Source organism: Amblyraja radiata, chromosome 5, assembly GCF_010909765.2.
Source record: "Amblyraja radiata isolate CabotCenter1 chromosome 5, sAmbRad1.1.pri, whole genome shotgun sequence".
In the NCBI taxonomy this organism is placed as follows: Eukaryota; Metazoa; Chordata; class Chondrichthyes; order Rajiformes; family Rajidae; genus Amblyraja; species Amblyraja radiata.
In genome coordinates this window covers 30,135,907-30,207,995 of record NC_045960.1, presented here as the reverse complement: position 1 = coordinate 30,207,995, position 72,089 = coordinate 30,135,907, and the positions used below count along the sequence as shown (strand labels likewise).

Here is a 72,089-nt window from a genome sequence, read left to right as displayed (position 1 = left end):
CTCCCCTGGGCTTAAATTAAATATTTGCAGTCTGTAAAAAAAAAATTTCTGCAAATAAAGCAGGTTTTGCCAACGGCTTATTATAAAATTTCTGAACGGTCTTTCCCCCGACCATCCTGCTGTAGCCAGGATGTGGTCTATAGGCACGTCCATTCTTTTAGCCGTCGACGTGGATGCTGCCCTGGTGGAGTGAGATTTGTACATGTTAGTGTTTATCCCAGCAGCTTTTAGCACCTGCTTGAGCCATCTCGAAATGGTTTGGCTCGTCACCCGACCATAAGGTTTTTTATGACTGACCCACAAGGCTTTTCATCTCCCTCGAATATTTTTGGTTTTGTCTATGTAGGATAGTAGGTGGGTCATGGCACATAACCGTGGTTCTGGCGGGTAAGCCCGGAATTCCACGACTGGATTAGGTGTTTCTGGTCTGCTCTGTTTGATCAGTCCCTGGATAATGACAGAGATCTGGTCTGGAGCTGTGAGCATGCTGTCCAGTCGCAATAGGTGTAGTGACTGGACCCTCTGTGCAGATACAAGTGCCATCAACATGAGTGTTTTGAGCATAGATTGTTCCAGGTTGGGGGATCTGGCTGGTGGCCATCCCCTGAGGTATGTCAGAACCACACTGACATCCCATATATGGGTGTACCTTGGTCTAGGGGGTTAGAGTTGTAAATACCCTTCATTAGTTTGACCACCAGCGGGTGGGACCCCATGGTCCGTTGTCCTGGAGCGGTTTTAAATAGACAGACAGGGCACTTCTAGCTGTGTTGATGGCTGTGTAGCTGAGTCCTTCATCGTGGTGAAGGTTCGCCAGGAATTCCAGTACGTTGGTAATTGTAGCGGTTGAGTAGGTGGTCCCTGTATCCAAGCAGTACTTCTCCCATTTTTTGATGCTGGACAAGTGCTGTTTTTTAGTGGATGTTTGGAGGGATGCTGACATGGTGTCGAAGGTTTGTTCTGATAATCCCAGTCCCAGAAGTGGTTTGTGCAGAATCTGCAACCAAGGAATTTGATTTTTTCATGGCACGGGTGGCTTGTGCCCGACACTGGGTGTTAATAACTCTGGGTTACTGGGGAATACCATCGGAGTTTCAACAACCATGTCATGGAGTATTGGGAACCATGGCTGCATAGGCCAGTCGGGTACTATCAAAATACCTGAAGCAGAGTCCATTTGTATTGTGCGTAGTCCCCGACTGATGAGGCAGAAGGGAGGAAATGCATAGAAGAAGAATTTCCCCAATCCAGTGCAAACGCATCTACCGCTGCTGCCTCAGGGTCTGGTTCCCAAGCGACATACATAGGTACCTGGTGATTTAGCCTTGATGCAAATAAATCGATATCTGGCATGCCATATTGCTTGATAACTTTTGCAAATTTTTTGGGGTTTAACATCCATTCGATGTTGTCATTAAATTTGTCATTAACCTGGTGTCTGCCATCTGTATTTAGCTTACCTGGCAGGTAAGTTACTGATAGCCAAATATGTCTTTCGACACACCATTATCCAATTGTGTTGACCAACTTGTCGCATGATACCGATTTTATGCCGCCCATATGGTTAATGTAGGCCACCACCGTAGTATTATCTATTTGTAACCGTACATGCAAGTGATGCATATTTGTGCATATGCTTTTAAACCATAAAAGTCACCCAACATCTCTAGATAATTAATGCCCAGTGTAAGTGGTAATGATGACTCTGGGTTAGTCCATCTAATACCTGTGCTGGATATGGAGTTAGTTGCTCCCCAGCCTTGAGCACTGGCATATGTTTGGATAACTAACGTAGGGTTAGTGATGATAAAAGGGCTGAAAACTATGCCAAACGTTTTTTGCCCACCACTGTAGTTCTGATATTGCTTCAGTGGGTAACTTCATGACACGATCATAATGACCTGTATGTCGTTTTGGTGCCTGTACCTTTGCTCTTTGTAAGTTTTGACAGTGCAAAGGTCCGAATTGTGTAGCCGGTAATGCTGCTACCATTTTCCCAATTACTCTGCTACTTGTCGAATAGTTGGTCGTTCGTTGACCATTAAATTGTTGCATGATTGTGCCAATTCAACTGTTTTGTCCCTTGGTAATGTTACAGTCACGTAGACTGGATTAATTGTGAAGCCCAAGTAGTCCATGATTGTGGATGGCTTCAACTTAGATTTATCTGGATGTAAGACAATCCCAGGGTTTCGAACAACTGTTTGGTAGCTGATACAGCTAACATAGTCAATTCCATGGTCTTGCCTACTATTAAGATATCATCAAGATATGCCATGACAATATGTTTTTGTCTTCTTAATATTGCCAGAGCTGGTTTTAGTATCTTGGTGAATAATCTTGGGCTGATGTGAATCCATTGGGTAACGCTTTAAACTGCCATAGCTGCCCCATCCAGGTAAATTTCAGGTATCTGCGATGATCCTTGTGAATGTTACTGAATAGTAAACATCTTTAAGATCAATGCTTGCCATGAAGTATCCTTTGGAAATTAGTTGTTTGGCCATAACAACCGTTTCCATTTTGAAATGTATATACTTAACAAACATATTTAGTGAAGTTAAGTCAATGATGATGCGACATCCACCATCTTTTTTGGGTTTAGTGAATATATTTGATACGAATTCCAAGGGTTCATGTTTTCCCATGATACCCTTTGTAATTAGTCTCACCAGTTCAGCTTGTCCCTCTCGTTTCTTTAACGGAGAGGGAAAATACCCTCTGGGGTGAATGTTGATCTGGTGGCAATTTTCCTAGTATGAATTGTATTTTGTATCCACTAATGCCATTGAGTATATACTGATCACTCGTGATAGACTCCCCTGTTTCTTAAAACAGGTGTAATCTCCCCCCGTTAGTATTAAGCCCCTATTTTCTATACGCTGGTAGGAACCAGACCCACCTACCTCCATGGTTATGGGTATTCTTCTGTTTCCTGCCGGTCCAACGAGTCTTGCACGTTGTCTGACGTGGCGGTGATGTTGGGGGGTGGTGCATTTTCCATGGGGTCCGCTCTGGGCCCTGGTCTAAAGAAGACTTCCGGGGATAGAATGCGGACCTCGAGCTTTCACCAGTCCCATATGGTAGACGTCGACTGATGGACGCGATGTGGTGCTGCTGCTTAGGAATTATTGTTTTTGGTTTGCTCGTCCCGGGGCCTGCCCTCATGAGACCGAAAGTTTTTAAAGGCCTCTTCCATATCCTTCATATGCTTTTTGAGGTTTTTGCCAAAGAGCAGTGGGTCTGGCTCAGTGGCTCCGTATTTGTCCACGGAACGAGCAAACGATGTGATGGCTGACGTCAGGAGCCTGAGGATCCGCTGCAGTTTTAGCTCCTGGTTCCAAATATTTGCCCCAACGTGCCCCCACTTTTGGCTGTTTACAGCCGGCACTTTAAGGGACTCACAGTTCTCTGGAGCTGTATACGCCTCATTGACCACCTCTCCTGTAGGGGCCTGTTGGAGAGGTGGTTAATGCTGGCCGCTGGTTTGGCCTTTAACGGCCTCCTGCACGTGGGGCTGCCACGTAGCGGTCCACCACACCTAGCAGCGCTTCCTGTTCCTGCACCCCTTGCATACTCCCGACATCTTCAGCCAGCGTCCCCTCTTCTTGACCAGCCCAGTCCTGGTCACCAAAGCTACCCTCGGGTAAGGAGGAAGCAATGGACAGTGCACAAGACACTGTGGAAGGAGTGCCTGAACTCCCCCTGCGAGAGCGCCCCTCACGAAGCGCGTCTCGCTGGAGCTCCTGCTCCAGGAGCCGCTCCATGCGGCTCATGCGGCTGTCTCCCCTCCCCGTGCGGGTGGAGAGACGTCCCCGTCCGACTAGTCGGAAGCCACCGGCCGGACGCCTCTTTCGTGGCTTTACTTCCAGCCCGCTGCTCAGGCGCTAGCGGGACTCTGCTCGGCACGGTGTCGGGGAATAGCGGAGCGCCCGGTAAGCGGTCCTACCGCCTTGTTGCTTCCCCCCCCCAGATGGAACGCTCCTCCGTGGAGTCGAGCGGGGGACAGGTTTGTCCAAGAGCCTTTCTTCTCTGCCTGAAAAGCAGAAGGCTCCCTGTGAAAGAAAGCCCGACCTCAGAGCTTACCTGACGGTCCGTTCTTTCACCCCGTAGCGGGAGCGCCTGAATCCCGATGCGGCCGCTGTTGCACTGCTGAACGCAATGCCGCGCATGCGTGCTGAGCGGGCTCTTCACGTAGTCACTCACGTGACTCCGAAGTAAAATTGATGGGCTGAGTGTCCTAATTCTGCACTGAGAATTTATGAATTATGAACTTATGTATGGTACTCAGAATATTGACTTAACTTCTGAACTATGGTACTAAATTGACATCGGTGCTCAACCAAAATAACTTTACAAATAACTCAACACAAATAATGGTAAGGAGTAATGGCCACTTTTCCATAGATTTCATGGCAAAGAAAGATCTAGCATTGTGGTAACTTCATATTTCACATGTAACATATGGAGTTTGTTTATAATTAGGCTACTCAAATTCTGGATCCACTTAAGAAGCTATAAAATCTGTGCTCAACAAAAGAGAATTAATTCCACAAACAGATATTTAAACACTCTCTAATTGTCAGTACACACTGTGTACTCTGTTTGGTAATGAAAGTGTATGCATTAACATCAATAGATCACACATACTAATTGATCACAGACTGACCACACATTCACACAGCCAACAGCTCTGGTGCCTGAAATCACACGTCCACCGATACATGGATGTTATCAATGATGAAGTGACAACTCCTGCTGCAGACCCAAACAAAGCTCCCTGCAAAAAGAAATCTAGCGATCGTTATAGCACAGACCTCCTTTTCCCAACCTCGGTTGCTGTTAAGCATTAGTCTGAGCAACAGTGCCCATTGCATTCGACAGCACATCACGCTGGAAAATTCTAACAAATTTGCAAACCAACAAGTAAAATGTGCACGTGCAGGAAGGAACTGCAGATGCTGGTTTAAACCGAAGATAGGCACAAAAAGCTGGAGGGGCCAGGGGGACTCAACGGAACAGGCAGCATCTCTGGAGAGAAGGAAAGGGTGACGTTTCGGGTCAAAACCCTTCTTCAGACTAGTTACGGAAAAAGGAAATGAGAGATATAGACGATGACGTAGAGAGATAAAGAACAATGAATTAAAGATATACAAAAAAGTCATGATGATAAAGGAAACAGGCCGTTGTCAGCTGTTTGTTGGGTGAAAACAAGAAGCTGGTGCGATTTGTGTGGGGGAGGGATAGAGAGAGAGGGGGAATGCCGGGGGTTACTTGAAGTTAGAGAAATCAATATCCATACCTCTGGGATGTAAGCTGCCCAAGAAAAATATGAAATGTTGTTCCTCCAGTTTGCATTTAGCCTCACTCTGACAATGAAGGAGACCTAGAATGGGCATGCTTTAATGAATATTATAACATATTTTTACAAAATATTTATAGAGTTTTAGAGTCATGTCAAAACAGCATGGAAACAGGCCCTTGGGCCTAACGTCCATTCAGACCATGATGGCTCATCTAAGGTAGCAACATTTACCTGCGTCAGACCCAAAACGTCACCTATCCATGTTCTCCAGGGATGCTGCCTGATCTGCTGAGTTACTCCAGCACTTTGTGTCATTGTGTTTATTATCTATGACCTGTCCAAGTGTATTTTAAATGCTGTCATAATACTTCCTCAACTACCTCCTCTGGCTGCTCATTTCATATACCCGCCACACGTTTGAGTGAAGAATTTGCCCCCCATGTTCCCATTAAATCAATCCCCTCTCACCTTAAACCTTTGTTCTTTGGTTCTTGATTCCCCTTGTTTGAGGTAATTATGATCAGAGTATATAAAATACAATTTTGAGGGGATTGAAACATTTAAAAGTAGTAATTATGGCTCAGTGTTTTAAAAATGAACAAGATGAAAAACATGTTTAAGAAAGAACTGCAGATGCTGGAAAAATCAAAGGTAGACAAAAAATGCTGGAGAAACTCAGCGGGTGAGGCAGCATCTATGGAGAGAAGGAATTGGTGACGTTTTGGGTCGAAACCCTTCTTCAGATTGAAGAAGGGTCTCGACCCAAAACATCGCCAATTTCTTCTCTCCATAGATGCAGCCTCACCTGCTGAGTTTCTCCAGCATTTTTTCTCTACCTAAGATGAAAAACATAACATCTCCAATATATTTAACGGCAAAAGTATTTTGTAAGTAGCTGAAATTACTATCAGTTCACAGATTTCCCAAATGTGCTGGAGAAGGCAGCAAAGGAAAATAGAATGTTCCAGAAGGTCAAATCATTGACAGCACCTTTGGGATTTCCATCTTAAACGATCCAAGCAAGGAATTATTGTTGTTGCGTTTTCACAGTATCACATACAATTAAAGTTCCAGATACATTAAAAATGTTAACTTTTGTACTACTGCAAAATTCAAGACCTTGTACCTCAAGAGGCAAGAATGAGTAAAGATCATTCAGTCTATGTAAGCTAATTATACAGGTTCGTTTCACCCCAGTTCACTGCTGCTTCGTATTGAGTTGAAAATCTCAGACAGATATGGATAATATCATCTTTCGCGCCCACGCATGTGTGAAGATGGTAAGCAACACATAAACTACAGATGATGGAAATTTGAAATTAAATTGGAAAGTTTTGAAGAAACACAGCAGGTCTGGCAGCCTCTGTGGGGAGAGAAACAGAGTTAACACTGCAGCTAATAATGACCTTTCATCTGATTGAAGGTCATGAAAGGTTAACTCTGTATCTCCAATGTTCCCTGTTCTGAGAAAATGAATCCTGCCAGATGAGGAGAGGTCTTCTTGCATATTGCTACTGGTCTGTTGAAGGGATGTGGTTAAAATTGCCCTTGTAACATATATAAAATCAGTACAATCTAATTTAAACAGCTATGGATTCCGTTAACTGGCTTAACTTTTATCACCCAAAAGTTTTACGAATTAAAATTATAATAATCTAACATAGAAAAAAGTGATTTTAAATATCCTAAAAAAAGGCAAAAATTTCCTTCAAAGGCGGCACAGTGGCACAGTGGTAGAGTTGCTGCCTTACAGTGCCAGAGGCCCGGGCTCGATCATGAGTACAGATGCTGTCTGTACGAAGTTTGTACTTCCTTCCTGAGATTGCGTGGGTTTTCTCCGGGTACTTCGGTTTCCTAAGACGCAGGTTAATTAGCTTCTGTAACATTGTAAATTGTCCCTAGTTTGGATAGCGCTTGTGTACAGGATGATCGCTGGTCAGTGCGGACTCAGTGGGCCAAAGGGCCTGTTTCACTGATGTATCTCTAAAATATTTCTGAAGTCGAAAGATAACGTCTAAAGTAATTGACCAAATTAAGTTTTGAATTTGAACTTCTGGCGTAAGTGTCTTTGTCACTAATCGGCCTTGTGAGTAATGGATGACAGTATACGAGGCTTGAGATAAGAGTCTGTCAGATATCAAGGGATTCATTATGTTCCTGGGGCAGCCACTTGCCAATCGTTACTATGAGTCCTGACAGGTGTTTCTTAATTTTACACCCTTGTTTCCTATCACTGTTTGATCTTACCATCTCCTGAAGATTACCTACTGACTGGAGGACAAGTTCATCAGCGGAAACCTTATCCGTTCTTTGTATCTTTGACATTAAAATCCCCCTCGCAGGTGAGGAACTAAAGCAGAAAGATGAACCACTTAAAAGATTGCTAACTCAGTGTAGGCTTAATGCACAGATATTCTCTGAAGTGTAAATAGCTGGCCCACTATTACTGGAAACACTTGCCTGCTAGACACAATGTTAAGTGACAGACAGTGGCACTTCAAGTTGACATGCCTTGGCTTTTGAAGAGAAAGACATTGCATATGTGAGCTTCAATTGCTCGGGATGGATTTTCACGTGTACGTTTTCTTGACGTGTGTAAGGCCTTCCTTCCAGCAATTTTAATATCTTTCCTCTTCCTTCCCCCTCAAGGAAAAGCACAATTCTCTGGAGGAAGGTCATAAATCCTCTGAAGTGTCAAAGTTAACGGCGATTATAACTCTGAAACTAAACGAAACAAAATGATGAAAAACTGGATAAAATGGATGTATTTCTTACAGCTTGGTTTGGGAACAGCTCCACCCAAGACCGTAAGAAAAATAGAAACATAGAAACATAGAAAATAGGTGCAGGAGTATGCCATTCGGCCATTCAATATGATCATGGCTGATCATCCAACTCAGTATCCTGTACCTGCCTTCTCTCCATACCCCCTGATCCCTTTAGCCACAAGGGCCACATCTAACATCATTTACACTCAGCAAAATCAATAACCCCACTCTCATCGACGGCACCACTGTCTCCCCATCTCCCCAGGCCCGCAACCTTGGCGTGATCTTTGATTCCACCCTCTCCCTTGAGCCTCACATCCGCCATGTCATTAAAACCTCCTTCTTCCATCTCCGCAACATCGCCAAACTCAGACCCTCTCTCACACCGCCCGCTGCTGAAAGACTCATCCATGCCTTCATCTCCTCCCGACTGGACTATTGCAACTCACTTCTCCTTGGCATCAGCTCCACCTACATCAACCGACTCCAACTGGTCCAGAACGCAGCCGCCCGACTCATCACCCACACCAAATCCTGGCATCACATCACTCCAGTCCTCAAACAACTTCACTGGCTTCCCATCTCCCACCGGATCACCTACAAAATCCTGGTCCTCACCTACAAAGCCCTCCACCATCTGGCCCCCCCATATCTCACTGACCTCCTCTCCCCCTACCAACCCTCACGGTCCCTCAGATCCACATCAGCCAGTCTCCTCTCCATCCACAAGTCCAACCTCCGCAGTTTTGGGGACAGAGCCTTCTCCAGGGCAGCTCCCAGGCTCTGGAACTCCCTCCCCCAACTGATCCGCAATTCCGTGTCCCTCACCATCTTCCAGTCCCGCCTCAAGACCCATCTCTTCACCTCTGCCTATCCTTAGCCCCACGTCCCCCTCCCTTTTCATCTGTGCATTAATTGCCTCATACTATGTTTTGTATTGAATTCTGTCTTTACTTTGTGTACTAGTCATGTCTCTACGATTTTTTTCATTCCCCTTACATGTTTTTCCTCTACATGCTCAATTTTTGTAAGGTGTCCTTGAGACTCTTGAAAGGCGCCCATAAATAACATTTATTATTATTATTATTATTATTATTAACTCCCTCTTAAATATAGCCAATGAACTGGCCTCAACTACCTTCTGCGGGAGAGAATTCCAGAGATTCACCACTCTGTGTGAAAAAAGTTTTCCTCATCTCGGTCCTAAAAGATTTCCCCCTTATCCTTAAACTGTGACCCCTTTTTCTGGACTTCCCCAACATCGGGAACAATCTTCCTGCATCTAGCCTGTCCAACCCCTTAAGAATTTTGTAAGTTTCTATAAGATCCCCCCTCAATCTTCTAAATTCTAGCGAGTACAAACCGAGTCTATCCAGTCTTTCTTCATATGAAAGTCCTGACATCCCATGAATCAGTCTGGTGAACCTTCTCTGTACTCCCTCTATGGCAAGAATGTCTTTCCTCAGATTAGGAGACCAAAACTGTACGCAATACTCCAGGTGTGGTCTCACCAAGACCCTGTACAACTGCAGTAGAACCTCCCAGCTCCTATACTCAAATCCTTTTACTATGAATGCTAACATACCATTCGCCTTCTTCACTGCCTGCTGCACCTGCATGCCTACTTTTAATGACTGGTGTACCATGACACCCAGGTCTCGTTGCATCTCCCCTTTTCCTAATCGGCCACCATTCAGATAATAATCTACTTTCCTGTTTTTGCCACCAAAGTGGATAACCTCACATTTATCCACATTATACTGCATCTGCCATGCATTTGCCCACTCACCCAGCCTATCCAAGTCACCTTGCAGCCTCCTAGCATCCTCCTCACAGCTAAAACTGCCCCCCAGCTTCGTGTCATCCGCAAACTTGGAGATGTTGCATTCAATTCCCTCATCCAAATCATTAATATATATCGTAAATAGCTGGGGTCCCAGAACTGAGCCTTGCGGTACCCCACTAGTCACTGCCTGCCATTGTGAAAAGGACCCGTTTACTCCTACTCTTTGCTGCCTGTCTGCCAGCCAGTTTTCTATCCACATCAATACTGAACCCCCAATACCGTGTGCTTTAAGTTTGTATACTAATCTCTTATGTGGGACCTTGTCGAAAGCCTTCTGAAAGTCCAGATATAACACATCCACTGGTTCTCCCTTATCCACTCTACTAGTTACATCCTCGAAAAATTCTATAAGATTCGTCAGACATGATTTACTCTTCATAAATCCATGCTGACTTTGTCCAATGATTTCACCACTTTCCAAATGTGCTGCTATCCCATCTTTAATAACTGATTCTAGCAGTTTCCCCACTACCGACGTTAGACTAACTGGTCTGTAATTCCCCGTTTTCTCTCTCCCTCCCTTTTTAAAAAGTAATGTTACATTAGCTACCCTCCAACCCTCAGGAACTACTCCAGAATCTAAAGAGTTTTGAAAAATTATCACTAAAGCATCCACTATTTCTGGGGCTACTTCCTTAAGTACTCTGAGATGCAGCCTATCTTGCCCTGGGGATTTATCGGCCTTTAATCCATTCAATTTACCTAACACCACTTCCCGGCTAACCTGGATTTCACCCATCTCATTTGACCCCGGTCCCCTGCTATTTCCGGCAGATTATTTATGTTTTCCTTAGTGAAGACAGAACCAAAGTAGTTATTCAATTGGTCTGCCATGTCCTTGTTCCCAGTGATCAATTCACCTGTTTCTGACTGCAAGTGACCTACATTTGTTTTAACTAATCTTTTTCTCTTCACATATCTATAAAAGCTTTTGCAGTCAGTTTTTATGTTCCCTGCCAGTTTTCTTTCATAATCTATTTTCCCTTTCCTAATTAAGCCCTTTGTCCTCCTCTGCTGGTCTCTGAATTTCTCCCAGTCCTCTGGTAGGCTGCTTTTTCTGGCTAATTTGTACGCTTCATCTTTGTTTTGATACTATCCCTGATTTCCCTTGTTATCCACGGATGCACTACCTTCCCTGATTTATTTTTTTGCCAAACTGGGATGAACAATTGTTGTAGTTCATCCATGCAGTCTTTAAATGCCTTCCATTGCATATCCACCGTCAACCCATTAAGAATCAATCGCCAGTCTATCTTGGCCAATTCACGTCTCATACCCTCAAAGTTACCTTTCTTTAAGTTCAGGACCCTTGTTTCTGAATTAACGATGTCACTCTCCATCCTAATGAAGAACTCAACCATATTATGGTCACTCTTGCCCAAGGGGCCACGCACAACAAGACTGCTAACTAACCCTTCCTCATTACTCAATACCCAGTCTAGAATAGCCTGCTCTCTCGTTGGTTCCTCTACATGTTGGTTTAGAAAACTATCCCGCATACATTCCAAGAAATCCTCTTCCTCAGCACCCCTGCCAATTTGATTCTCCCAATCTATATGTAGATTGAAGTCACCCATTATAACTGTTTTACCTTTGTTGCACGTATTTCTAATTTCCTGTTTGATGCCATCCCGAATTCCACTACTACTGTTAGGTGGCCTGTACACAACTCCCACTAGCGTTTTCTGCCCCTTAGTGTTTCGCAGCTCTACCCATATCGATTCCACAACCTCAAAGCTAATGTCCTTCCTTTCTATTGCGTTAATCTGCTCTCTAACCAGCAACGCTACCCCACCTCCTTTCCCTTTCTGTCTATCCCTCCTGAATATTGAATATCCCTGGATGTTCAGCTCCCAGCCTTGGTCACCCTGGAGCCATGTCTCCGTGATCCCAACTATATCATAGTCATTAATAGCTATCTGCATATTCAACTCATCCACCTTATTACGAATGCTCCTTGCATTGAGACACAAAGCCTTCAGGCTTGTTTTTACAACACTCTTACCCCTTATACTATTATGCTGAAAAGTGGCCCTTTTTGATTTTTGCCCTGGATTTGCCGGCCTGCCACTTTTACTTTTCACCTTGCTACCTATTGCTTCTACCCTCATTTTACACCCCTCTGTCTCTACGCTCACACATTTAAGAAACCCTTTCCCTTTAACTCCATCCTCCACTATCCCATTCGACACCCCACCCCCCTTATTCAGTTTAAAACCACCCGTGTAGCAGTGGCAAACCTGCCTGCCAGAATGCTGGTCCCACACCTGTTAAGATGCAATCCGTCCCTTTTGTACAGTTCCCCCTTACCCCAAAACAGATCCCAGTGATCTAAGAATCTAAATCCCTGCCCCGTGCACCAGTTCCTCATCCACACGTTCAGGTCCCGTATCTCCCTGTTCCTGCTCTCGCCAGCACGAGGAACTGGAAGCAAACCTGGAGATAACAACCCTGGAGGTCCTGCTTTTCAGCATTTTTCCGAGCTCTCTAAAGTCACGCTGCAGAATATTCATCCCCTTCTTTCCGACATCGTTTGTGCCGACATGCACTACCACTTCCAGGATGTTCACCTTCGCCCTTGAGGATTTTCTGCACTCTGTCCGTGACATCCTGGATCCTGGCACCAGGAAGGCAGCACACCATCCTCGCATCCCATCTGTTGCCGCAGAAACCCCTGTCCGTACCTCTCACAATGGAGTCTCCCACTACAATGGCGTTGCCTGCCTTAGGCCTTTTTGGTTTTGGCTCAACAGCCCTATTCGCATCGCAAGCCAGTCCGCCGCTCAGTGTAAACACGTCTTCTGTCCCGACAGCTTCTAAGTGGGTGAACCTGTTCACAAGAGGTACAACACCCGGGGACGTTGGCATTCCATGCTTCCCTCCCTTTCTCACTGTCTCCCACCTTCTCTCTTCCAGTACCTTAGGTGTAACAATCTTACTGTAGGACTTGTCGAGGAACAACTCCGTTTCTCGGACGAACCGGAGGTCATCCACTTGCTTCTCCAATTCCCCAACACGGCCCTTCAGGAGCTTTACATGGATGCACTTCTCGCATTTGTAGCAGCCAGAGGCACCAGCGGTGTCCTTGACCTCCCACATACTGCAAGCATCGCACTGAATCAGCTTGCCTGACATCTCCTTCTTTCGTCTCTACCTCTCAAGCGTATTGCGTGGTCTCCTCGCCTAAGACTCTCGAGCCAAAGACTCGCACTTCCCTCGCAAGGCCACTCACTCACTGCCGCTCCCTAAGAGCAGTCTTGCTTAAATTGACTGATAAATTGCCTGATTTACCAATTTACCAATTTACAAACCATTCCTCAGTTTTCAACTGTTTTCCCGGCACTGACTCACTTCTCTCCTCCCACTCGGGATAGAGCCAATCAGTCTTATCTCTTATCTCTTGCTAATCTCCTCCTGCTGTTGCTCCCAAATCTACAGCAAATCTACAAGAAATTGCAGAGAATCGTGGACGCAGCCCAAACCATCACGCAAACCAACCTCCCTTCCATTGACTCCATTTACATTTCAACTGCCTCGGCAAGGTCAGCAGCAGAATCAAGGACGAATCTCACCGTGTGCGGACACTCCCTCTTCTCCCCTCTCCCATCAGCTTGTGTAGGAAGGAACATGCGGATACTGGTTTGTACCGAAGAGAGACACAAAATGCTGGAGTAACTCAGCGGGTCAGGCAGCATCTCTGGAGAAAAAGAATAGGTGACGTTTCAGATCGAAACCCTTCTTCACTGATGAGTTTAGAGTTTAGAGAAGAAGGGTTCCGACCCAAAACATTACCTATTCCTTTCTCCAGAGATGCTGCCTGACCCGTTGAGTTACTCCAGCATTTCCGTATCTATCTGTCTAACCAAATAAGCTCTTCCGTTTATAAGCAGCAAATGGAACAGAGCCACAGCTTGGAAAAAAGGGGAGTCACTGAGTGAGAGGCTGTGTGCCGGAAAAGATGAGGCTGCTCTATGTACAGCATGAAATGCCGGGCATGGAATCCCTACAACTGGTCCTTAAGGAGGGATATCACTCATCATCCATCACAGTTGGCTGCTCAAAGATCCTTTGCTGACTGAGCAAAAATGCTCAATCATGTAAAAGCTGAAGAATTCCATAATACAAAGTGTGGGAGAGGAAAGCCCAGGTGCTGAGTTACAGCTGTTTCTTCACTCAACCAATATCTCCCAGTCGTGCTGCTGCCAGGATTGCTGCCGGTCTCCTTTTGCCTGAGCGAGGGGAGGAAGAAACCTTGACAATTTCTGCCCACGCACCCTATTATTCATGGGTCGGGGCGAGCGGACACCTGCAGGTGGAGGATGAGGATTTTAGTGGATTGACACAGAAGTAAATGGATTTCCAAAGCATTTCTAAAGTTATGTCTATGGACATACAAGTCAAACATAAGAGGTGTAAGTGGTGATGCTCCCTGGCACATTGAAGCACGATGCAAGGTTTCAGAGTGAACCTGCTTGTCCCTTGCTCAAGTGGTGAGTTATGCTCACAAGGAATGAGTAGGAGTGGTTGCAATGCATTTATGGCAATGTGGTTACGGGTGCTTATCTGTACAGAGTTTATACGTTCTCCCCATGACCTGCGTGGGTTTTCCCCGAGAACTTTGGTTTCCTCCCACACTCCAAAGATGTACAGGTTTGTAGGTTAATTGGCTTGGTATGAAGTGTAGGATAGTGTTAATGTGCGGCGATCGCTGGTCGGTGCGGGCTCGGAGGGCCGAAAAGCCTGTTTCCACACTTTATCTCTAAACTAAACTCCTACCAACATTTAATCAATGGATATTATTGAAGATATTTTAAAATAAACCTTTTAAACAAATAACTAGTGCAACTAGGTTGTAATTTGGAACTAAATATAAATAATATTTGAGTCTCATTGTCTGTAACTCATTCTCACCTAGCCCACCGCTAACAATGGCTTGTTTCCTTTATCTTTGTTATTGTTTTGCGTAACTTTCATTCATTTGTTCTATATCTCCCTACATCACGGTCTATATCTCTCATTTCTCTTTCCCCTGACTCTCAATCTGAAGAAGAGTCTCGACCCGAAAAGTCATGTTTTACATTTCTCCAGAGATGCTGTCTGACCCATTGAGTTACACCAGATTTTTGTGTCTATCTTCAGTTAAAACCAGCATCTGCAGTTCCTTCCTACATAAAAAAATATACTTTTTTTTGTTGAAAATACCAGAGCCTTGAAGCATGGTTGGTAAACGATTGTAATTCTTTCAGTTAATGATGGTAATCTGCTGCTTGCAATTATATGATTACATGGGTCACCGAAATAAAGGTTTAATTAAAAAGCTCTTGTCTCCATAGCTCTTTAATATAAACATACTGACTATTTAATTCTCCCCTAATTTAGATAAGTGGCACTACAACTATACTGATTACTGAAATATCCTAGATTTTCAATGCTAAAATCTATAAAGTTATTTTAAGATTACAAATATTCAAAATAACCATTGTACCATAACGAAAAAGTTAAGATCATAATCAATTCATTCCATAAATAAATCACAATTTGAAGGTTAACTGGAATGAAACAAACACCAATAAAATTATGCAGAAGCTGGGAATCAGAAATAAATAGAGAAAGGGGTAAGGGCGGCACACAGTGGCGTATCATGTGGAGCCTCTGCCTCCTGGTGCCATCGACCTGGGTTTAATCCTGACCTCAGGTTATGCTTAGTTTAGAGATACAGCGCGGAAACAGGCCCTTCGGCCCACCGAATCCACACCGACCAGCGATCCCTGCATTTTAACACTACCCTACGCACAGTAGGGACTATATTACGTTTATACCAAGCAAATGAACCTACATAATTGTACGTCTTTGGAGGATGGGAGGAAAACTAACGCGGAGAAATCCCACGCAGGTCACAAGGAGAACGTACAAACTCCATACAGACAAGCACCCATAATCAGGATGGAACCCGGGTCTCTGGCACTAAAAGGGCACTAGCTCTACCGTTACATCACCGTGCCAGCGTTGGCTGTGTGGAGTTTGTATGCTCTCCCTGTGACCAGTTGGATTTCCTTACGTTTCCTTCTACGTCCCAAAAGGTTGGCACATTAATTGTAATCTGTAGATTGACCCAACTGTGTAGAGAGTGGATGAGAAAGAGGGATAACACAGAATTAATGTGTATGGGTGATCGATGGTCAGAGTGGGCTGAAGGGCCTGTTTCCATGGTGTCTTTTAATCAAAATGCATCAATTCATCAAAAGTATTCCTATATTGGTGATGTTTCAGGCTGAGACCGTTCTTCAGACCCCAACCCGAAACGTCACCTATCCATGATCTCCAGGGATGCTGCCTGACCCGCTGAGTTACTCCAGCACTGTTTTGTTTTTTTGTAAACCAACATCTGCAGTTCCTTGTTTTTGTATTTGTATATTTCTCCATTGATGTTGCCTGTACAAGCTGAGTGTTCACAGCATAAACCACAGAAATTAGGAAACACTCATTAGGTCGGGTAAAATCTATGAAAAGGGAAATATAGTAAATATTTCAGGTTCCAATGATTATTTGGGATACGTTCTCTGAGACTAGGCAGAGCTAACAAAAGAGCAGTCTTAATTGAAGGTATTTATTATCAAACTGACACAAACATTAGATTACTAAGGGTATCAGGGGCTATGGGAGAAGGCAGGAAAATGGGGTTGAGAAGGAAAGAAAGATCAGCCATGATTGAATGGCAGAGTAGACTTGATGGGCCGAATGGACTCATTCTGCTCCTCGCACTTATGAGCTTATAAATTTATGAAACTGCATTGCTTCCCTTTACTCTTAAAGAAAGGCACAGACCCATAAAAATAATACAAATTGCTTAAACAAATTATGCCATGAACTAATTACATGGAGAAATATTTACACAGTTGTAAATGTATACAATTAGAAATTCACTCTGCCTCTTACACATTAATTCTAGAATAGTAGTATGCACAGGAACACAAGGAGTAGTCCATCAGGCCTGTCCTACCATTTAATTTTATCATGGCTGATCTATGCTGGTCTCAGCACCTCTTCTTCATTCCCCTCTGTTCTTCAATCTATCAAATACTTAACTAACTCCACTTTAAACACTTCACATGATCCAGCTTTCCCCTCCTGCCAGGGCAGAGAATTCCAGAGATGTACATCTCTCTAAGAGAAGAAATGTATACATATCTCAATTTTAAATGGCCTGCTCCTTATCTTGTAACTATGTCCCCTCATTAACGACTCTCCCACTAACGAAAAGCATCCAATATTCACTCTCATAGGACCTTATATGTATGAATAAAGTCATGCTTCATGAGACAGTGAGATCAGTGTGGAGAAAACTTATATGCGAGGTCAGTTTGAGATTAAGAAGGTGGAGGGGGCAGTTTGAGATTTGAAGAAGAATGAAGTGTTAGGGCTCTTGAAGAGCATTAAAGTGAATAAATCCCCAGGACCTGCTAGAATCAACCCATGCAATTGAGAGATAAGAGGAGATTGCAGGAGCTCTGACAGAGATATTTGCCTCTTCTCCAGCCACAGTCCCAGAGGAATGTATAGCTAATGTTGTTTCTTTATTTAAGAAGGGAGCAAGGGAGAATCAGGGGTTATAAATCAGTAAGCCTCACGTCAGTGATCAGGAAGTTATTGGAGCGGATTGCAAATGAACACACGAAGTTGGTAATTTACTGGAGAGTATTCTGAGGGATAGGATATACAAGCATTTGGATGGGCAAGGGCTGATTAAGGATAGTAAGCATGGTTTTGTACATGGAAGGTCGTGTCTCACAAGTCTGATTGATTTCTTTGAAGACGTGACCAAAAAGGTTGATGATGGCAGAGCTATAGATGTTGTGTACATGGACTTCAGTAAGGTGCTCGACAAGGTTTTGCATGGTAGACTGCTCTGGAAGGTTAGATCACATGGGATCCAAGGAGAGATAGCTGAATGAATAGCAAATTGGCTCTGTGGGAGGAAGCAGAGGGTAATGGTGGAAGGTTGCTTCTCAGGCTGGATGCCTGTGACTAGTGGTGTGCCTCAGGGTTCGGTGCTGGGCCCTTTACTCTTTGTCATCTACATCAACGATTTGGATTAGAACATACAGGGCAAGATTCGCAAGTTTGCTGATTATACCAAAGTTAGTGGTTTTGCAGATAGTGAAGGTGGTTGTAAACGATTGCAGCAGGATCTGGATCGATTGGCCAGGTGGGCGGAGGAATGGTTGACGGAATTTAATGCAGAGAAGTGTGAGCTGTTGCATTTTGGGATAGAAACATAGAAAATAGGTGCAGGAGGAGGCCGTCGGGCCTTTGAGCCAGCACCGCTATTCATTGTGATTATGGCTGATCGTCCCCAATCAATAACCCGTGCCTGCCTTCTCCCCATATCCCTTGATTCCATTAGCCCCTAGAGCTCTATCTAACTGTCTCTTAAATCCATCCAGTGATTTGGCCTCCACTGCCCTCTGTGGCAGGGAATTCCACAAATTCACAATACTCTGGGTGAAAATGTTTTTTCTCACAGTCTTAAATGGCCTCCCCTTGATTCTAAGACTGTGGCCCTTGGTTCTGGACTCGCCCAACATTGGGAACATTTTTCCTGCATCTTGCTTGTCCAGTCCTTTATAATTTTATATGTTTCTATAAGATGCCCCCTTATCCTTATAAACTCCAGTGAATATAAGCCTAGTCTTTTCAATCTTTCCTCATGCCATCCCAGGTATCAATCTTGTGAACCTACGCTGCACTGCCTCAATCACAAGGATGTCCTTCCTCAAATTAGGAGACCAAAACTGTACGCAATACTCCAGATGTGGTCTCACCAGAGCCTTATACAACTGCAGAAGAACCTCTTTACTCCTATACTGAAATCCTCTTGTTATGAAGGCCAACATTCCATTAGCTTTCTTCACTGCTTGCTGTACCTGCACGCCAACTTTCAGTGACCGGTGTACAAGGACACCCAGGTCATGCTGTACCTCCCCCTTACCTAACCTAACCCCATTGAGATAATAATCTGCCTTGTTTTTGCCACCAAGTGGATAACCTCACATTTATCTATATTATATTGCATCTGCCACGCATCTGCCCACTCACTCAACCTGTCCAGGTCACCCTGCAACCTCCTAACATCCTCTTCACAGTTCACACTGCCACCCAGCTTTGTGTCATTCGCAAACTTGCTAGTGTCGCACCTAATTCCCTCTTCCAAATCATTAATATATATGGTAAACAGTTGCTGCCCCAACACCGAGCCTTGCGGCACTCCACTCGCCACTGCCTGCCATTCTGAAAAGAACCCGTTCACTCCTACTCTTTGCTTCCTGTCTGTCAACCAATTATCTATCCACATCAACACCCATGTCGAACAAGGGCAGGACTTACACAGTAAATGGTTGGGTAGTGTTGTAGAGCAGAGGGATCTAGGAGTACAGGTGCATGGTTCCTTGAAGGTTGAGTCACAGGTAGATAAGGTGGTCAAAAAGGCTTTTGACACTTTGGCCTTCATCAGTCAGAGTATTGAGTATAGAAGTTGGGAGGTCATGTTGCAATTGTATAAGACATTAGTGAGACCGCATTTAGAATATCATGTTCAGTTCTGGGCACTATGTTATAGGAAAGATATTGTCAAGCTTGAAAGGGTGCAGAAAAGATTTACGAGGATTTTGCAGGACTAGATGGTGTGAGCTATAGGGAGAGGTTGAGAAGGCTGGGTCTCTATCCCATGGAGCGCAGGAGGATAAGGGGTGACCTTATCGAGGTGTATAAGATCATGAGATGAATAGATCAGGTAGATGCACAAAGTCTTTGGAGTCAAGGGATATGTGGAGAAGGCAGGAACGGGGTACTGATTGTGGATGATCAGCCATGATCACATTGAATGGTGGTGTTGGCTCGAAGGGCCAAATGGCCAATGTCTATTGTCTATAGGTGGGACCAGTGTAGATGGGACATGTTGGTCAGAATGGGCAAGTTGGGCCGAAGGGCCTGTTTCCATGCTGTATGATTCTATGGCTCTAACACCATAATTCCAACTAACTATTTTCCAAACTCGTGGACCTGGGGCTGAGAACCTTCCTCTGCAAATGGATCCTATATTTTATACAAGAGGTAATGTCTCTTGGAGGTCTGGTTAATGTGTGTTGCCCTCTATCTCCACCTGAATGATATAATGAAATGTCTGAGAAAAAATTGGCTGTGCAACGTTTTATTTGGTGAATGAGGGATTTTTTAAGAATAGATTTGAACTTGCTAAATGAAAATAATCTCATTATTTGCATGGATTTTTTTGTTGACACGGATTTTTTTTACTGGGTTCAAAAGTAACTAAATTATATTAAGCATAATGCATGACATGGCAAAATGTGCTTTTATACAATATGAATATGGCAAATAGCATTACATTGCAAAAGAAACCCATTGTGTATTTATCCAGTTTGGATGCGTGCTTTTGCTTTTAACAATGTACTACATTTCAAATCAAATCTTTCAGCCAGTTTAATTTTCCCAGTGTGGGCAGTACCCCAGCAGGAATCCCCCACTTTACTTCCCAATGAAAACAACTCCATCCCTTTCAAATCTCAGCCAGAACGCAGATCAAGAGCGGGAAAACCAACTAACTGAATGTGACATCAGTTCTACTTGAATGTGCCATTTGCTGGACCCCGTTATTGAAGTACGCTCCCTACATTTCAAATTAATCCACGTTGAAAAATGGGTTTGGCCAAGATGAAAAAAATGTAAGGACTGCAGCACAGGTCTGAGCAACCTGAGATCAGTCCAGAAGCAACCTGTGTGAAAACATCTGCAGACCGGGGACAAATCTGAAACAAGTTCAAGTTCAAGTGAGTTTATTGTCATGTGTCCCTGTATAGGACAATGAAATTCTTGCTTTGCTTAAGCACACAGAAAATAGTAGGCATTTACTACAAAACAGATAAATGTGTCCATATACCATGATATAAATATATACACACATGAATAAATAAACTGATAAAGTGCAAATAGCAGAAAGTGGTTATTAATAATCAGAGTTTTGTCCGAGCCAGGTTTAATAGCTAGGTTTAATAACAATTGGCATGCACAACACCCTGACAGAAAGAAACAGTTGAATTAATGTAATTTTCGATGAGGAGTATTTATTAGTCATAGCGTCATGCAGTATGGAAACAGCTCCTTCAGCCCAACTTGCCTACACCGACCAACAATCAAGTTAAAGTCTAGTAAAGTCCAATTAAAGATAGTCCAAGGGTCTCCAATGAGATGGGTATAGTTGAGAACCACTCACTAGTTTTGATAGGATGGTTCAGTTACCCGATAACAGTTGGGATTAAACTGTCCCTGAATCTGGAGGTGCGCATTTTCACACATCTATACTTCTTGCCTGATGGGAGAGGGGAGAAGAGGGAGTGGCCAGGCTGCAACTCATCATTGATTAAGTTGCAGAGGCAGTGTGAGGTATAAATGGAGTCAATGGAAGTTGGTATGTGTGATTGTCTGGGCTATATCCACAATGTTCTGCAATTTCTTGCAGTCTTGGATGGAGCTGTTCCCAAGCTGTGATGCATCGTTCTACAATGCTTTCTACGGTGCAGGGGGAAGCAGCTGGGTGAAAGGGAGTGGGACGGGCATGACTTGGAGAATGCAGGGGGACCGAGGGGAGCAAGTTTCCTGACATTGAGAGAATTCAATGTTCATGCCGTCAGGAGGTGAATTACCCATGTGGAATATGAGGTGTTGTTCCTCTGCTTTACGTTTGACCTCACCGTGGCAGCAGAGGAGGCCGAGCACAGACAGGTCTGCTTGGCAATGAGGAGGCTAATTGTAATGACTGGCAACTGGAAGCTCCAGGTGGACATGGGTCTATTTTCAGTCATTGATATAACAAGAACAAAATTTGACTTATTCAGTCACCCTGGCATTATGCTTGAGATTATGATATCATAGAGTCATAGTCATTCAGCATGGAAACATGCTTTTCTATCCAACATGCCAATGCTGACCAACATGCCCCATCTACACTAGTCACACCTAGTGTTCCTCTAAAGCTTTCCTATTAACGTACCTATCTAAATGTTGAGGAAGGAACTGCGGATGCTGGTTTAAACCGTAGATAGACACAAATAGCTGGAGTAACCCAGCAGGACAGGCAGCATCAAGGAAGGTCTGAAGAAGGGTCTCAACCTAAAACGTCACCCATTCCTTCTCTCCAGAGATGCTGCTGAGTTACTCCAGCTTTTTGTGTCTATCTTCCTGTCTAAATATTGTTTTGCTCAGTTTAGTTTAGTTTATTGTCACGTCTCCCGAAATACAGTGAAAAAGCTTAAACACATGCTATTGCCCCTGCCTCAACTAGCTCCTCTGGCAGTTTGTCCCATGTACCCACCCTAACCCTACCCACTGTGTGGAAAAGTATCACCAAAAAAATCTGAATTTGCATATTAATCTGTTGCCACAATTTCACATAATGCTGTGTAATGTGCGTAGCTGTGAGCCCGTGGTATTGAATGAAAGGAAAAACACAAGATGGTCTGAAATCACTGTTCAGTCCCCAGTGGACACACGATTCACAGCCACAATAGAGCTTAAGTTTCCAAAGGTCCAGGTCAGATACATTGAAATACAACTGGATTTTAGCCCAGAGGGTTACATTTTTTACCATCAGTTTATATATTTAAGTGAAATACTGCAAAAACAGAGTGTGCAATTAGATTGGGGAAGGTAATAGATGACCATTTTCTCCATTGTGTGCATAAATGTTCAAAGCTTTCACTCGCAAAATACCTTGAAGATAATTGCCCAACATCAATAACTGGTTATGAAGTGCTGGAAGCACTTTATTTGTTCTCTCAACCAGTCTGGAAATTGTGATCCATTCTCCAGAGCTGACACTACAGATTTATGAGGTATTGGGGGTGGAGGAGGTGGGGCAGACAGAGAGCAGGAAAAACAAGAACGTCAGCTTGCCAGTACTTTTATCTTTGGCCCACTGTAAATGGGCCAACTGTACTTGTGTACACAGGAAACGTCAGGAGCACCACCAGAACAATCAAAGTATTGATTACTACCTGTGACAATAGCCCTAATGACTGAGCATAAAGTATTTCCTTTCATACCAATGCCAGAAGCCGAGGAGGAGGAGCACAAACCATGCACGGTTATTGCCTACCAGGATAGTTGCCCCAAAATGAAAATATGATGATGCTATGCGCTTGCCCGAATGTAGGCAAAAGATTGATGGCTGGACATATGGACCAAATTGGAATCAGACAACTGCAAGCTGTGAAGGGGATACAGGGGAAACCATTATACTGCTGTTGTTTTCTCCCAATGCACTTGGAAAAGCCTTCCTGTGTCTGCAGTCTGCGACACAAGGTCAAGTACCTCAGAGCCACACTCCATCATGTGATGGTAAAACAGTAGTTTCAAAAAAAATTGACTGGCAAAACCCTTTATCTATTAAAATCTCAAATTCCATTTTGGATTAGGGCAGGGTAATAAATACAATGGACAGATTATTTATCGAACAGTACGTTCGACAAAAAGTCCTGGCAATTTGCCCCAGCGTTAGGCAATCATTTCATCCACAGATAGCATCTTAGACAAAGTATCATCTGTAATTTCTTCCACAATGGAAACAGGAAAGGCATTTAATTTTATTGTAAAAGCGTAATTGTTTTATTTCCAATGGAAAAAAAATGTCTGTGAAACGTCAACGTATTGCCCGGCACCCGTCATTAAAATCACAAACAGAATTTGGTGTTAGCAACAATTGTGCAGTTATGTGCATCCACCGAGGCATTTTTATTTCTTTATGGGTGTCGGTTTACAGCTGGTAACAAAGCAGATTGTCTGCTCAGAATGCCTGTTTGTGCCTTATCACTAAAATCTTTCTTCCATTATTCCAGTCTGTGAATAACTGTATTATGTTTGTGGGTTGTCTCGATCCTCCAGCCAGAACTGCCTGAGATGTGGTTTATTGGAAATCGTTATTCAAATGTTGCACGGTGAAAATTATTGATCTCTGGCCTGTAATGGTTGCCAGACTGCTGGTGCTGAGCAGTGGTTTAGACGTGGAGGGTGAGGGTGGGGGATGGGGTGGTAAGAGCAAGGGAAGGGGCAGCCAGATACTCCATGGAGGCCTACATAATGTCAGCGACAATTCCCTCTTTCACTTGTTATGGAGGCGGTTTAATATCCTGAGAAGGCACTTAACACTGATCCCCTTCATAACATCTGTCAGGGTATTTCATGTTGACTGTTTCTCACACTGTGTGGTTGCTGTCAGTTGAGCTCTGCGCAGTCACTGTCTGCTTTTTGAGAGGAGTCCAAATGTCGTTGACTTGGCACACGCAGACGTACACACACAGGCAAACGGGCACAACCAGGCACACACACACACACACACACATGCGCACACGTACACACACTTTCGCAAACACACATCACGCACTTGCACAACACACGTACATGCGGACATGCATATATACACACAGAAACATACATATGCATGCACACGCATGCACGCAGGCACATGCATGCATGTACACACAAACACACACGCAAAGATACAGTCACAAACACACACACAAACACATGCACAGACAGACACACACAAACATATATGAACAAACACACACACAAACAAGCATCCATGCACAAGCGCAAATGCGCACACACAGACACACACACACACACACACACACACACACACACACACACACACACACACACACACACACACACACACACACACACACACACACACACACAAGTACAGACACACACAAGCAAACACACAAACACATACACACATACAAACACACACAGATACAATCACAAACACATGAAAACACACACACATGCAGAGACACATACAAACACATATGAGCACATGCACGTGTGTGTGTGCGCATGCATGCTCACGCATACACACACGTGCACAGACACGCACAAGCACAAAACACACACACAGACACACAGATACACACGCGCACACACACGCACGCACACACACACACGCACACACACACACGCACACACACACACGCACACACACACACGCACACACACACACACACACACACACACACACACACACACACACACACACACACACACACACACACACACACACACACACACACAGCCCCCTCCTAAATATATTCAGCAATTAAATGCATCTCGGAACTGTAGGGAATTAGGATGATAGTGTGTGGTGCAAATGATAAAGGATATCTACTCTTTCCTCTCATTCCTTCCTTTTCCACTTCTTGCCACTTTATTAACTGTTTCATCTAAGGCCATGACACGATTAGGATGGAATCCCAGAAAGCAGATACCAGCAAATTAGTGTTTTGCAAGCATTAGATCAAGTTTGGTTGTGGCTGTTTAGAAAAGCTTGATGGTATATCGGCTGGAGTACAGGAAATGGTGCCTGTTTATGTCGGATGCTCAATGAATTGCCCGCAGCTGGGGAAGCTGAACTGTTCACTGTTACATGGGTGAATGTATGGCACCAAATAATCTTAGAGCTTTGTCACATTGAAATGTTCCTGATAACTCATACCTTAATCTCATACATGCTTTCTTTCTCTCGCCCTATCTAAGATGACAAATTTTACTTCCTTTTCACAAACTGAAAACCTATTTTCTTAACCTAATCTGAGCAGTTGCTGCGCTGAAGACTAATACAACATGAAGGGACAATCAGGCTTATCTTGACTGGCATTGTGGTGTAAGGTGAGTGATGGAGAGTGAATAGCCTGCTGCAACTCATCGACCCTTTACTACTGCATTGAATATTACCAAAGAGGAACAAACATAAGAAATAGATGTGTAGGAAGGAACTGCAGAAGCTGGTTTACACCCAAGATAAACACAAAATGCTGGAGTAACTCAGCGGGACAGGCAGCATCTTTGGAGAGGAATGGGCGATGTTTTGGATCGAGACCCTTCTTCAGACCATTTCAGAATAAGAAATAGAACAGAGGTAAGCAAGCCATGAATACTTTGGCATACAGGTTTGTGGCTAATTTTACTTCGGAGTCACGTGAGTGATTCCGTGAAGAACCCGCTCAGCACGCATGCGCGACATTACGTCCAGCAGAGCAACAGCGGCACAGCGGGAGTCAGGCGCCCCCGCTATGGAGGTGAAAGAACGGACTGTCAGGTAAGCTGACGTCGGGTTTTTCTTTCACAGGGAGCCCTCTGCTTTCAGGCAGAGAAGAAAGGCTCTAGAACAAACCTGTCCCCCGCTCGACTCCACGGAGGAGCGTTCCATCTGGGGGGGGGGGGCAGCATCAAGGCGGTAGGATCACTTACCCGGCGCTCCGCTATACCCAAACAGCGCGCCGAGCCCAGCCCGGGCTGGATGTAAAGCCATGGAAGAGGCGTCCGGCCGGTGGCTCCGACTTATCGGACGGGGACGGCTCTCCACTCAGGCGGGGGAGAGACAGCCGCTTGAGCCGCTTGGAGCGGCTCTTGGAGCAGGAGCTCCAGCGAGGTGCACCCCAGGAGGGGCGCTTTCGCAGAGGGGGGTCAGGTACTCCCTCCACAGTGCCTTGTGCACTGTCCATTGCTTCCTCCTTTCCAGAGGATAGCTTTGGTGACCAGGACTGGGCTGGTCAAGAACAGGGGCAATGGCTGAAGATCTCGGGAGTATGCAAGGGGTGCAGGAACAGGAAGAGCTGCTAGGTGTGGTGGACAGCTACGTGGAAACCCCACGTGCAGGAGGCTGTTAAAAGCCTGATGTCAGCCATCACATCGTTTCTCCTCGTTCCATGGACAAATACGGAGATGACCACAACCTTCGTAAACAAGTCATAAGACCTGCCATAAATCCTACATTGCGGGGTTGTGCATACCCCAGCCACTGAGCCAGACCCACTGCTCTTTGGCAAAAACCTCACAAAGCATATGAAGGACATGCAAGAGATTTTACAAAACCTTCGGCTCATGAGGGCAAGGCCGGGACGAGCAAACCAAAAACAGTAATTCCTACGCAGCAGCATCCCATCGCGTCCATCAGTCAACGTCTACCATATGGGACTGATGAAAGCTCGGGGTCCGCATTCTATCACCAAAAGTCTTCTTTAGACCAGGGCCCAGAGCGGACCCCATGGAATATGTGCCACCCCCCAACGTCACCGCCACGTCAGACGACGTGCAACACTCGTTGGACTGGCAGGAAACAGAAGAATACCCATAACCATGGAGGTAGGTGGGTCTGGTTCCTACCAGTATATAGAGTAATACTAACACATGGGAGTCTATCACGAGTGATCAGTATATACTCAATGGCATTAGTGAATACAAATACAATTCATACTAGAAAAATTGCCACCAGGTCAACATTCACCCCAGAGGGTATTTTCCCCTCTCCGTTAAAGAAACAAGAGGGACAAGCTGAACTGTTGAGAATAATTACAAAGGGTATCATGAGAAAACCTGAACCCTTGCAATTCGTATCAAATATATTCACTAAACCCAAAAAAGATGGTGGATGTCGCATCATCATTGACTTAACTTCACTAAATATGTTTGTTAAGTATATACATTTCAAAATGGAACCGGTTGTTACTGCCAAACAATTAAATTCCAAAGGATACCTCATGGCAAGCATATCTTAAAGATGTTTACTATTTAGTACCATTCACAAGGATCATCGCAGATACCTGAAATTTACCTGGTGGGGGCAGCTATAGCAGTTTAAAGCGTTACCCAATGGGTTCACATCAGCCTAGAGTGTCACCAAGACACTAAAACCAGCTCTGGCAATATTCAGAAGACAAAAACATATTGTCATGGCATATCTTGATGATATCCTAAATGGTAGGCAAGACCATGAAATTGACTATGTTAGCTGTTCAGCTACCAAACAGTTATTCGAAACCCTGGGGTTGTCTTACATCCAGATAAATCTAAGTTGAAGCCACCCACTATCATGGACTACTTGGGCTTCACAATTAATTCAGTCTACATGACTGTAACATTGCCAAGAGATAAAATAGTTGAATTGGCACAATCATGCAACAATTTAATGGTCAACAAACTACCAACTACTCAACAAGTAACAGAGTAGTTGGGAAAATGGTAGCAGCATTTCCGGCTACATAATTTGGACCTTTGTACCAAAAACGACATACAGGTCATTATGATCGTTTCATGAAGTTACCCACTGAAGTAATATCAAATCTCACAAAAGTTATCAAGCAATATGGCACGCCAGATATCGATTTATTTGCATCAAGGCTAAATCACCAGGTACCTATGTATGTCGCTTGGGAACCAGACCCTGAGGCAGCAGCGGTAGATGCGTTCGCGCTGGATTGGGGAAATTCTTCTTCTATGCATTTCCTCCCTTCTGCCTCATCAGTCGGGGACCACGCACAGTACAAATGGACTCTGCTTCAGGTATTTTGATAGTACCCGACTGGCCTACGCAGCCATGGTTCCCAATACTCCATGACATGGTTGTTGAAACTCCGATGGTATTCCCCAGTGACCCAGTTATTAACACCCAGTGTCGGGCACAAGCCACCCGTGCCATGAAAAAATCAAATTCCTGGGTTGCAGATTCTGCACAAACCACTTCTGTGACTGGGATTATCAGAACAAACCGTCGACACCATGTCACCATCCCTCCGAACATCCACTAAAAAACAGCACTTGTCCAGCATCAAAAAATGGGAGAAGTACTGCTTGGATACAGGGACCACCTACTCAACCGCTACAGTTACCAACGTACTGGAATTCCTGGCGAACCTTCACCACGATGAAGGACTCAGCTACAGAGCCATCAACACAGCTAGAATTGCCCTGCCTGTCTATTTAAAACCAGCTCCAGGACAACAGGCCATGGGGTCCCACCAGCTGGTGGTCAAACTAATGAAGGGTATTTACAACTCTAACCCCCTAGACCAAGGTACACCCATAAATGGGATGTCAGTGTGGTCCTGACATACCTCAGGGGATGGCCACCAGCCAGATCCCTCAACCTGGAACCATCTATGCTCAAAACACTCATGTTGATGGCACATGTATCTGCACAGAGGGTCCAGTCACTACACCTATTGCGACTGGACACCATGCTCACAGCTCCAGACCAGATCTCTGTCGTTATCCAGGGAATGATCAAACAGAGCAGACCAGGAAAACCTAATCCAGTCGTGGAATTCCGGGCTTACCCGTCAGAAACACGGTTATGTGCCATTACCCTACTATCCTAAATAGACACAACCAAAATACTCGAGGGAGATGAAAAGCCTTGTGGGTCAGTCATAAAAAACCTTATGGTCGGGTGACGAGCCATTTCGAGATGGCTCAAGCAGGTGCTAAAAGCTGCTGGGATAAAAACTAACGTACAAATTTCATTCCACCAGGGCAGCATTCACGTCGACGGCTAAAAGAATGGACGTGCCTATAAACCACATCCTGGCTACAGCAGGATGGTGGGGGGAAAGACCGTTCAGAAATTTTATAATAAGCCGTTGGCAAAACCTGTTTTATTTACAGGAAAGATTTTACAGACTGCAAATATTTAATTTAAGCCCAGGGGAGCAATTTAATTTCTTTGTTGTTATTGTTAAAAAATACCATTGTGTTTTTCTACAAACAGATTCATTGGTTGGTACGATAACACTTCCTCCCTCAAAGACTTCGGCAGTGATGTAGTAATAATTGTTACATGGTTTGAAATCACAGAGCTTTGAAATCTTCACGGAATCACTCACGTGACTCCGAAGTAAAATAGTAAGATTAAACGAGAACTTACCAGTTTGAAGTTTGATCTGTATTTTATGAGGAGTTACGATGAGGGATTACGTGCCCGCCGCTCCCACCCTCAATAATATGGGTCAAATTCATAAACTGATGTCTCCTTATCTTTACTATGTTTACTTCAATAACTGTGTCTATCTGTGATTCTACACCGCTGCTTTGAAGTATGCCGCGCATGCGTGCTGAGCGGGTTTATTCACGTAATCCCTCATCGTAACTCCTCATAAAATACAGATCAAACTTCAAACTGGTAAGTTCTCGTTTAATCTTACTATTTTATACCTTAGCACCATTTTTTACATTATTCATAGAGTCCCACACCGCTCTAAACCTTTCCTATCCATGAACCTGTCCAAATGACTTTTAAATGTTGTTATAGTACCTGCCTCAACTACCTCCTCTGGCTGCTCATTCCATATACTCACCATCCTTTGTGTGAAAAAGTTACCCCTCAGGTTCCTATTAACTTTTCCCCTCTCACTTTAAACCTATGTCTTCTAATTCTTGATTCCCTCAACCTGGGAAAAAGACTGTGAATAAATGAATCTGTGGAATAGATGAATCTGTGCAATTCTTTGCCACAGAAGGCTGTGGAGGCCAAGTAAGTAGATTAGATAGATTCTTGATTAGTACAGGTGTCTGAGGTTATGGGGAAAAGGCAGGAGAATGGGTTTGGAAAGTAGAGACACTTCAGCCATGATTGAATGGCGGAGTAGAGTTAATGGGCTGAATGACCTAATTCTGCTCCTATCACTTATGATCTTATGATTCCCCATCTATACAGATACACCACTATAAGATCACCCCTCAGCCTCCTGTGTTCTAAGGAATAAAGACCTGGGCTGCCCATCCGCTCCCTGGAGCACAGGCCCTCAAGCCCTTGGGACATCCTTGTAAATCTTCTCTTGTTTGATCAATCTGCTGTGCAGGATCCAAATGCACCAGATCCACTCTATATATCACATCCACAAAGAACTCCAACAGATCAGTCAAACATAGAAACATAGAAAATATAGGTGCAGGATTAGGCCATTTGACCCTTCGAGCCAGCACCGCCATTCAATATGATCATGGCTGATCATCCAAAATCAGTACCCCGTTCCTGCTTGTCTCCCCATATCCCTTGATTCTGTTAGTCCTAAGAGCTATATCTAACTCTCTTGAAAACGTCCAGTGAATTGGCCTCCACTGTGGCAGAGAATGCCACAGATTCACAACTCTCTGGGTGAAAAGGTTTTTTCTCTATTCAGTCCTAAATGGCCGACCCCTTATTCTTAAACTGTGACCCCTGGTTCTGGACTCCCCCAACATCAGGAACATTTTTCCTGCATCTAGTCTGTCCAATCCCTTAAGAATTTTATATGTTTCTACGAAATTCCCTCTCATCCTTCTAATTGTTTGGGAAAACATGGTTTTCTTTCACTAATCCATGTTGGCTCAGCTCAACTCCAATATCCTTTTCAAGGTGTTCTGTTATTGTATCCTTCTTTAATTATTCCAGCAGTTTCCATACCACTATCATTTGGTAGATAGGTCAATAGTTTCATATTTTCTCTGTCCTGCTTTTCTTACCCAGTGGACTCATAATTTCTATCCTCCATTCCACTGGAACACTTCCAGAATCAATGCAATGTTGTAAATGATAACCTGAGCACTCATTATCCCTGAAGCCATCTCTTTCAAAATTCTGTGAGCTCGCTTATCAGGTCCTTGGGATTTATCAGCTTTCGAGCTTAACTCATTAACTCCTCATTAACTCCTACAGTACTATTTTTTAACCAACATTTAGTTTCTGCAGTTCCTCAATCTCACCATTCTTGATTTCCTGATTATTCAGTGGTTTTGCAAGATTACTTCTCCGGAATGGAATGTGCAGAAGAGAGAGTTTAGTTTAGTTTAGTTTAGTTTAGCTTGGCTTGGTTTATTGTCACATGCACTGAGATATACTGAAAAGCTTTGGTTGCGTGCTAACCAGTCAGCGAAAAGGCAATACATGATTACAATCAAGCTATCTGCAGGTAGACACAAAATGCTGGAGTAACTCAGCGGGTAAGGCAGCACCTCTGGAGAGAAGGAATGGGCGACGTTTCGGGTCGAGACCCTTCTTCAGACTGATTTCATGGGAGCAGTGGGACAAAGATAGAATGTAAGCGGAGGCAGTAAGACTAGTAAAATAACTGGGAAGAGAAAGGGTTGGAGAGAGAAAGCAAGGGCTATCTAAAGTTAGAGAAGACTTATCTAACTTCAGAGAGCCCTCGCTTTCTCTCTCCATCCCCTTCCCCTTCCTAGTTCTCCCACTAGTCTCTCCAGAGGTGCTGCCTCACCCGCTGAGTTACTCCAGCATTTTGTGTCTACCTTCGATTTTAACCAGCATCTGCGGTTCTTTCTTACACAAGCTATTAACAGTGTACATATACATGATAAAGGAAATAACGTGAATAACATTCAGTGCAAGATAAAGCCAGTAAAGTCCGATCAAAGATAGTCCAAGGGTCTCCAATGAGGTAGATAGTAGTTCAGCACAGCTCTCTAGTTGTTGGTAGGATGGTTCTGTTGCCTGATAACAGCAAGTCAGAGGACACGGGATTGTTCTTAGAATAGCGATGTAATGGAGATATTCAAATTGTGAACTCCTTTGATTTATTATACGAGGAGTGTATAATTATTATGTATAAAACATTGGTGAGGCCACATTTCGAGTATTGTGTTCAGTTCTGGGCATCATGTTATAGGAAAGATATTGTCAAGCCGGAAAGGGTACAGAGAAGATTTACGCGGATGTTGCCAGGACTAGAGCTATAGGGGGAGGCTGAGTGGGCTGGGACTCTATTCCTTGGAGCGCAGGAGGATGTGGGATGATCTTATAGAGGTGTATAAAATCATGGGAGGAATAGATCGGGTAGATGCACAGAGTCTCTTGATCAGACTAGGTGAATCGAGGACCATAGGATATAGGTTTAAGGAGAAGGGGAACAGATTTAATAGGAATCTGAGGAGTAACTTTTTCACACAAAGGGTAGTGGGGTGTATGGAACAAGCTGCCAGAGGAGGTAGTTGAGGCAGGGACTATGGCAACATTTAATACGCAGTTAGGTACATGGATAGGACAGATTTGGAGGGAAATGGACCACATGCAGGCAGGTGGGACTAGTGTAGTTGGGACATGATGGCCAGCGTGGGCAAGTTGGGCCGATAAGGCCTGATTCCACACTGTATCACTCTATGAGATAATGTTTCTAACTGGCAGGAGAATACCAGAAATTAGATAGCTATTTCTAGAGACTGGCATGGGCACCACATTTAACTAACCTCCCATATTGTGATGGTACGCTGGCCAATAAAAACCTGAGTTATCAATTATTTTATGCATAAAACAAAATCTAGTGCATTAGAAAAAGTTGTACTTAGACGGGAAAGATAGCATAAAATGAATTGATATATTTTAATAAGGAGAATTGTTTTGCCAAAAGAATCATGTCCAAATCGCAAAATATATATGTAATAATAATAATGGATGGAATTTATATAGCGCCTTTCTAATACTCAAGGCGCTTTACATCGCATTATTCATTCACTCCTCAGTCACACTCGGTGGTGGTAAGCTACTTCTGTAGCCACAGCTGCCCTGGGGCAGACTGACGGAAGCGTGGCTGCCAATCTGCACCTACGGCCCCTCCGACCACCACCAATCACTCACACACATTCACACACATTCACACACAGGCAAAGGTGGGTGAAGTGTCTTGCCCAAGGACACAACGACAGTATGCACTCCAAGCGGGATTCGAACCGGCTACCTTCCGGTTGCCAGCCGAACACTTAGCCCATTGCACCATCTGTCATCCACACATATGTAGCACATGATGTGTCCATAGAAAACTGGTGGAGCATGCAAAATTGATGCACTATCATATTTTATAAAAATGGGCACGACCATTTACGTTAAAAAATAAACACAAATTGCTGGAGTAACTCAATGGCCAGGCAGCATCTCTGAAGGGAATGGACAGGTGACGTTTCTGGTCATAACTCTTCTACATGCTGAGAGAGCTTGGAAAGATATGGGGAAGGGGGGGACAAAGCCTGGGAACTGATAGGTAGATACAGGCGAGGAAGGTTTTGATGGCAGATGGGTGGACAATGAAAATAATTGGAGATGAAAAGGAGACAAGAGGCTGTAAGATAAGGAATGAAATGAAAAGCCAGCGGAAGGGGACAGAGGAAGGGGAAGAGGAAAGGGGGTTGAGATATTGTTTAGAAATGGGTGTTCACCAGGGTTGAGAACGGGGAAGAGAGGGGGGAAGAAATGGGGAAGAATCCTAAAATTCACCTAGTCTACACTTGGTCTTGCCGATGTCTTACACTCCGTCTACACTGAGGCCTAATGGCGGAGCTGGCGAACTCGGGACTCTGGAGGCAGCTGACAGGACTCTCCCTGAGCTCCCGTGAGGATGGCCCAGCCCGGGGCTGGAACTGCGCTCTCGTGAGAGCGGCCTGGCGAGGGGCTGAGAGACTTTCCCGTGAGGGGCTGTGGCCCGTCGGAGTGGCCCAGCCCGAGGGTGGAACGGCACTCCCGTCGGAGTGGCCCAGCCCGAGGGTGGAACGGCACTCCCGTCGGAGTGGCCCAGCCCGAGGGAGGAGTGGCACTCCCGTCGGTGTGGCCCAGCCCGAGGGAGGAGCGGCACTCCCGTCGGAGTGGCCCAGCCCGAGGGAGAACGGCACTCCCGTCGGAGTGGCCCAGCCCGAGGGAGAACGGTACTCACGTGAGGGCGATCCGGCTCGGGGCTGGAACGGTGCTCCGGTGGCTGGGACGGCGTTCTGAGGCGGTGACCTGAGTCCAGGGTTGAGCCGCGGGCCAGCGGCTGCGTGTGCTGGACTGGAGGGCGGCAGCTTCGACCACCCCCGGGCCGCGGTGTTTGAACCGGCCCGTTTGCGAGGTTCGGTGAGCTGCGGGACTGTTGTGCCATCGCCCGGTGGGGAATCGCCTCAGCGCAGAGGGAGAAGAGGAGGGAAGAGACAGTAACCCTAAGATTTTTGCCTCCACAACAGTGAGGAGGTGCTTGGAGGATACACTGTGGTGGATGTTAATTTGTGTTTATTGTTGTTTATTATTGTATGATTGTATGTATGACTGCAGGCACGAAATTTCGTTCAGACCGTAAGGTCTGAATGACAATAAAGGTATTCAATTCAATTCAATTCAATTCAATTCAATTCAATGTAAAGGAGGCGAGGGGGAGTGTGAGGTAGGAGGCACGATTAATGTAGTCTGAAGAAGGATTCCAACCCGTAATGTCACCAGTTCATTTCCTCCAGAGATGCCGCCCGACCTTTAAAGCAGAGATAGACCAATTTTTGATTAGAATGGGCGTCAAGGGTTATGGGGAGATGGCAGGAAAAGAGGATTAGGAGGCAGAGATCAGCCATGATTGAATGGCGGAGTAGACTCGATGGGCCGAATGGCCCAATTGTACTCCGATAACTTGTGAACTTGTGACCTGCTGAGTTACTCCAGCACTTTGTGTTTTTGTTGGTAAACCAGCATCTGCAAGTCTGAAGAAGGATCTCGACCCGAAACGTCACCTATTCCTTTTCTCCTGAGATGCTGCCTAAAACGCTGAGTTGCTCCAGCATTTTGTGTCTATCTGCAGTTCTTCATGTCTGGCAATATGTTCAGATTTACACAGGTGCAACGCTAAAGCTTTCAACATCCTCTCAGTTGAGACATTAAACTGAAGGTTTCCTTGTATTGCCAAGTGGCCGTGAAATATCCCACGCCACCATTTCAAAATAGAAAGTCGCCGTAACATTTTAACCCACAAACAGCATCTCTTAAATGGCCTATCTGGTCACTGTTTATGAGTTCCTACTGTGAGCAAATTGGCTGCCAAATGTTCTACTTTTCAACAGTACCTCAGCAGCCGCAAAGCACTTTGGTAGGTTCTAAGGTTGTGAAAGCACCAATATAAATGCAACTAAATCATTCTATCTTTCCTGTTTTTGACATGCCTCAGGTCAGGTAAAGTATTCCCGTATATAATGAGTGGCCGAAAATCTCCATTGGATTTAAGTACCCATTTGAACCCCCTGCAATGGATGCAGTACAATCCAATAACCAGAACAGTATATCCTTTGTATTCAGTAATATATATTTGCCCCAAAAATTAGTCATGTAGTAACAAATCCCATCTTAAGTAACCATTTAAGTGCTGGAAATGGATGCAGTACAATCTAATATTCAGGACAGTATATCTTTGTACCTCAGTAATATATATTTGTTCCACAGATGTGTCATATTGAAACAAATCCATTGAAGCACTTGATACTTGGAAAGTAATAATGTACAAATTTGGATATCAATATCAGTTAATACTTTACTTTCGTAACTAAGAATCTTGGTAAGAATTGTAAATTGTCCCACTGTAGGATAATGCTAGTGTACAGGGTGATCGCTGGTCAGCACGGACTCGGTGGGATGAAGGGCCTGCTCCCGCACTGTATCTCTAAACTAAATTAAACTTTAGTTCAAACTCACTATTTCTTGAACAAGATTTGAGTCCGATGTAAACCAAGCTATGAATATAACACAGTCCACACTTTATCACATTTATGGATTAAATGTCGGTCTTTTCTTGATCCAGTAGTTTGTGATAATGATGGCTGCCTGCAATATTCACCACACAAACTCAGTTCACTTTAACTAGTCTGTTACTGCTAAGCACTATTGACCACACAAACAACTTCTTTTCAGCATATCCACATGTCTAAGGAGAAATGTCTCACTGAGTGGGCCATAGCAGATTGCAGCTTCAGATTGCCACCTTTAGCTTGTAAGCACTGTGCCTGATCTTGCTGTCAAGTAGAATAAGAGTATAACTCATTATATAATTATTTACCAACACAGGAGAAACAGATTGAATGGCCTTGAGGAACACAGGTATTTTCACTTTGGTCTGGCTTACATCACAACATCTGTTACAATTGATGCAATGTGTAACCTGGCAGAAACATAGAAAATAGGTGCAGGAGTAGGCCATTCGGCCCTTCAAGCCAGCATCGCCATTCAATATGATCATGGCTGATCATCTGAAATTAATACCCCATTCCTGCTTTTCCCCCACATCCCTTGATTCCGTACATTGGTAGGATTCTGTCACTAACCATGGCACATCTCGTTATGGAATTTATATGTCGAAAAGAGCTCACAATGTGTAATCTGTTACACATTTACATTGCTTTCTGGATATATCTGAGGATTTGTTTCTCTTCCTATTACCAAGGTAGGCAAGAATACTGTGACCAAACCTATCCACTTTACGAGATTTATTTGAGGTAATGCTGCAATCTTAAAAGCGGCTTTAATGATATTATTTGCTCAAGGGGGAGGACTAATTCCTAACTAATTCCTATTTTAGGCCCAGGTTCCGGAAACCTGTGCTCCATCCCTTGCTAATATAAAAAGCAACGTTTTATAAAAATGAACAGGACTAAAGTCTAGAGTCTAAAGTTCAGGCACAGAATGGACAGGCTTCATAACAAGAAGAGTTGAGTATAGGAGCAAAGATGTCCTTCTGCAGTTGTACAGGACCCTAGGGAGACCACACCTGAAGTATTGTGTGCAGTTTTGATCTCCAAATTTGAGGAAGGATATTCTTGCTATTGAGGGAGTGCAGCATAGGTTCACCAGGTTAATTCCCGGAATGGCTGGACTGTCATTTGTTGATAGAATGGAGCAGCTGGGCTTGTATACTCGGGAATTTAGAAGGAAGAGAGGGTATCTTATTGAAACATATAAGATTATTAAGGGTTTGGACACGCTAGAGGCAGGAAACATGTTCCCGATGTTGGGGGAGTCCAGAACCTGGGGCCACAGTTTAAGAATAAGGGGTAAGCTATTTAGAACGGAGATGAGGAAAAACATTTTCACACAGAGTTGTGATTCTGTGGAATTCTCTGCCTCAGAAGGCGGTGGAGGCTGGTTCCCTGGATGCTTTCAACAGAGAGTTAGATAGAGCTCTTAAAGATAGCAGAGTCAGGGGATATGGGGAGAAAGCAGGAACGGGGTACTGATTGCGGATGATCATCAATGATTACATTGAATGGCGGTGCTGGCTCGAAGGGCTGTATGGCCTGCTCCTGCACCTATTGTCTTTGTCTATTGGTTTATTCATAAGTTCAGGTTAATAACTGATAGGAGCAGAATTAGGCCATTCAGCCCATCAAATCTACTCCAACATTCAATCATGGCTAATCTATGCCTCTCAACCCTATTCTCCTGCCTTCTCCCCATAACCCCTGACACCCTTACACATCAAGAATCTATCAATCTCTGCCTTAGATTGACTTGGCTTGCCACAGCCTTCTGTGGCAAAGAATCCCACAGATTCACCACCGTCTGACTAAAGAAATTCGTCCTCATCTCCTTTCTAAAGGCACATCCTTTCATTCTAAGGCTATGACCTCTGGTCCCAGGCGCTCTCACTAGTGGAAACATCCACTGAAATATTATTATTGTCGGCCTCCACAACATTCTATGTCACATGTACCAAAGTACTGTGAAAGGTATTTGTTTGTGTGCTATCCAATTCAATCAGATCGTACTATACATGGAAACAATCAGACCATACACGTACCATCAGTTACCCATCCACACTAATTCTTTATACCAGCACTTGGTCTGTACCCTTCTATGCCTTGGCAATTCAAGTGCCTGTCCAGATGCTTCTTAAATATTGTGAGTATATGAACATCCACCACCCGTACAGAGCACTTTCAAGATGCCAAACACGCTCAGGGTGACATTCATCCTGCTCAGATCCTCTTCTAAACCTCCTGCCCCTAAACTTACTTCCTCTAGATTTTGACACCACTAATGTTTGAAAGGTTTTCTACCATATCAATGGTTCAATGATTCTTTATTGTCATGTATGCACTGCACAGTGCAATTCTTCTTGCATAGCTTGCAGTTCCAATATTCTATAGATTCAGGATCAGTTCCTGTGGATTGGAGGGTAGCTAATGTTATCCCACTTTTTAAGAAAGTAGTGAGAGAGAAAAAGGAGAATTATAGACCAGTTAGCCTGACATCAGTGGTGGGGAAGTTGCTGGAGTCAATTATTAAAGAAGTAATAGTGGCACATTTGCATAGCAGTAAAAGGATCGGTCCGAGTCAGCATTGATTTATGATGGGGATATCCTGCTTGACTAATCTTCTGGAATATTTTGAGGATGTGACAAGTAAAATGGATGAAGGAGAGCCTGTGGATGTAGTGTTTCTGGACTCTCAGAAAGCCTTTGATAAGGTCCCACACAGGAGATCATTAGGCAAAATTAGAGCACATGGTATTGGGGGGTAGGGTATTGACATGGATAGAGGGTTGGTTGGCAGACAGGAGACAAAGGAGTAGGAATAAACTGGTCCCTGTCAGAATGGCAGGCAGTGGCGATTGGAGTGCCGCAAGGCTCGATGCTGGGGCCGCAACTATTTACAATATATATTAATGATTTAGATGATGGAATTAAAAGAAACACTAGGAAATTTGCAGATGACACAAAGCTGGGTGGCAGCATGAACTGTAAAGAGGATGCTAGGAAGTTGCAGGGTGACTTGGACAGGTTGAGTGAGTCGGTAGATGCATGGCAGATACAGTTTAATATAGATAAATGTGAGGTTATCCACTTTGGTGGCAAGAGCAAGGAGGCAAATTATTATCTCAATGGTGTCAGATTAGGAAAAAAGGGAAGTGCAACGAGACCTGGGTGTCCTTGTACACCAGTCACTGAAAGTAAACATGCAGGTACAGCAGACAGTGAAGAAAGCTAATGGCATGTTGGCCTTCATAACGAGAGGATTTGAGTATAGGAGTAAAGAGGTCCTTCTGCAGTTGTACAGGGCTCTGGTGAGACGATATCTGGAGTATTGTGTGCAGTTTTGGTCCCCTAATATTAGGAAGGACATCCTTGCTATTGAGGCAGTGCAGCGTAGATTCATGAGGTTAATCCTTGGGATGGCGGGACTGTCATATGAGGAAAGATTGGAAAGACTGGGCTTGTATACACTGGAATTTAGGATGAGAGGAGATCTTATAGAAACATATAAAATTATAAAAGGATTGGACAAGCTAGATGCAGGAAAAATGTTTCCAATGTTGGGGGAGTCCAGAACCAGGGGCCATAGTCTAAGAATAAAGGGGAGGCCATTTAAAACTGAGAGGAGAAAAAGCTTTTTCACCCAGAGAGTTGTGAATTTATATAATTCTCTGTCATGGAAGGCAGTGGAGGCCAATCACTGAATTAATTTAAAAGAGAGTTAGATAGAGCTCTAGGGGCTAGCGGAATCAAGGGATATGGGGAGAAGGCAGGCACGGGTTACTGATTGTGGATGATCAACCATGATCACAATGAATGGCGGTGCTGGCTCGAAGGGCCAAATGGCTTCCTCCTGTACCTATTGGCTATGTTTCTATGTTTCTATATGTGCATCACCATATTTTGGTGCCATTTATACAAAGAGAAAATCCAAAGTCCAAAGTCCGGTGGAAGCAGCACCTCACATGCTGGAGGTACTGGAGTGCCCCTGATCTAGGCAAGCCCAGCTAAGCCCCTGGCATATCTATCTACCCTGGATATGATCCTCACAAATTTGTATACCACTAAAAGGTGCAGCATCAATCAATTTCTGAGCCTAGGTTCCTGGGGATACAAAATCTATCACTTTACATTAAAACACATGGCCTCAGCAAGGCCACCTGCATAATAAAGGGTGAGTCTCACCCCCAGACACTCCCTCTTCTACCCTCTCCCATCAGGCAAGAGGTACAGATGTGTGAAAATGCACACCTCCAGCTTCAGGGACAGTTTCTTCCCAGCTGTTAACAGGCAACTGAACCATCCGATCATCAACTTGAGAGCGGTCCTGACCTACCATCTACCTCATTGTAGATGCTCAGACTATTTTTAATCAGACTTTACTGGGCTTTATCTTACAATAAACAGTATTCCCTTTATCCTGTATCTGAACATTGTTGATGGCTTGATTGCACTCATGTATAGTATTTCCTTTGACTGGATAGCACGCAACAAAAAAGCTTTTTGCTGTACCTCAACACACATAACAATAAACCAAACTAATCTGAAGTACACTAGCCTAGACCAGGATAAGCAGTTGCCACTTGAATGGAATATGCATTAGATCAGAGATCACATGGATATTCAATTCAATTTTGTTATTCTCCAGAAAAAACCCAAAGATACCAAGTAGGCAAATCCACGTACAAAGGTCAAAAACATTTGGTCCGACTAATTGTGTTTGAAGCTACCTAGCAAAGCTAGATAGTAATTTAGCAGAAGATATTAAGATAAATCCTTGGAATATACTTATTCCAAAGTTTAAAATGCAACAAAATGATTGCACAAAACAATCTCTCACAAACCGCAAAAATATTATTTCAGGGCATAGTCAATTTCTCCTCAATTCCCAAAACTGAAGACTGAAACATAGAACCTGCTTCAGTGTGAAACATTACATCAGTACCAATTAAACAGTGGGGACAGCAAATTTCACTGATGTGTACAATATTCACCACATAATTCTTGACAGTAATAAAACTGCTGGGAGGCAAACATGAACTTTGAGTGCTAATGCATTTAAATTGTGCATGATGTCAATTAAGGGGCCAGGTTAGATGCTTAAGGGGACTTGCACATTGCTGCAGTAATGTGGAACAGACATTAAAGGAGAGAAAGTTGGAGTATTCATTTCAACATAAGCAGATTCATTTTTTACCCACTGTAAGTCGTGCCCATCATGGAGATCGTTTTCAGCGGAATTGGTAGCAGAGGGTCAGTAAGAGATGGAGTGGGCTGCCTGCGACGTGGCACAGCACATGCGGCACATTGTCAAACACAGAGTATCTCCCACATCAAACACAGCTGCTCCGTAATGACAGCCGAGATACAACCACTGACACTTGGGTTTAACAGGGAAGAATTCACAGTGCTGGCCATTCATGAAGGTCTTGCCACGCTGCAGAACACTTGTACGGTTTTGTTTGGGGCTCTCAATGTCACTCTAGCCTTGCGTTTTATAGTTTAGTTTAGTTTAATTTAGAAATACAGCACGGAAATAGGCCCTTCAGCCCACCATGTCCACGCCGACCAGCGATCCCCGCACATTAACACTATCCTACACACACTAGGGATAATTTACAATTATACCAAGCCAATTAACCTACGTCTTTGGGGTGTGGGAGGAAACTGGATATCCTGGAGAAAACCCACGCGGGTCACGGGGAGAACGTACAAACTCGGAACCGTGTCTCTAGCGGTATAAGGCGCTATAACTCTACCACTGCCCGACCATGCCACCGTTTTATAAATTATGCATTTCAGGCAAAACTAGATTTACACAGGAAGGAGATCTGGTTTGGACTACAAACAAGAATAGGCCAGTTGGGCTGAATGGCCTGTTTCACTGTGTAAGAAGAAACTGCAGGTGCTGGTTTATACTGAGGATAGACAAAACATGCTGGAGTAAAGGGTCTGTCCCACTTGGACGAGCTAATCCACGAGTATAGAAGGCCCTAGACGGGTTGAAAAAAATGTCACGATCGTGTTGACTCGCCGAAGTAAAAGACCTCTACGACCTCCTACGACTATGTCCACGACCACCTACGACTATGTCTACGACCTCCTACGACCCACCTCGACCTCAGTCTTCCACACCTAAGACCAACTACGACCAGCTACGTGGAAAATGATCACATGATAAAATGATGTCATGTTTGCATTTTTTTTCTCGGGCCAATTACCGACCTACGACTACCTACGACTACTATCACGACCTACCATGACCTACCTACGACCTACCTATGAGATAAATGTAGCAATTTTTTCCATGCCAATTTTTTTTTTACTCGGATCATTTTTTATCAGGCTGGAAAAACGCCGTGACCTACTTGAGGCCACGAGTACGCGGAGACCACTCACGAGCATGAGAAAGAGTTACGAAGGCCTCCTACGACCTCCTACAACCTCGTGGCGACCATGCTGCGAGTATGAGTCAAGGACAAACTCGGCAGAGGTCGCCAATTAGTCGTGAAAGTGGGACAGGGGCTTAACTCAGTGGGTCAGGCAGCATCTCTGGAGAAAAAGTGATGGGTGAGATTTCAGGTTGGAATCCTTCTGAAGAAGTCTGAAGAAGTGTTCCAACCCGAAACGTCACTCAACCTTAGTCTCCAGAGATGCTTCCTGTCTGCTGAGTTACTCCAGCACTTTGTATCTAGCCTGTTTCACAGTATAGATCCCGGGTAATTAGATAGTGGATGTATCAAAAATTTAGTAAAGACACAAGATACTGCAGATGCTGGAATCTTGAGCAAAACACAAAGTGCTTCAGTAACTCAGCAGGTCAGGCAGCATCTGTGTAGCAGTGTTTCCGGTCAGGAGTCTCCTTCACACCTCAACGTTATTTAGTGAGTTCAATCAAGTCTAATCAAAGTTTGCATTGTCCAAAAAGAGGAACGTCAGAGAGCAGAACAGTTCTGCAGAATTGCCCGATTTTCTAAAGTCCAGAAGATGAATAACTTCATACGCATTACCTATTCAATCCTCCATTAGCCAAATGGATTTAATTTGCATTGCAGTAGTTTAGGCTTTACTTTACTTTAGAGTTGCAGCGTAGAAACAGGCCCTTCAGCCCACCTAGTCTGTACTGACCAGCAATCACCCCATGCACTAGCACTATCTTACAAATTAAGAACAATTTACAATTATTTTTCACCGAAGTTAATTAACTTACAAACCTGTACGTCTTTGGAGCGTGGGAGGAAACTGGGGCACCCGGGGAAAACCCACGGGGTCACGGGGAGAATGTGCAAACTCCGTACAGACAGCACCCATAGTCAGGAACAATCCCGGGTCTCTGGCGCTGTAAGGCAGCAACTCTACTGCTACTGTGCCACTCCCAAGTAGTGTTTCTGCACTACTAACGACTGTAATGCCAAGTGGCTGCTGTAAAAGTACATCTGATCAAATGGCTTTAACCGTTGCATATGGATCTCTATCATAAGCAGCCACCAGACGATGGATACTGCCTGCTTCCTTGCAAACTGTCATGTTTACCTTGCATCAATGCTACTTAAGAGGAAAGGAAGGACAGAAGGTTGATCCCAAGGTACTCAATGCTACTCTCTGCGGCATCAGCTCATGATATACTTACATGGTTAGCACGGTGGCGCAGCGATAGAGCTACTGCCTTACAGCGTTAGAGACCCGGGTTCGAACCTGACTACAGGGCGCTGTCTGTATGGAGATTGTACGTTCTCCCCGTGACCTGCGTGGGTTTTCTTCGAAAGCTTCGGTTTCCTCCCGCACTCCAAAGACGTACAGGTTTGTAGGTTAATTGGCTTGGTATAAATGTAAAAAATGGTCCCGAGTGTGTGTGGGATACTGTTAGTCGGTGCGGACTCGGTGGGCGGAAAGGCCAGTATCCGCGCTGTATCTCTAAACTATAAATAAAATGTTGAAATTGACATATAATGATAGGACATGCGGGAAACTCCTTATTCTAAGTTTCCTGTTCTTAATTTCATCCCTCAGCATTGAATGTGCCCCAGGGACAAGATCAGGACCTGTGTAACTATGTGACTTAGTTAATTACATGTAGATGTATGCAGAGGCCTCCACTCAGGGTAAAGTTGTGGAAGTGGCAGCTGACTGTAATTATGGGAGATACCCTGGGAAAGTAGTCGGATTTTCGGCGGCCACTGTACAGTCTAAACATAAGAGGCATTTCCTCATGATGGCAGACTAATGTCATTTAGTTTTGTTCAGTGATACAGCGCGGAAACAAGCCCATCAGCCCACCGAGTCCACAACAACCAGCGATCCCCACACATTAACACTACCCTACTGCCCGATAGAATTGTATAACACAGAAATAGGCTCTTCAGCCAACTGAGCGCAGACCAACTTTCAAACACACATTTAGTCAAGTCAAGTATTTAATTGTCAAATGTACCCACAATGGAACATTGAAATTCTTACTTGTAGCATCATAGCAGGCCTCTAAACACAATATTTATTGATAACATATAATAAATAAAATAAAAATCAATAATTCAATAACCTTAATACTCGTGCAGAAACACCTGAAGTTCTTAGAACAACCAAAGCAGCCCATTGTTCATAGTTATTGTTTTATAAAATTCAAGAGCCTAATGGTTGCTGGGTGGAAGCTGTTCTTGAACTTGAAGGATTAAACTAATTCCGAACTGATCCCATATTATTCTTGAGGCACAATGAACTGCAGATGCTGGTTTACAAAAGAAAGATACAGTCTGAAGAAGGAACCCAACCTGTAACAGCAGCTATCCATGTTCGCCAGGGATGCTGCCTGACCCATTGGGTTACTCCAGCACTTTGTGCCCTTTCTCTCCCATATTATTTTCCCCGCATTCCCTTCAATTTACCATAACTTCTCTCACCTTCACACTCAGGGGCACTTTCCAGAGGCTAATTAAACTGCCAATCTACATGTCTTTGGGATGTGGAAGTAAACTAAAGCACCAGTGGGGAAACCCACACGCCACAGGGAGAACAGGCAAACTCCACACAGAAAGCACCCAAGGTCAGAATTGAAGCGTGTAGCTGGGAGGCAGCAGTTTCACCAGCTGCCCCATTGTGTGGCTGCCCTGTTGAAGTTATCCACACAGAGTGATTTGCAGAGTGGTCACATGGTAAGGGAGGTGGGAGCAGGAGAGGGATGGGGATGATGATGGTGGTGGGAACTGGGGGAGGGGTGAGAGCAACCAGCAGCACAAGGCTGCGACCAGGCGGGGAGCAGGTAGGCTAGTGCGGCAGTGGGAGAGTCAGTCAGGGTTGTGAGGATAATGGAGAAACTGGTTCGGGAGATATGTCCAGTCATGGTGTGGACAGATGAGTCAAGAGTGTTTTATTGTCATATGTACCGAAACACAATGAATTTCTTACTTGCAGCAGCACAACAGGTTTGGAAACATGTGTCGGAAGGGACTGCAGATGCTGGTTTAAACCGTTATAGACACAAAAAGCTGGAGTAACTCAGCGGGACAGGCAGCATCTCTGGAGAGAAGGAATGGGTGACGTTTCGGGTCGAGACCCTTCTTCTTTACTTCGTAAACATTGTACTCGATAGATAATGTAACAAACAAACACCATTGTCTCTCACAGATGGACGGATGCCAACACGATACAACATCAATTTGTATTTTTATATCACCTTCAGAGTTAAAGCGCTGAAAGTGATATAAAAGTCACTGTGACAGGAGCTCCATCAAAGAAAAATAGCACATTGGAAATAAAATTCTAGCCTGCTAAGAAATGTGATCCCTACTAGCATTAACTTTATTTTTGAGAATCCCTAAAATATTTTTAGTAGAATACATGAAGAGTTAGTTGTAATTCACAGCTCCTAGAGTCTTTAACTGGAGCTCACAATCTTTCCATACAAGGTACAGTGGCACAGCGGTAGAGTTGCTGCCTAAGAATGCCTTACTACGGGTACTGTCTGTACGGAGTTTGTACGTTCTACTCGTGACCAAGTGGTTTTTCTCCGAGATCTTCGGTTTCCTCCCACACTCCAAAGACATACAGGTATGTGGGAATAAATGTAAGTTGTCCCTGTGTATAGGGTAGCGGTAATGTGCGGGGATCGCTGGTTGGCGTGGGCTCGGTCTGTTTCCGCGCTGTATCACTAAACTAAGCTGAACTGAAAAAAAGCATATCTCCTAACTTCACAATTAGCCCTCCAAAATAAAACTGTTCTAACAGATTGCAGTTTAACTGGTATGTGGCAAAATCAGTGGAATAGATGTCTTGGTTTAGTTTAGATTTAGTTTAGTTTAGTTTAGAGATACAGCATGAAATAGGCCCTTCGATCCACCGAGTCTTTGCTGACCATTGATCACCCTGTTCACACAAGTTCCATGTTAGCCCACTTTCCCACGCGTTCCCTACACATTACGGACAGTTTCACAGCGGCCAATTCACCTACAAACCTGCACGTCTTTGGAGTGTGGGAGGAAACCGGAGCTCCCAGAGAAAATCCATGTGGTCACAGGGAGAAGGTGCAAACTCCACACAGACAGCGTCGAGGTCAGGATCAAACCCAGGTCTCTGGCACTGTGAGGCATCAGCTCTACCAGATTCACTAATCAAACAGCAAACGAGTGGAATAAATAACTCTACGATCTTGAAATGGACGTTTCATAGACCGAACCTGAGAAAAACAATAATCGGAATCTAGTGAATCCTCGGCTTCCATTTGGAAAACCCTATACTCCAAGTGTGGAGTAAACCCTTCCACTTTGACCTAATTGAAAACACTGGCACGGTGGCACAGATGCCTTACAGCGCTTGCAGCGCCAGGGTCCGGGTTAGACCCTAACTACGGGTGCTGTCTGTATGGAGTTTGTACGTTCTCCCCATGACCTGCATGGGTTTTCCCCGGGGTCTCCAGTTTCCTCCCACACTCCAAAGACGTATGGGTTTGTAGGCTAATTGGCTTGGTAAAATTACAGTGTGTGTGTAGGAGAGTGTTAATATGCAGGGATCGCTGGTCGGTGCGGACTCGGTGGGCCGAAGGGCCTGTGGCCTCACCGTATCTCTAAAACTAAAACATGGTTAAAGTAAACTAAGCTTCTCACATGATTTTATATTCTCTCTCCCAGAATTTTCTTGAGTTTGTAAAATCTGAGAACATTTTTACAGTTATGATGACAATTTCACGAATCATTGGTGATTTGCAGACAAGCAAGTCGCTTGATCTGAGAAACTGAGGCAGCCTTTCAAAAACCTCTCCGTGACTGGTGCATATATCCACGTCCTGAAAAAGATGGACCTTAGTCAGAAACTTCAGCGGAAGTGGCAGCAGAGCAAAAGGGAAAAGAAAACCACGACGTTATTCCCTGCTATGAACCCCACGTCTGATTATTGATATGTATTGGCATTGACATTCTGATCACAGGATGTGACACACTGGAGATGTGCTTCCTCTCTTTCCCAGGCAATCTATGTAATCACTCATCAGTTATGTTTCAGCATATAAATCTTGAGGGACTCAAGCCAGGATACATATCAGTCTTCCTTTTGCCATTTTTTTTATTTTCGACTCTCGGTTGCTGCAGGTCAGAATTGGCACGAACATGCAGCATCTGGGCAACTCAAGATGAGAGGCCTCTTCATTAGTCAGTGCGGACGCCTCCGGTTTCAAGGTTCTCTCTTTTTAAGTACACATGGAGTTAATAAGGAAGGGGAGTCAAGGAAATTGTGCTTTAACTGCCAGCTATTTCCCAATTCATTCAACATACTGAAGATGGGAGAGTAAGGTGGCACTAAATCAGAACAAGCCACTACCAGTTCAATGTAAAGTGAAGCATAGAATGGGCTCAGTGTACCAGAGGGGAGAATCAAGCATGCAACAGCGGGGTTTAGTCCTGCGAGGAGTAATTTCACGTAAATATTTAAGTAAAAATTTCACTTAAAGCTTTTTATATTTATCTTCAACCTTTTTGTCTGACGCCTTCTCATTCTGCTCATTCCATACACCTACCACCCTTTGTGTAAACAATTGTTCCTCAGGTTCCTATCAAATCTTTTCCCCCTTCACCTTATGCCTACGTCCTCTGGTTTCCAATTCCACTGCTCTGGGTAAAAGACTCTGTGCATTTAACCTATCTTTTCCAATTATTTGCTCCTGTATGTTACACTACTATTTACAAATCCTGGGATCGCTCATGATTTTGTTTAACCACTTTCTCAACCTTTCTCCTGCCATTTTCAATCATTTATTCACAGACTGCCACATAGCTCTTTGTTTCATTGCCCCTTTGGCCTTTAGTTTATTTTGTCTCACCTCTTATTTTCCTACCAGATGTAACATTTCCTGTGTTCTCATGTAAAATTTCATCTGCCACACATTCCCCATTTTTCGACAATCTGAACAGATCCTCCTGAAGTCTTATTACAGTCACAGTATCTCCATGCTTCATAATGGCCGCACAATGGAAAAATGTGCCTTCTACGCTCGAGTCCAAGTCATATATCTGTATCAATGCCTATTAAGAATAGCAGTGTTGGTAGATTTATCTCTGGGGAGCACCACTGCACATTTTCCTCCAGTCCAAGAAACAACCATTTGTTATGACTCCCATTTCCTGTCACTTGGCCAGTTTTCTATCATTGCTGCTAAAGCCCCTTTAATTCCTTGCCGTTCTATCTTAGTGACAAGCCTATAATCTGACACCATATCAGATACTTTTTGAAAGTCCCTATGAGAAAATGTCCTTCAAGAACTCCCTTGGTTACAAATCCAAGAATATTATAAAGTCAATTTGATGTGATTTGGCTTTAACATGTCCATGCTGTTCCATTCTAATCATAGCACGGCTGTTGATGTGACCGGTAATTCTAAGAGAGACACAAAAAGCTGGAGTAACTCTGGGGAACAGGCTCTGGAGAAAAGGAATAGGTGACGTTTCAGGTCAAGACCCTTCTTTTCCTCACTACAAAGTCTGAATGGACTGGCTTGTAGTCACTGGGTCCAAGTCCAGAACTCCCTGAAAGTAGCAGCACATGTACTGTAGAAAGAGTGGTGAAGAAGGCATAAGGAATGCTTTCTTTCATAGGTTGGGACATTGAGTTTAAGAGTCAGGAAACCATGATGAAGCTTTATAAGACTTTGATTAGGTCACATTTAGAGTATTGGCCTGGAGTTCTGGTCGCCCACTTACAGGGAGGATTTGGAGGCTTTGGAAAGGTGCAGGGGAGATTTACCAGAATTATGCCTCGATTGGAGGCCCCTGCTCTAGGTAGTGGTTGAACAAATGTGGATTGTTTTCTCTGGAGTGCCAGAGATTTAGGGGAGACCTAATAGAAGTATATAAAATTATGAGAGGCATAGACCAGGTTGACAGTCCAAATCTTTTTCCCAAGATGGAAAAAATCAAATACTAGAGGGAATACCTTGAAGGTGAGAGGAGCAATGTTTAAAGGAGGTAGGGACAAGATTTTACACAGAGGGTTGTGAGTGCCTGGAACGCCATGCCAAGGGTGATGGTTGAGGTAGATATGACAGTGGCGTTTAAGAGACTTTTGAATAGGCATGTGGTTATGCAGAGAATGGTGGGATTGGAATTATTTTTGAGTTGGTTAAGAGTTGGTCTTGGCATCATGTCCGGCACAGACATTGTAGACCAAAGGATTGTTCTTGTGCTGTGCTGTCCTGTTTGATGTTCTATTCTCTATATTTTGAACAAGGGTCCAATATTTGCAGTTCTCCTTATTTGCAGTTCTCCCCCAAATCTGCAAAGGTTAGAGAGATGGGGGCCAAAATTCTGCAATTCCTTCTCTCTTCCATCAATAACCTATGTTGATGCCTGTCTAGATACAGTTAGTTATCCACTTTAACCATATGAAATGTCTTTATCGAATATTAGTCAATCAGCTTTATTTTCCCTAGTTAGGAGGAAGGCTAAAAGGATTTGATCAGACCATCACCCCAATTTTGGATGGAATTCACGAGTAACTATTTATTTCATTTCAAGGCATGAAACACAAAGTACTTGTAGACAGTGAATGGAGACAGTGTGCCAGTGATGGGTAAAACAGATGATGAACAGATTATTCTTTGGATTTTGAACTCAACAGCATTGAACTTTTAAATTATCTGGTACAATGGAAAACATAACAATGTCAATTATGTACAACTTTTTAAGAAAAAGCAATGGGACTATAGTCAGCAAAACTTCTGTGGTAGGCAGGGTTATGGAGAGGATTCTGAGGGATGAGGTATATATGAATTTGAATAGACAGGGGCAGATTAGGGATAGTCAGCATGGTTTGGTACTTCATAGATTGTGGCTTATGAATCTGATTGAGTTTTGAAGAAATAACCAAAAAGGTTGCTGAGTTCAAAGCCGCAGGTATTGTCTATATAAACGTTAGCAAGGCATCTGCATGCTAGGCTGCTCTGGATGGTTAGATTGCATGGGATCCAGAAAACTTAATAGACTGGATAGAGAATTGTCTTTGCGAAGGATGCAGAGGGTGATGGTGGAAAGTTGTTTTTCGGACTGGAGACCTGAGACGAGGGATCAGCGCTGACCCCATTGCTGTTTGTGGTGATATCCACAATTTGGATGGGAATATAAAATTCTTAAGGCATGGGTCGGCAGCCCCCATCCCACGGGCCGGATCCGGCCCACAACCTGAAATCATCCGGCCCGCAGGCTTAAATCAAAACACACACAACACTTATCCGACAGTAGTTTTCACACACACACACACACACACACACACACACACACACACACACACACACACACACACACACACACACACACACACGCACGCGCGCGCACACACACACACACACACACACACACACACACACACTATCTCTCTGTCCCTACCCTCCCACCCCCTCTTCCATCCTCCCGACCACCCGGAGCGAAAGCGTCCCAACCCCGGTGCCGCGGCATGTGTGAAACTGAAGTGGGTTGAGAGCGGCTTCGGCCAGGCGGTGCTGGAGCAGTTTCCTCGGGAGCCCAGCGGCGGGCGGGCAGGCTGGAGGAAAGCTAAGCATCAGCAGTGAGGAATTCCGCTCCGACCACAGTGTTGCACTTTAGTTGCAGTTTGTCGAGGGGGTAATCGCCTTTTTGTTACATTTTTAAGGTGATTTATTTTAACTATCATTAATTAATTATTAACTCGATGTGGCCCCCTATCCACTCACAGACATGTGTCCTGGCTCCTATGCAGAACAAGGTTGCCGACCAATGTCTTAAGGGATTGGACAGGTTAGATGCAGGAAAAATGTTCCCCATGTTTGTGGAGTCCTGAACCAGGGCTCGCAGTTTAAGAATAAGGGGTAGGCCATTTAAGACTGAGATGAGGAAAAACATTTTCACACAGAGAGTTGTGAATCTGTGGAATTCCCTGCCACAGAAAGCAGTTGAGGCCAATTAACTGGATGTTTTCAAGAGAGAGTTAGATTTAGCTCTTAGGGCTAGCGGAATCAACCTGTATGGGGAGAAAGTAGGAACAGGGTACTATTTTTGGATGATCAGCCATGATCATATTGAATGGCGGTGCTGGCTTGAAGGGCCAAATGGCCTACTCCTGCCCCTATTTTCTATGTTTCTATGTTTCTATGAATGCAGTAGGCATGATTGGGATGTTGTGTACAGTTGTACAAGATGTTGGTGAGGTCTCATTTGGAGTATTGTGTTCACTTTTTGTCACTCTGCTGTAGGAAAGATGTCATTAAGCTGGAAAGAGTGCAGTGGAGATGTATGACTGTCGTTCAGAACATGAAAGCCTGAGCTACAGGAGAGGTTAGGCAGGCTATGACTTAAAGACATTAAGGACAGGTACATGCAGAAGAAAAGTTTACAAGGATATGAGCCAAAAAGAGATAGGTGTGGGAGTGTAGATGGGACATTTTGGTCAGTATGGCCAAGGTGGGCAGAAGGGCCTGTTTCCAAGCTGCATAACTCTATTACTCTAACCCCTATCCAAGTTCTCCAGAGATACTGTCTGAGTTAGTCCAGCACTTTGCAATCACATGAGACTGAATGACATTTTCATCCAACAAAGTATCATCCCATTTTGGGAGTAATTCTCCACTGTCCATTTGTGCTTGTTCAGTGGTGCATGGGAAAGAGTTAGCTCAAAGATTGCTCAACTAGCAATCCCATTCCACTCTGCTTGCAAATTGGAATTTAACAAGTGTAAGTAACACTCAACAAAAGGCACATTACTTTCTGTTAAAGTCTCTCTCCATCAGCTCTAAAGTCAGGACCATAAGTAAGTCTTTCCAACAGTATTTTTGTTGGCCACTGACATTTTCCTCTCATGGGCAGCAATTAAATAAGCAACATGGTATTTCTGTGATATTAGCATTTTATTTACACAACTTAAAAGTAAATTTGACATATTTACAATCTACTTTGCTTCTTAGCATTCAGGGAGTAAGGTTACCAAATTCCCGGATCTGAAAGTAAATAAACTTGTGAATAATGTAGTCACAGCTTAGAGCATCTTTTTAAAAGATTTACATTTAGGAATGTTATTTTCCAAACGTGTTTCAAGGCTATCCTTCAGCTTGATGGATAAATAATGTTGTGAATAATGTTGTAGTCACAGGCTTCTACATATAAAACTCAGAAAGAACTTTGAAAATATTTCTCCTAAAGGTAGGACCAAACATAGACAGATGGGACTAGTGTAGATAGGACATGTTGGCCGGTGTGGACAAGTTGGGCCGAAGGGCCTGTTTCATAGAAACATAAAAAATAGATGCAGGAGGAGGCCATTCGGCCCTTCGAGCCGGCACCACCATTCATTGTGATCATGGCTGTTTCCACACTGTAAGACTCTAAAATAGGAAAACAAGTCTAATATGCTCTTCTCTGGCACTTATTAGAACCATAGCTTTTCAACTGGTTATGGTTTTCGCTTTTAAAAATTGGTGTTTTGGTCAAGAAAATCAAATGGCTTGGAGAATAATACCCAACAAATTAACAATGAATGTTAAATATCTCGTTTGAAATAATAGAATGGGTTTGGAGAATGGACGTTCACGACTACTGGCCACAACTGTGTGGCTCCAAATGTTACATCGGGAAGGAGGACGATGTCTGTAGGAATATTCTCTGTGGTCATGAAGGTGAAATTAAGACAAAAATTGACCCATGGTCTAAAGAAGTCAAATTGTTTAAAGCTACTTGCCCACTTCACAGATGGAAAATCCAAAAGTAGAAATCAAATCAAAAAGGTAAATCGTCTGCAAGAATTAATCAAAGAATGTATTCCCAATATGGATGGCAAATTTGGTCTTTACATTTGATTGTTAAAATCGAGTGTGAGTCCTTTTGTCCAGTGACATCATCATGCATCTAATGTCATTTATCACATTGCCAAAATAAAAAGCAGATGTGTTGCAGGGATCCCCTGCAACATTTGAACATTGTAATTCAGCCTTAACCTCAGAAGGGCACCCATTACAACGCCAGTGTGTTATTTTCCATTTCCATTTCCCCAACTGCCTGTCACTGTGGTCTCTTAAGCTCCAGCTATACTTTCATCACGGTTAGTTCAGGTCAGGGTGCCCTGAACTCAGAACGATCCCCCAAGGTTAGAGCTGAAGCCGGAGTCTAGGCAACTCATTCACTGGAAGGTATTAAATGACCTGCCTAATGGATGCACTGACTCTTGACAGTTGATGGCAATCTGCTTCGCTGCAGCACTTCAAAATCCAATTGCTTGAAAGATCCCCAACTGTTTTTATTTGACCAGTTTGCAGTGGGTCCGCTGCAAATTGAGAACAAATCTGAGTTTGCAGGATCGCTGTGAAGCAGAGGCACTTTGCTGATGCAGTAGTAATTATCAGTGGTGACTTTCAATAAAAATAGCATATAACCAAAAATAATACTCCAACAGTCTGAGATGCCAAAGCACAATGAAAGTTTGGGTTTGAGTTTAAAGGTACACAAAAATGCTGGAGAAACTCAGCGGGTGCAGCAGCATCTATGGAGCGAAGGAAATAGGCAACGTTTCGGGTCGAAACCCTTCTTCAGAGTTTGAGTTTAGTTTAGTTTAATTTGAACGCTTCTTTTGGTTCGAGTTTTTGAGTTTGAGTTTAGTTATTGTCATGTGTAAGAAGGAACTGCAGTTGCTGGTTTATATACCGAAGATAGAAACAAAGTGCTGGAGTAACTCCGTGGGTCAGGCAGCATCTCTGGAGAAAAAGGATGGGTGATGTTTCGGGTCGGAACCTTTCTTCAGACTGAAGAAGTTGTCTTTCCCCCAACGGCACCCATCCTTTTTCTCCAGAGGCGCTGCCTGACCCATTGAGTTACTCCAACATTTTGTGTCTATTTCAATTATTGTATTGGTCAGTCAAAAATAATACCTTGGCCAGGCTTTTTCAGAGGAATAGCACACCACATCCTGGTAACTTGGACCTCACTGTTTCTTTGTTTCATAATGTACATTTCCACCATTTCACAAGAAAAATCAAAACAATAAAGGTGAGTCTGATGTCTCCTTCTTAGTCTGTATAGATAGTCATGGCAACTAGAGAATCGATCCATCTGTTCATCAGGTCACGTAGGAGACTACATAAAGTGGTGAACAGTACCACGGGTACAGTCTCCACCATCAGAAGGGGGTCAGTTTTGCCCGGGATTCATCAGAGGTGAAATGTAGCACCAGGGACCCCGACGTGGAACATTTGTCTAGGAAGGAACTGCAGATGCTGGTTTACACTGAAGATAGACACAAAAAGCTGGAATAACCCAGCGGGTCAGACAGCATCTCTGGAGAGACACCACACTGGCCACACTTATTTCAACCCTGCCATCAGCAAGAAGGTCAGATGCTGGTTTACAAAATAAAACGGACACAAAGTGCTGAAGTAACTCAGTAGGTCAGGTAGCATCTCTGGAGAACATGGATAGGTGATGTTTAAATTAGGGACACATCTGAGGGAGTTAGATGTGGCCCTTGTGGCCAAAGGGATCAGGGGGTATGGAGAGAAGGCAGGTACAGGATACTAAGTTGGATGATCAGCCATGATTGAATGGCGGTGCAGGCTCGAAGGGCCGAATGGCCTACTCCTGCACCTATTTTCTATTTTTCTATGTTTCAGACGTTTTGGGTCGGGATCCTTCATCAGGCAACCAACAACCAATGGATACGACAGGTTTGGAGGGATATGGACCAAGCGCAGACAGGTGGGACTAGTGTAACTGGGACATGTTGGCCGGTGTGGGCAAGTTGGGCCCAAGGGCCTTTTCCCACACTGTATCGCTCTATGACTCTAAGAACCATCAGGCTATTGAACACCACAAACACTAACTAAACTCCAAATTATGAACTGTCTTGGGTGCACTGGGGAGTTTACACTTTGTTTTTTTTGTACTATATTGTTTTATTTATCGATTATGTATTGTGTATTGAGAACTGTGTTTACATATCTGTTGTGTTGCCACAAGTAAGAATTTCATTGTTCCAATTTGGTCCATACGACAATTAACTATTAACTCTATTATTTCACGGCATGCCATCTTTATTCTTATCAATTCAACAGTTGTCTAAATTATGCCATTTTACGGTCAGGAAGAGGTCACTCAATTCCAGGTAATCTGATGAAATGCTTCTAGCGCTCAATAGCAATGTCAGAGCCTGTGCCAATAGATCCCTCTGTGATTTGTGGTTACTGCACTGGTATGGATTAGGGAACTAATCTTATCTTTAGGTTTTCCTAATGGAAAAACATCCCAATATCTATTCATTTTAGCGCTACTTCTTTTCCTCCGCACCCCCCCCCCCCCAACGATTGGTTGAAGGCAGGTGAAAGGTTCCATTTGACTGGACATTATAATGTTATAGTTATAACGTTCTTGAAAACTATATATCGAAGAGAAGGTGGTAACTGTTTTTTAGTAATTGTCAAGTCTTGCAACTCTCCAACATTAAAGAAATTAGAATATATCTGTTACAAACTTGACGATTCTCTAGATACACAAGATCTATCTTTCCCTCTCAACACCATTCTCCTGCCTTCTCCCCATAACACCTGAACCCCGTACTAATCAAGAAATCTTAGCGAGAGGCGAGGTGAGAGGTGATGTATTCCAGATAACTGTGGGAGTCGCGGAGTTCGTAATCAACATCGGTCCATAGTCTGATGGAGGCAGAGAGATCAAGAAAGGGGAGAGAGGTGTCAGAGGGAGTCCAAGTGAATTTAAGGCTATAGTAGAAGTTATTGGTAATGTTAATTTTACTTCGGAGTCACGTGAGTGACTATGTGAAGAAGGCCGTCTTCCCACTTGGCGCGTCATTACGTTGACTCGCATTGCGCAAACGAGCCGACTGGCGGCAGCATTCGCGCTGTCCAGCGGTAAGTTTTAACCAACAAGGTAAGTTTTAAACTTACCTCTGGAATTGGTTTTTGTTTTGCAGGAAACTCATTTTCAGAGTTTGCCTGCTGAATTGGGGGCGAAGTCGGGACGGGCCGCGGGTAAAACTATGGACCGCGGGAACCCCAGTCACGGATAGGGAATCCGGTCATGACTTCGGGGATACCCGGAAATGGACCGCGGGACCTGCTACGGAGACCGCGGTAGTGCGAGTAGCGGGTAGCGGTTGAAATTCGCCTCTCGAATCGCTGGCAGTGGAGCCAGCAGCGTCGGACTGGTGCCGACAGCACCAAGACAGCCATTGGAGGTTAGTTATAAAAATATACCTCTACTCTGCGGAGTGGAGCATAGGGAAGAGGCCCATTAATTTAAACATAACGGGCCAGGAGTACCAAACGGAACTTGGGCTGCTCAGAGCTCAAGAACATTAGTTATCATTTATCTGGAATGATGTTAAACGCTGGGTTTTGCTAAAAAATTAACTGTTATAGGCTCAAACTATATTTGAAGAATTTGGGTCCCACCCATCCAGTTTAATTTAAGTTGATACCAATCAGAACTACTGATTGTTGGGATTAACATTTAACAATCAACTAACAAGGGATTCCACCCTGGAGCAAGAGATGCAATTAACAGAAGCCTGTAACAACCTCGTTGGTTATTAAGCAGCTTTCTATTCATCAAGATATAGTTGACAATATAGCAGCTGTGTATCAGCGGTACAAATTGGGCTTTGCATTACCTGAAGTTAAAACATGCAAAGAATTAACCTCTCTAGTACCATACAGGTCATTACAAATAAACCTATGCTATTCTCAGCTGAAGCTACCGAAATCACGATGGTGGCAGTATTCACATTGCTCCAGTATTTTTGGTCAGGTATACTTAGTATTACAAATTGATGCTAGTGCTCAAAGATGAGAAGTATGGTATGCCATCTCCAGTTACGGAGGCGGATGCGGGTTGCATAAGTTACCAATTTTCAGTAATTGGTATCAACTACGTATAACTCGGTGCATTCTATACGTTAAAGATTATTGTGCACGACTGGACAGGCTGGTTAAATATGTTAATAACATAATATATTATGTTTTGATTTGATTTAATAAACCAGAGCTAACCAGGCGTGAGGTACATACAGTTTCATGGCATACCCGATGGACCTTCGGGAATGTGTGGTCACACATTCACAACAATACGTCTAGATCACTTCGATCACTTTCGTCCAAATGAAAATGTTTTGTGGAAGAAATATATATATATATATAAATTTCATAAGAAGTTTAGTTCTACCATCTTCAGGTGGTAAAACGGGAGTTTGGTGAATGCAGGAGTCAATACTAATAATTTAACACGCACTCCACCGGGGCTGCTACCACATCAGCTCATAGGATTATGTACGTTTCCTTTCGACCACATCCTAGCAGCTGCAGGATGGTCAAACGAACATACTTTACCAACTTTTAATACAACCCGTTGCCAAATCGGGGGTATTTGCCAACTCCATTTTTGACTTGTTAATAGTTTCCTCTGGATGAAAGGGGTCACTATTATTTTCATTGGATGATCAAGCATCAGCATAACAAACCAAGTCATGTCTGAATGCATGAATCTTTTTTCACTCATCCATGGTCACTTCATGCAGTGTGTTACGCATGGATTCGGTTCCGGCGTGAAATCACAGAGCTTTGAAATCTTCACGTAGTCACTCACGTGACTCCGAAGTAAAATAGTAAGATTAAACGAGAACTTAACAGGTTGAAGTTTGATCTTGATTTTATGAGGAGTTACGATGAGCGATTACGTGCCCACCGCACCCACCCTCATATTATCAAGGTCATATGGTAATTCCAGTTCTCAAAATCTTACCATGTTCATGGTCAACTACTTGTTTCTGTGATTCCACACCGCTGCTTTGAAGTATGACGCGCCGTGGGATGACGGCCTTCTTCACGTAATCGCTCATCGTAACTCCTCATAAAATCAAGATTAAACTTCAAACTGGTAAGTTCTCGTTTAATCTTACTATTAAATCAATGAGTTCCGCACGCGTGCAAGAGGCAGCTCCGATGCAGTTGTCGATGCAGTGGAGAAAGAGTTGTGGAATGGTGCCAGAGTATGCCTAAAACAAGGACTGCTCAACGTAACCAACAAAAAGGCAGGCATAGCTAGGGCCTGTGCAAGTGTCCATGGCTGCATCTTTCACCAGAATGGAAGAGAGAGATCTCAAATAAGAGGTTGCTGAGGCTGAGGACCGGTTCCGCCAGGCGGAGGAGAATGTTACTAGAGAAAAGCTGAAAAGAAAAAAAGAGCCTATGTTCACGGCAGATCTAAAGGGCCTTGAAACCTGTGGTGGGGAATGGAGGTGCAAGGAGATTGACCATCCATGGTAAAGACAAGACAATGAGGGTCGAGAAATTGAAAGTGATTGAAGAGCTGAAGGGCGTGTGAGATGTCTTAGACGTAGGTCTGAAGGGACTGAACAAGGGGAATTAGGATGGAATCAAGTTATTTGGGAATAAGGAAAGTTATTGAAGAGTTGAACATCCATGGACTGTCTTTGGTTGCACTCTGGACCGAGTTTTTTTACACAAATATCATAGTCATTAATTTATTGATTTTTTGTTTATATCTGTTTGTGCTGATATTGTGTTTATTAATTAATTGAATTTTTGTGCATGTATTATCCCTGTCTATTGTATTTAGAAACATAGAAAGTAGGTGCAGGAGTAGGCCATTCGGCCCTTCGAGCCAGCACAGCCATTCAATATGATCATGGTTGATCATCCAGAATCAGTACCCTGTTCCTGCTTTCTCCCCATATCCCTTGATTCGGTTGGCCTTAAGAGCTATATCTAACACTCTCTTGAATACTGGTCTGTATTTACTGGCCTGCTCTGCTGCTGCAAGTAGGAATTTCATTGTTCCATTATTGGTACATAAGACAATTAAACACTCTTGATCCTCGACTTTCTCATGAAATTAGTTTGTCAGTTACTTTGGTTGTTATATTGGCTTGGGTCAAGTAACTACCTAACTGCCAGCTCCAGAGAGAACATACTAAACAAATGCAGCTCCCTAGATTTGAAAGATCGATTGGAAGAGACGTTTCTGAGCACGGTCCATATATAGTAACCCAGACTGTCAGTCCTGGACATGACAGAGGAGAACTTCAATCATAATTGCCATTTCACAAACAAATAATAACTTTACAATGCCATATTATGTGCATGATCTAGCAGCAACATCCACCACAGAGATACTACGGAACTTGCTGTGGATGTTAAGATCAATACTGCATTCTGTACATTGTCAGATCCATCCAAGCCTTCAATAAGTGCCAAATCACTGTAAACAAGTGCAATAAGCAAAAGAAAGTGGCCTTGTTTGCTGGACAATACATTCATCATTTTCCCTGCTGTATGGATGCACCAGCTTGGCAGAGTAATTCCGGAGTTCCAAACGATCCTGAGCGTTGTAAATAGTAACCGTTTGACCATCAGGTTAGACGCTACGATAACAATACGATAAGATACGATATAACTTTATTTATCCCAGGAGGGAAATTGATCTGCGAACAGGCGTAAAACACAAAATAAGTGACAAGTGGAAAGGATTGGGGACGTGCAAAGATTGGAGAGATGAGGGGTTCGGGGGGGGAGAGAGAGTCAGTCTACCCCATAACAGGGAGTTGTACAGTTTGATAGCCACAAGGAAAAAGGATCTCCTGTGGCGATCTGCCCTGTACCTTCATGGAACTAGCCTGTTGCTGAAGTTACTCCTCAGGTTGACCAGTGTGTCATGGAGGGGGTGAGCTGTACTGTCCAATATGTTGGACTTTAGACTTTAGAGATACAGCGTGGAGACAGGCCCTTCGGCCCACCTGGTCTGTGCCAACCAGCGATCATCCCCACCCGCCAGCACAATAGCACTATCCTACACACTAGGGACAATTTACATTTTTGGTAACCAAAGCCAATTAACCTACAAACATGTACGTCTTTAGCATGTGAGAGGAAACTGGAGCACCCGGAGAAAATCCACGGGGTCACGGGGAGAACGTGCAAACTCCATACAGACAGCACCTGTAGGCAGGATCGAAACCGGGCCTCTGCCGCTGTAAAGCAGCAACCCCACCGCCCCGTCACCATGCCGTCTGGTTAGCAGGCTCTTCTCTTTGCCTGCAATTCCCATTTTTCAAACTGATTTTACCAATAACATCTTTTGAATCAGTGACAAGGAAGGAAAGGCGACATGCTTCCAAGTCAGGATGGCATGCAACCTGCTAGGTGTGGTGTTCCTTTGTGACTGAAGCCCATATTCTCATTGCTGGTACAAATCACAGATTTACAGTAAGCCCTTCTGAATCGGGGACTGGCCAAGGCCATTCAAGGTCTTTCCATAGGCAATAAGACTGGTTAACGGACTGTGTCCCCTCCCCATACAACATACACCAACACATCTAACCTCACCCATACTTTGACAGCTAGGCACCTGTCAAAGCAAAGCCACTGTTCGGTCTGAATGTCTGTTTTTATTTCAATTTCTAGGCCTATTTTAGATATGGTAATTTTAATTTTAAAGCTCTATGTATTTATTCTGTTTTTATTAACTGCACTGACAGGCACTGATTGAGAAACAATTTTTCGTTTCTTCTGTGTATGTAAGTACTAAGTTAAAATGACATTAAAGTAAATACTGAATACTGAATACTGAATCCCTTAACAAAGGCCGCTAACTCCTTGGTGTTAGGCCGCAGTGCAGACGGAGATACGATACGGAAAGAAATTGCATCTCCGTCGAGGTAAGAGATTAGAAAAAGTTTTCCCCAACTCCCAACCCCCCCCACCACATAAAATAAGCTAAAGAACATTAAAAGATACATTTAACACATACGATTTAAACACAAAGAAGGAAGTGGCAGACAGACAGACAGCCATTTCTCCCCTCCCTCTCCACTTCCATCTATATTCCTTCTTCTAGCTTCTCAATTGGCAACTCTCTAATCCTTTTGTCTCACACCATATCTTTTCATCTCTGGCCGTTGTCCAACCATCTGCCTATCAAATAACCCCCCTCACATGTATTGGCTTATTACCTGCCAGGCTTTGGCTTTCCCCTCCTCTCTTCCAGCATTCTTTTTCACTCCTACAATCAGCCTGAAGGAGGGTCCCGAGCCGACTGCCTGCCCCTTTTCCAGGGTTATGTCCGTGCCTGGGTGTCCCTCGAGAAGGAGCATGCAGTGTCCACGGGCACCTTGGGGGATTTAGACAACAGGCAATAGACAATGGGTGCAGGAGTAGGCCATTCGGCCCTTTGAACCAGCACCGCCATTCAATATGATAGACAATAGACAATAGGTGCAGGAGTAGGCCATTTGGCCCTTTGAGCCAGCACCGCCATTCAATGTGATCATGGCTGATCATCCCCAATCAGTACCCCGTTCCTGCCTTCTCCCCATATCCCCTGACTCCGCTAATTTTAAGAGCCCTATCTCTCTTGAAAGCATCCAGAGAACCTGCCTCCACCGCCCTCTGAGGCAGAGAATTCCACATCATGGCTGATCATCCACAATCAGTACCCCGTTCCTGCCTTCTCGCCATATCCCCTGACTCTGCTATCTTTGAGAGCTCTATCTATCTCTCTCTTGAAAGCATCCAGAGAATTGGCCTCCACTGCCTTCTGAGACAGAGAATTCCACAGCCTCATCTCCGTTCTAAATGGCTTACCCCTTATTCTTAAACAGTGGCCCCTGATTCTGGACTCCCCCAACATCGGGAACATGTTTCCTGCCTCTAGCATGTCCAAACACTTAATAATCTTATATGTTTCAATAAAATATCCTCTCATCCTTCTAAACTCCAGAGTGTACCAGCTGCTCCATTCTCTCGGCAAATGACCGTCCCACTCACTCCTGAACAACTCACCCCCCCCCCCCCCACCCACGTCGCCGTGTCAACCTTTAACATCTACTTAAAACTTTATCTTGCACCAAACGTTATTCCTTTTATCCTGTATCTGTACACTGTGGATGACACGATTGTAATCACGTATTGTCTTTCCGCCACAAAAGCTTTTCACTGTACCTTGGTACATGTGACAATAAACTAAACTAAACTCAAACTCATTACCTTGTCTGAGTTTGAGTTTAGTTTATTGTCACGAGTACTGAGGTACAGTGAAAAACTTTTGTTGTGTGCTATCCACTCAAAGACAATACATGATTACGACCGAGCCACCCACAGGGTACGGATACAGGATAAAGGGAATCATGTTCTTCCTGCTTTCATTTGATATTTTCTTTGGACATTCATTAATTTTACTGGACATGTATGAAGCATTTTTGTGCTTTTTGTGCATTTCAATGACACAGAATATTTCATGTTCCCTCCTTAAGCCAGCTCACTCCAAGTGCTGGCAGAAGAGGCTGTTTATAACACCTCCATTAGCCCTGTTTCCTGACAGAGCTTCAAACAGAGTTGAGTTGCAAGAAACCTGATACAGGTATTTGCCAGTAGTAAGTAGATCAATGTGTCAGGAGGAGGACAAGACATTAGAGGATTAGGACTGGCTTGGTTGAAGTTTGACTTTTCACTTTTCCCATTCTGTCTGGGTTCTGGGATATCTGGCTTCCAAAGTAACCTGCTCCATAGCCCCAAAAAAACAATCTACTGGAAGAACTCAGCATGACCGGCAGCATGTGTGGAAGAAAATGGACAATCGATATTTCAGGTCGAAACTCTTATAGGTTCATAAGTCCATAAGTTATAGAAGCAGAATTAGGCCATTCGGCCCATCAAGTCTACTCAACTTGGGTTTGAGTTTAGTTTATTATCACGTGTACCGAGGTACAGTGAAGAGCTTTTGTTGCATGCTAACCAGCTATTCAATCATGGCTGGTCTTTCCCGCTCAACTCCATTCTCCTGCCTTCTCTCCATAACCCCTAACACCCTTCCTAATCAAGAATCTGTTAATCTGCGCCTTAAAAATACACAATGACTTGGCCTCCACAGTCGTCTGTGGCAATGAGTTCCACAGAACTACCCTCTCACTAAAGAAAGTCCTCCTCATCTCCTTTCTAAACGTCCGTCCTTTTATTCTGAGGCTGTACCCTCAGGTCCTAGACTCATCCACTAGTGGAAACATCCTCTCCACATCCACTCTATCCAGGCTTTTCACTATTCGGTAAGTCCCACCTCATTCTTCTAAACTCCAGCGAGAACAGACTCTTTATATTAAAGCATTGACTGTCCATTTCTTTTCACAGATGCTGCCTGACCTGCTGACTTCCCCCAGCAGTATCTTGTGCCTCTATTTGATTGATTGAAAGATACAGCATGGAAATTAGCGCTTCAGCTCACTGAGATAATACCTGCCCAATAATCACCCATTCACGTTAGTTCTATGTTATCCCAATTTCACATCCACTCCCTACACACTTGGGGCAATTTGCAGACAAATTAACTTACATACCCGCATGTGCGTGGGATGTTGGAGGAAACCGGAACATCCAGAAGGAACCCATGCTGTCACATGGAGATCGTGCAAACTCCACACGGACAGCATCCAAAGTCAGGATCAAATTAGGGTCCCCGAAAAGCAACTACCCAACCTCCATAAGTTTATTGAATCCAAGATGACAGAGGAGATGATTTAGTGCCAGTGCTGACATTTCAAGAGCACCCTCCAATAAGCCCAACTTCACCCATGTTATCAGAAAGTGTGTCCTTTCCATGATTCCCCTCCATTCTATCTCATGCCATCTTGTGCAGAAAGAAAGTCCTAGGATCTTCTTCCAAGCAGAACATTCAAGTTGGCAAAGTTGTGCTCAACCACTTGGATTGCTCCTATTTCACTTTTGTCTGGCACTTTTTCTCAATACCATAACAAGCCTCACTAAACATTTAACAACCCTGTTTTGAGGCTCAGAACCATTTGAAATCCCTAGAAAAGTGTTTAGTTTAGTTTAGATAAGTTTAGCACAGTTTAGAACTATGGTGCGGAAACAGGCCCTTCGGCCCACCGGGTCCACGCCGACCAGCGATCCCCGTACAATTATACTCAAGCCAATTGACCGACAAACCTCTACTTCATTGGGATGTGGGGGGAAACTGGAGCACCCGGTGAAAACCCACGCGGTCATGGGGAGAACGTACAATCTCCATACAGACAGCACTCCTGGTCACAATGGAACCTGGGTCTCTGGCGCTGTACGACAGCAGCTCCATTGTTGCGCCATCGTTCCGCCCTAGTCTTTAAAGATGCACAACAAACACAGGGAAAGTAGCAAAGATGATGGACAACATACATAGAGCCATCTGAAGAGGGTGACGGGTGTGGGGACCACGATACATGCTGCACAGAGAACATGATTCTCCTGGCACATCAACTCCACGGACATTTAGTTCCTTGTGTTACACATGTTGGTGGTTGGGAATCCATAACAGCACTGGGTCTCATTCAGTGTTGTCTTCTGTCCGTAGAGTCCTGGGTAGTCTGCTGCCCCCACTTCCTCAAACACATAAATCATGAGGTAGAATCCCTTTAGTTGGCACCCGTCATCATGACAGATTTATCCTAGAAAGAAATAAGTTCTAGTGAAAATTCCGAGAAGAATTTAAACTATTTTTAAATTAAGGAACCAAGTAATATGTCAAGTTCACTGCACAATGAAACATAAGACTTTGCCTTTGAGAACCCCTCGAGTCACTGACAGAGACAAAATAGACCATAGGCATAAATCAGGGTATAAATGTTGGAACTTAAGACATATCACTAGAGCTGGCCTCTCTTTGGTGGAATGGGGATGGGACAGGGTTTCTGCTTCCCATAACTAGATGATCCTTTACAAATGTTCTCCTGTCAGCATTCATAAGGCGTGCAATGTGATCTCCTGGAAGGATTACAATCACTAAGAGGGAAGCCAGCACAAAGGGCATCAGGCTCAAGCAGGCACAGATTTATAAAGTTGCCGAAAAAAACAGAGGAAGGACATCAGCTGAGAATGTAGCCTGGAAAATCAGCTAATGAAAGTCTATTAAACTGCCAATGCTGAAAAACTGAAATTAAAGCAGAAAATGGTGAATGGCCTGAATGAACATGGCATGAACACTGTGAATGCCAGGGTGGGCACGGTGGCACAGTGGTAGAGTTGCTGCATTATAGTGCCAGAGACCTGGGTTCGATCCAGACTACAGGTGCTGTCTCTACAGAGTTTGTACATTCTCCCCGTGACCGCGTGCTCTGGTTTCCTCCCACACTCCAAAGATGTACCAGCATATAGGTTAATTGGCTTTGGTTAAGATTGTAAGAGAAGTGCAGGATAATGTGTAGGTGTGTAGGATAATGCTAGTGTAAGGGGATCGCTGGTCGGTGCGGACACAGTCAGGCACGGAAATCGCTGTCAAAACATGTGGGGGACACAATTTCCTGCTGGCCGCGCGCATGCGCACACATGCGAGGCTTCGGCCGTGAGCCCTGTGGACGGTAACATCGGGAGCTGACCTGGTTGGTGACTGACTCCGAACTCCAGCAACAGCAGCTTCGTCCGCCTGGAATCGTGGGGCTTGAATCGGCCCATTCAAGGGGTCTTTCATTAGCCGGTGGGGGCTTCAACATCGGGAGCTTCGATCGGCTCGATGCAACAGTTTGATTTTAAGCTGCGCCGGGCGCTGAAAGGCCCCGCGAACGGGCCGATTCAGCCTTAAGAAAACGGCTGATAAAGTCCGGATTACAAAACATGGGGGGGATCGTTCCCCACCTCTCAAAGCAGGGGTCCCCCCTGTCCTCCCCAGGATCTCAGCCCCTGCACACAGTGAGCTGAAGAGCCTGTTTCCGCGCTGTATCTCTCAACTAAAACTAAACTAAGTCAGACAGCATGTGGAATGAGAAACCATCAAAAAAAAACACAATCTGTTTCTAACTCTCAGTTAATTTATTTGGTCTCAGACCATCCTACCCAACCCCACCTTCTCTACCATTGTAAGATTACTTGTTTTCTTTCTTCCCCAGCACCCCGGACATGAAACATTTACTGCTTTTCGTTCCACGAATGTTGCATGACCTGCTGAATGTGTTCAACATTTTTCTGTGTTATTTCTTATTTCAAGTTAATCTGAACAATGGCGTTACTGAACAGTGGCACAGCTGGTAGAGCTGCTGCCTCACAGCACCAGAGACCCAGGTTCAATCCTGTCCTTGGGTACTCCCTATGTGGAGTTTGAACGTTCTCCCTGTGACTGCATGAGTTTCCACTGGGCGCTACAGCTTCCAAAAGACGTGGGGGTTTGTAGGTTAATTGTCCCGTGTAAATTGTCCCTAGTGAATGGGGAGTGGTTGAGAAATGCAGTAACATAGAACTAGTGTGAACGGGTGAAGGGCCCAGTTTCACTCTGTGTCTTTCAATTTAATCAAACAATTCAATACATTCGTCGATCTCTCATTTTGTAAAATTGCTCAGCTTTTCAATTTTTTTTTTAAATGGACGACTTCACATTTGCAGTTTGTATTCTATCTGCCATGCCTTCACCCATTCACTTTGCCTGCCCCATATCTCCTGAAACTTCTCCACACGGAGCCATCCGGCTTTGCATCATCAAGCACCAAGGAAGGAATATAGTTTGACCTGCTGAGTTACTCCAGCTTTTTGTGTCTTTCTTTAGTAAACCAACATCTGCAGTTCCTTGGGTCTACAGTTTTGCAGATTTCTACCCAGCATTTTGAGTTTCCTCTCAGGGATAGCCATTTACTCATTGGGTACCCATTACACTGGGAATTCTCAATTGTCCTTTCTAGAGATTGTTTCATTCTTCTCCACACATACAAGGATGAGGGGAAAATCTCCTTCAAATTTACCGAATAGTGAAAGGCCTGGGTATAGTGAATGTGGAGAGGATGTTTCCACCAGTAAGAGAGTCTAGGACCAGAGGCCATAGCCTCAGAATAATAGGAGATGAGGAGGAATTTCTTTAGTCAGAGGGTGGTGAATCTGTGGAATTCACTACCACAGATGGCTGCGGATGCCATGGATATTTTCAAGGTGGAGATTGACAGATTCTTGATTAGTACGGGTGTCAAAGGTTATGGGGCGAAGGCAGGAGAATGGGGTTGAGAGGGAAAGATAGATCAGCCATGATTGAAATGCACAGTAGACCTGATGGGCCGAATGGCCACATTCTGCTCCGAGAACTCATGAACTTATGAACATAGATCTATTTGTATCTCTTGTAGCCAGGCAATACGTTTCTTTGTAATAACTTCAGCACCACCTATGATGTTAACTGTGGTCAAAGAGGACACTGTGTATTCTCCACTTTATAGCTAAAATACCATGTAAAAACGACATTGTTGCAGTAAAAACGACATTGATGTGCTGTTTTACGGTCCTTTTCCTTCTTATGGATTCCTCCCGTAACCCACAACACTGTAAGAGTCAGTCAGTTCTGGAAACTTGTTGCTGCAATTTCACATGAACAGGAACAGGCTATTAACCCCTCGATCTTAGAATTTGCAACATTCAATTTGCAAACAATGTTCATTGAGTCCCAACACCAGACACACAGATTTTCCATAATACCGTTTGTTTAGAAAAATATCTATGGACCTTTGATTTAACATCCATGACTTCTTGCAATGCACTGTATCATGCATTTGTGCATTCCAAGTTAAATATGTCTGAAGAAAGGTTCCAATCCGAAACATCGCCTATCCATGTTCTCCATGGATGTTGTCTGACCCGCTGAGTTACTCCAGCACTTTGTATCCATCCAAGTCAAATCAAGTTGAGTCGAGTTGTTTGTGGTATGCACAACTATAGTGAGGTACAGGTACAATCAAAATCTTGCTTCTGGTAACTTAGCCACAACTGATATCAAGCTCGCCGGCCTGTTGTTCCCTGGCTTTTCCCTGCTACCCCTTTTAAATAACGGTACAACATACAAGGCCTGGATAGAGTGAATATGGAGAGGATGTTTCCACTAGTGGGAGAGTCTAGGACTGGAGGTCATAGCCTCAGAATTAAAGGATATTCCTTTCGGAAGGAGATGAGGAGGAATTTGTTTAGTCAGAGGGTGGTAAATCTGTGGAATTCATTGCCACAGACGGCTGTGGAGGCCAATGGATATGTTTAAGGCAGTGATAGATGGATTTTTGATTAGTACGGGTGTCAGGGGTTATGGAGAGAAGGCAGGAGAATGGGGTTAGGGAAGAGAGATAGGTCAGCCATGATTGAATGGCGGAGTAGACCCGCTGGGCCAAATGGTCTAATTCTGCTCCTATCACTAAAGAATTTATGAACATTAGTCACTCTCCAGCCGCCTATGGCAAAAGATGAAGCAAATATCTTTGCAAGGGCCTCCACAATTTCTTCCCAAGCTTCCCACGATGCGCGGGGATGCATCTGTATTGGGAATTTATCCACCTTAATGCGCTTTAAGACTGCACATCTGCTCCTCTCATTCCGCATATTATAAAGGGGGGGGGGGGATTGCTATAACACAGCCCCATCTTAGTGATCATCCTCTTCTTGTTTCTAAGCTCCACCAATGCAGCCGCTAGCCGTACTGGTCAATCCCCCAAGAATATCCTCTCCAAGCACCTTTTATGAAAAACAATTTAAATACTATAATTCCTTCATGACTAGCAATCTAGAAAACCTTTCTGCTACTGCAGTAATCGGCAGATTGGAAAATATAGCAGAGATTTGCCAGAACAGGTAGTTGGGGCAGGTACTATGACAATATTTAAAAGACATTTGGACAGGTACATGGATAGGAAAGGTTTGGAGGGATACGGGCCAAATGTGGGCAGGTGGAACTAGTGCAGATGGGGTATCTTGGCCGGCATGGGCAAGTTGGGCTGAAGGGCCCGTTTCCATGAGCCGTTACCGTGTGGCTCTACAACCATGGGATCTGCAGTGACTCGGAATGATCAAGGTTTCAGCCATTCTTCCACCCACCTGGCCAATTGATCCACTATCTTCACTATCTGCAAAACCACTCATTTATGTATCATCAGCGAACTTGCTAATCCTTACCTGTATGTTCTCATCCAAATCATTGATGTAGATGACAAACAGTAACGGGCCCAGCACCGAACCTTGAGGCACACCATTAGCCACAGGCTTCCAGTCCAGGACGCAACCTTCCACCATCACCCTCTGCTTCCCTCCATGGAGCCAATTTGCTATCCTTTCAGCTATCTCTCCTTGGATCCCATGCGATCTAACCTTCCAGAGCAACCTGCCATGTCCAATGCCTTACTGAAATCCATGTACACAACAACTACAGCTCTGCCCCCATCGACCTTTTTGGTCACGTCTTCAAAAAAATCAATCAGATTTGTGAGACACGACCTCCCACATACAGCCCTTGCCCATCCAAATGCCTGTATAACCTCACCACCCTACAGTTCCCAGCATTTTCCCTGCAGCCCTTCTTAATAAGAGGCACAACATTTGCCACCCTCCAGTCTTCCGGCACCTCTCCTGTATTTAAGGATGACTCGTAAATTTCAACCAGGCTCACGCTCCTCTCTAGCTTCCGCAATGTCCTCAGATATATCTGATCAGGCCCTGGGGATTTGTCTACCTTCATACATGGCTGTACCTTCAGTATTTCTTCAACGGTAACACTGACTGCTCTCAAGACACTTTCATTGACTGCCTCAAGTTCCTCCGTCCTACTTTCTTTCTCCTCGGTAAATACAGAGGAGAAATACTCATTGAGGTCCTTGCCCATCTCCTGTGGCTCCACACAGAGGTGACTGCTTTGATTCCTGAGAGGTCCCACTCTTTCTCTAGTTATCCTTTTCCCCTTATGTATTTATAAAATCTTTTGGGATTGTCCTTAATGCTACCTGCCAGAGCTAATGTATCTCCTGGCCCCTTTTTGCCCTTCTGATCTCCTTTTTCAGTTTACACCTTGGCTCCTGAAACTCCACCCGGGATGCACTTGATCCCAGCTGCCTATACCTGTTGCATGCATCCTTCTTGTTTTTGACCAATGCTTCAATTTCCCTGTTTTGCTCTTCACACTAACGGGGACGTACATATCCCCCCATTTTTTGTAATCCGGAGTTTAAAACTCAGTGAAATCTCCACTTTCCGCGAGACAGTGGGGGTGGAACAGATGATTGAGGGCGTCGATTAGACGAGAGAGACGTCGGTCAGCAGGCAATGGGGGGAAGGGGGGGGAGACCATGATGATTCAGCGTGATGATTGGAGGAGAGAGGTGCCGGTCAGAGGCAGAAGTGGGAGGGGGGACTGAGTATAGAGCGCGGTGATTGGAGGAGGGAGATGTCCGTGGAGCAAAGATCATAGAGCGGAGCTTGAATTGGCCTGTTCGCGGGGCTTTTCACTGCCCGGCCCGGGGCAGCCGGGATCCAATACAATACAATACCTTTTATTGTCATTTGAACCTCAAATGAAGTTCAAACGAAATTTGATTTCTGCAGTCATACAACAAGAAAAAAAACCAAGACACACAATTACACAATTTACACAAATATCCATCACAGTGAATCTCCTCCTCACTGTGATGGAAGGCAAATTCATTGTTTCTCCCCTATTTTCCATTCTTCTCCCGATGTTAAAGCCCCCGGCAGGCAATGACAAGTCCTGCGGCCGTTAACGCCGCGCCGGTTGATGTAAGGCCCAGCTCTGGGTCTTGTTGTTGAAGCCCCCAGCGGGCGATGGCAAGTCCTGCGGCCGTTAAAACCGCGCTGGGCGATGTAAGGTCCCGCTCCAGGTTGTTTTCAACCCTGCAATTCGGGCGGGAGAAATTGCTGTTGCGGGAGCTCTGAAAATCTCCCACCAGTAACCCACGAGCTCCCGATGTCACTGTCCACCGGGCCTGCGGCCAGAGCCTCCGAAGCTCTGGTAGGGTCGCAGCCACGCGTCACCACAGCTCTCCACACTCCGAAGCCGGCCAACTCCACGATGGTGAGTCCACAGGCTCCGCGACTGGAGCCCCCAGGTTGTTCCGGTTGGAAACCGCTCCATGGCACTAGGCCCCAACAACAACAGAGACACGTCATGGAAAAGGTTGGGTCCCCCGTACAGGGAAGAGGTTTAAACGTTTCACACACCCCACATATACACAGCTCAAAACAATATATAAACTACCACCAAACTATACACTCAAACAGGACAAAATTTTTAAAAAAGACAGACGGACTGCAGAGGCCGCTGTCGCGAAGAGCCATCGCCCCGCGGTCAAATTGCTGCATTGAGGCGATCGAGGCTTCCTATGTTGAAGCCCCCGCCAGGGGATGGAAGGCCCAGTGAACGGGCCGATTCAAGCCCCACGATTCGGGGCGGACGAACCTGCTATTGCTGGAGTTCAGAGTCAGTCACTAACCAGTTCAGCTCCCGATGTTACCGTCCACAGCAAAGATACTGGACAAGGCCCACGGCCGAAGCCTCGCGTG

The 72,089-nt window shown here is 44.3% G+C and overlaps 1 long non-coding RNA gene across 1 annotated transcript; it reads left to right on the top strand.

Annotated features, from left to right (window-relative positions):
* The first annotated feature begins 31,821 nt into the window (after positions 1-31,821).
* On the top strand, positions 31,822-49,557 carry LOC116972811. Its single transcript, XR_004411891.1, has 3 exons — positions 31,822-31,866; positions 33,428-33,431; positions 49,546-49,557. It is a non-coding gene; the product is annotated as an uncharacterized LOC116972811 (long non-coding RNA).
* Positions 49,558-72,089: the final 22,532 nt, after the last annotated feature.